The sequence below is a fragment of the Acipenser ruthenus genome, chromosome 7 (genome assembly GCF_902713425.1).
Source record: "Acipenser ruthenus chromosome 7, fAciRut3.2 maternal haplotype, whole genome shotgun sequence".
Taxonomy (NCBI): Eukaryota; Metazoa; Chordata; class Actinopteri; order Acipenseriformes; family Acipenseridae; genus Acipenser; species Acipenser ruthenus.
This window is the reverse complement of record NC_081195.1, coordinates 6,615,209-6,687,297: the sequence shown is the minus strand read 5'-3', so window position 1 is coordinate 6,687,297 and position 72,089 is coordinate 6,615,209. Positions and strand designations below refer to the sequence as shown.

Here is a 72,089-nt window from a genome sequence, read left to right as displayed (position 1 = left end):
ACCACATATTTATTCTCTCATATTGACTCTTGTACCTTGAACCAACTTATGGCAGTTAGACTCAAAACATGCTGTGCAGTACGACAGACGTAAAGCAGTAGCTCAACAGCAACTGCTGTGAAACCAAAACAGATTAAACAGTGGCTGGCTAGAATGCAGTCAGCACTAAACATCAAAACACAAACATAACATTTCTCCCACCCCTTCCCCAGTTCAAGTGTGAAAGGAAGTGTCAAAGTCCTGATAATGGGTAGGTCTGTGGCACAACCTACTCGGACGCTGTATGTGGGGCCTGGCTTAAGAGGGAAACACCGCCTCATGTGGTTCTTCTCCGTTATGGTCACAGGTAGGAAAACTACTAAGACTTTGGGCTGGTCTCTCCTCAGAAGTAGAAGGAGGGCTGACCTTCCTCAGCCTGTTAGCATGCCAACACGATCCATCATGGAGTTGAAAAAAGGCTGCACCCAAGCGTGTGGTGATGCACATCGGTGAAGACCACTGGGGTTGCAGTTTGTTGGTGCGACGAGGCTTCCTTATTCTAACCCAATCCAGTTCCTGTAGCAGTGGAAGTTTCACCTGTGCACTTTGTCAAACATTTCTTTCATTGCCAGTTGACATTTTGTCACTGTAGTTCTGGTCAGAGGAGGTGCAGGAGGTGAACAGGGAGGGAGAAGCCTATCTAGTGGTAACTGTAACTCATGGCCCAACATATGAGTTCTGACTGTAATAGTAGCATTGGTTATGATGATAATAATAATACTGGAACATAATTACTCCAAGCAAATATGCACAAAAATATATTTATTTAGTTGGTACAAGAAATTCATATTACTTTTACCCAATTACTGTATACTAAAGAAGAAACAGACAGACCTTGGTGACACACACACCACCTCCCCTCGTCTTCACCTGTAAACATTAAAGTAGTGTTTAATGAGAACGCGGAGTGACTAATCCAACTCAGATCAAAAGCTTGGCAGCTGTTGGTTTCCTAATGAGTGAGAAACTCTTACTCATTAGTGAAATAAAAAATAAAATCAAGCAAAGAAAAAAAAATTCTGTAGCATTGGTACGGCTTCCAAGATTTTTTTCTTTCTTGCAACATCATTTTGCCGATCATCTATAGGAACATTGCAGTATTCTCCTCATTCATGCCAGTGACACAATCACACACACCAAATTGATGGAATGATTCAGGGCACACGCTGTGCACTGCAGGGAAACTGAATTTATGACTCACTGTGGAGAAACACATTGTCCTATTCATCTATGATATTAACTCATTGGGCACCACTCAATGGGATCTGTAGTTGCTTTTCAACTTTGTAAATTACATCTACAGCAAGTGGAGGTAGTGATATTGGACTAAAGATCATAAAATTTTACCAACATGCTGTAGGTAATATTCCTTGAGGCTAGTCTCATATTGAGGTAAAAAGTCAGCAAAATAATTGGATGTAGTTATTGCTTCGGAGAACAAAGGACTTCACCATTAGCAATTACAATGATAATGCTGTTCTGTGTTCAAACCCTTGACGTATTGTAGTTCAAACTCTAACGGCAATCTGACCATTTGACAGATGGGTACTGTACCAGGATGCATCAGTTTATAGTTTTGTATTTGAAATATGTGCATATCCTGAATTAGGGTATAGTAGTGTTAAGAAAGTTAATAAGAGGTAGGGCATTTTTGAAGCATTCCATTGCTTCACAATCCTTTATGGAGATTAACCAGAGAAACACATTCAGGGTTATTGCCAGTAACAACCATAAGCTAGAGTCACAATAACATTAAACTAAAAGTGTTAGGCGATGAGTCTGGCTTTAATCATCACGCTTTCCTATGCCAGAAGTATAAAAGCCAGTAATATTGTTAGTCATTATTATGCCCAAGTCAAGTTGCTATAAATGTAGGGCATTGCAACAACCTATCATCTAAAGGAACATTGTAGGAAATATTCTGACTACATGCCTCACTGACAAGTTATGGGTGTCAAAAAACTTCCTATTGTTAAACTTAGATAAAACAGAAGTAATGTTGCTAGGTTCAAAAAAACAATTAAGTAAGACTGACCTTTGTGCATCTACTGGAAACATCTTCCCTTTTGCACTTATTTATGGATTTAATTCCATTGCATTATTATTGTTTTATTTAGCTTGTTTTTATTTACTTCTGTTGTATCTATTATTTATGCATTTACTCTCCTGCTCATGTATTTTCATTTACTGTGATTATTTCCTGCTTGTATTTTCTGTATTAGCCATGTAAAGCGCTTTGAGGCATTGCTTCTGTGAAAGGCTCTATATTAAATAAAGGTTGATTGATTGAAGTGTGCACAATTTCACCCCTCCACTGAAAATGTGAAGATGAAGATCACGACAGTGCTGCAAATCACCAAGACAGATAAAAACAACATCCCCCTCACTGCTGCAAAGAGTGGGCAGGAGCTGAGCTAGGCAGCTAATTAAAAAAAGTCATACTTTTCAGCAAACTCGAGAATTATTATTCTTTATTATTATTTATTTCTTAGCAGACGCCCTTATCCAGGGCGACTTACAGTCATAAACAAATACATTTCAAGAATCACAGTGCAAGTAATAATACAATTATAGATGATCACGTGGCCCATGTTTCTTCCATTTGATCAGGAACAGCAGAGAATAGACTGGAAGCCAATAAATCCAGACACACACAGTACAGTACACCTCAGGATAGTCACAGTGCAAGTTAAAACACAACAAATTTCATCTAATTAACCAGCATAAAGTAACATGAAGCTTTTTCTCATGCTAAAAGCCATGACTTATAATTTTATTTTTAATTAGGGGGCAAGTCTGAGTCATTGTTGTGAACACCTTTGCAGGTTTATCAATATTCACAAAGCAATCAGAAGCATGTTGCCAACCTTTAATTTGGAACACTTTTCCCTTCCTCAACTCTAAGCAAACCCCAACTCTAACTCTACATATATACTGTAGCTTAACCCTTTGCGGTCCTATGTTGGACCAGGTCTGACATTACAATTTTCCCTTTCCAGTCCGATGTTGGACCCTGTCCGACATCATCAAAAAGACATAAAACACAGGTCTCTAGTCGTTTTTTCTCCGGAAAAAACCGAGAAAACCATTCAACGACCGAGTGAGACCGATAGAAGCCGAGAGAAGCCAAACAAAAAAAAAAAAAGGGCCGGATCTGAGCAATACACATAGCCCCGGCACCACATAGATAACACGGACATAAACAAACAAGATAGCTGCTTCTGCATCCAGTGCTCAAAGCACATCACAGACATTTGCAGAGCTTTTTGAGATAGTAATAAAATAATGACTTGGATCGCATTATTGAGGAGTTTGGTGATAAAACGAGTGATCAGGAGATGATTTATTGGTATGCACGACTATGAAGAGGTATGTGAATAATACTGCGAACAAGGGGTGGGGTGGGGCTGGAGATGCAGTACTGAGTGTCCTGTTTTACTGTGAAAAAGACTTTTAAACAGCACGTCTAAAATAAACTGCGAGTGTGAAAATAAATTGGACCTGACGCGCCTGAGATGCGCTGAATAAATGGAACAAAAGGGGTTAAAAGCTACCAATAAAAATGAGTTCAGTATATACAGTACATTCATGATACCTGCTGGGCATGTACAGTACATTTTCAGATTGGTTATAGGAGGCTGGCTTTTCCCTTTTCCTTTTTGTTGAAATTTGAAAATTGCTAACATGTTAGAAAAAGATTAAATGTTATTTTGGACTAAAAGTGAAATTATGAAACTGGCATTATTGCAGTGGGATAATGAGATCCTATTTTGGCCATTCCCTCTTTTTTTTGTATTTACAGGCAAACACAATAAACTGCATCTTTGACCGATATGAACACTAATAAATACCAAGCCCTTTTAATTACAAATTGCACTTGCAGGTCTTAAATTACAGTGACCAGTAACTACATATAACATACCTAGTCACATTCACTATATATATATATATATATATATATATATATATATATATATATATATATATATATATATATATATATATGTTTTTGGATGACGTCTCTGTTCGATGTGTGTTTGACAACGCTTTTGGAATCTAGGATGAGTAATGGATGGCACTGTCAGCCAACCAAATAAATGTGGCTTTGTAATGGCAATATATTTAGTACAACCCGTTAAATCTAATTGTTCTCGTTAGAGGCTGCTTTAAAACGCATGTGTGCATTAAACATAAGAAGGTAAAAATCACATGAGTATGTTTACTGTTCCACTGTGAATCACAGCTGTGGCTCTTTTTCATCACTTGGAATTTTGTTATTTCCCTGAGATACATTGGTGAGACATTTGGCATTCATTCTCAGCTGCTAGTAACTCTGGCACAGTATAAACCCTATTAATCACTCGACTCGTGTTTCAGGGTTTAGATCAGATCATACTTCGACATCCGGAGATTGATCTATTTGGGGCATTCTGAGATTAAGACTGGATTTAAGCCAGTGTCAGGGGTGTTAATATTACTTTAAAATAGTAATATACTAACTAGTGAGTACTGGCTGCAAAAAGTAATCAGTTACCTTCTTATAGAAGTAATATATTACTGATTACTTATTACTTTTAGATTACTTTTTTCCAATAATAACATGAATAAAACACACGTAATAGATTAATGATGAAATTGTTTTAGAATGAGTTTTGCTGGGAAGTATTTTAGTTGTACAGCTAGTGAGGTAGAGCAAAATAAACCAGATACTTAAAGAAAAAACATCTGCACACAGATGTTGCAAGATTCCCAACAAAAAGCAATCTCCAATACATTTGATCCTGAAAAGTAATCTGATTACTTTTTAAAAAGTAATGCTTACTGTAAGAAGTTACTCAAACACTACAAGTAACCCATTGCTGTTTCAGGTTTTTTTTCATAGTTTTCACTAAATTGATATAAAAATGGCACTGCCAAACAGTAGGAGATTATCAGTTTATATATAATAAACTGAAAACAATAACAGTTACAATCTCAATCTCAAGCATGCTGATCAGGTATTCCAGCCAATAAGTAACCCCAGCTGTGCTTGGATCTAACTTAATCCACAACAAACAGGTGCTTATCACTGGGCTGTGTTTGCACTACATGGATTTTCTTAACTGAAAGCGACATGTTGTGTTGAACACCTGTAGCTGGTGTTTGTAGCCATTCAGAGTGTTTCTTATTGCAAGCATAGTGATAGTGTGTTTTGATTAAGGGTTCAGAAGCTGCTCTTCAGTTCTAGTTGCCTTTCATAGGTAATGTAATGCAGGCTAGATCTGCTAAATTGTATTTAAACGAGTAAACACAAGCACCACCTAGCGCACAGCAGTGTCTTGCCAGCAAAACAAAAGGGTATTTGATCCAATGGGGCAAATCATTAGCCAGTGTTATACAGCATATATAAATATATAAAGGTATATACATGTAAAAGGTAATGTGGTAGTAAAAAAAAGAAAAAGAAAATTGAAGCTGCTCACTCTTAATTAGAGACACAAGCATATTGGTCTAATGTTATAAGAACTAGACATGCAGCTTGAATTGCAAAACTCAATTTCTGCTATAAGGCAAATGTAGTTTAAGAATTTCAGTTGAAGCTGCTTTGGCCAATTGGTTGTTAAGGTAGCAAATTGCTCAAATTGCTCAAATCTATTTATTTAACCAGGGTAGAACCCTTGAGATGTACATCTCATCTTCAAGCGCAGAAACAGTCACATCAATTTTAAATACGTTATGTGGTAAAGTAGGGGGAGGGTGTGTGCAGTGCAGAGGCTCTGCACATGGGTGCACGTGTGTGTGGGTGTCTGGTGATGGAAATTGTGTTTAATTGTTTCATTGAGTGATTGAGGTGTGATTGGAAACGTGTGGAATGTGGCCAGGTAGGAATTGAATGATTAATTGTCAATCTACCCCTGGCCACACCCTAGAAAAGGAACAAAGGATGAATGTTTTGGGTGTGTTGTGTTGGAGAGGGTGGAGCTGAGAAGGAGTGTGACAGAGCAAAATGAGTGAGAAAGGTATTGTGATAGCTAGGCTTGGGCTCTGTTTTGTTTATTTTGAAGAGTTTTGTTTGTAGGGTTTTTTTCAAACTGTTATTTTGTTTCTGTGTTTTGTTTGTTTTCAAATTAAAGGTCTGTGGAAAGCGTTGAACTATAGTTCCTGTGTTTGTGCAATTTTCCTCTGTTGCCTGCCTTGGCTGCAAGCCACTCTACCACAAGTAATACAAAATAAAAGCATACAAAGTAAAACAATTTCAGTTTGCGTGACCCTGGTCACAGTCAGTATTTACAGGATCTGCAATCCTGGTCAGGTTTAAAATAAATACAGTATTTATGGGTGATTTAAAAAGGTTTTGTGAAGATTATACTTCAAAGCAATGAATTCCAAAGATGAGATGCCTGATATACAAAGGCACAATGGCCCATATTAAATCCCATTTTTAGGGATTTTAAAAGTAGGCACATCATTTGATCTCAGATCATCTCTTCTGACTCCTATTTATCTTTAAGTGCTATATTCTTGTTGGCAACTTATACGCTTTTCTCTTTATACTGCATTCTAGATACTGTATCATAAACCATGGCTTGTGGTACCCCAGTGTGTTACCCGGTTTCAAATCACACGACTTTATGACACTATTATACAGTAAGATTAACTGACTTTCTAGATGGGTGGTACATCTGTATTCAACAAATTTGTCAACGTGTCTCATTCCTGTGTCTAAAAATGATTGAATAATGCCACAAGCAGGGAAATGGCATTGGTTATAAAGGTATTTGTAGGTACTTACAGTACATTTTAGAAACAGAGAACTTATCATTACAATAATCCCTTAAAAAAGTGTACCATTATAAACATGCACAGTATTTTTTGTAGTCAGGACATGTACCTTACTTATGTGTGCATTGCCATGCTTGTTTTTGTTTTACCATGCTTTCTCAATCATTACATGGTAGACTATAGAGTACATGGTATGTATAACCATGTAATAAGCATGTAATAAAACATTTCTTTGGGTAACTACCAACACAATCTTACATTGTAACTATGTGTGGAATAAGTGTGGTTATTCATGGAAAGGGTTCTGTGAAAATGTGTTCCCCTTTTTTCACTAATACCATGTAAGACAATGAAAATCAGTACCCAGTTAGAATATGCTATTAACATGTTGTTATGTAATTACATGGTTATTAATGCCCTACATTTTACTGCTATACTTTTATCATAGTACTGTATACCACAGTAAATATATGTAAGGGTGAACAGGCAAAAGTTCTAGGCACATGAGGAGGGTTTTGGGTTTCATCTTTTCCATCAGCAAATGCTAATTAGATGGAATAAGAGACCTCATTAGGCCTGAGAATATATTGTATTGTAGCTAAAGGCTTGAGTCCAAGACAAGAAAAATAGATCATTAAAAACAAACTGGCACATGACAAAGAGAGTAGTGGTTAAAAGCACAATATCCCATCAAAGGGATAGCAACTCTAGGGTGAGGCTATAACTAAGACGCATTACTATGTGTAGCTTTTTACCCAACCGCAAGGACGTCTTTTTTATATTATATATAAATATATTTGTTTTTTTTATGTGGTAACGTGGCGGGTGGTCAAGGCTGGTCAACGCCAGGAATAGCACACCCAGAGGCAGTAACTGCAGTTTAAGTGCCTTGGCACACACTTATTATTTTACAAAAACAAAATAAAATAGGAACAAACAAAAGGTTTAAACAAATTAAAAACACTACAAAACAAAAGAGCACCCAAGTACAGCTATCCCGGTAACTTCTGTTCTCTCCACTCTGTTCCACTCTTTCGCATTAATAAAACAATTAAACAATTAAACACACACACACACACACACACGTGCAGAGGACTGCCACTATATATATATATATATATATATATATATATATATATATATATATATATATATATATATATATATTGTGAGGAAGTAGGTGGAGTGAGACAGCAGGGAGGGGGTTAATCCTCCCTGCATAAAAGAAACATGTGAGAATGCACATTTGTTTGATTGTTTAATTGTTTTATTAGTAATGATTATCCGCACCTGAGCGTTATTGGGCAGTATAAAAGTAAAGCAGTTAGTCTGCTCGGGGCTGCTGAGGAGAGGGAGGCAGAGAAGGTGCTCTGCTTCCGTGCAGTCAGAGTGCAAGTGCTGGGTTAAACCGGTGTGGTTTTGGGTTTATGTTAGCAGGTAAACGGCTTAGCCGTCCTGCAAGTTAGTGAGGAAAAAAACCTTGTGTAGTAAGTGCTCCAAGAGGAGCTAGGTGTTTATTTTGTGTGTGTTTGTTTTATTTTTGTGTTCATTAAAATATAGCGCGTCAGCGCTTCAAAACGCCATTTCTGAGTCCTGGGTCGTATTCTTAAAGGGGCAACGAACCCAAGTGAGTTGGGAATCTTTTACAATATATATATATATATATATATATATACACACACACACTGATGTGCAAAAGTCTTAGACATGTTGCTTTTTTGATGCATTGTGAGTATCAACAATCTACTCAAAGCCTCCACTAGTGTTTTCTACTTGATTTCACTTGATTTTCAAGGTGTGGTATCCGAAGCATAATCAACAAATAGAAAGAAGACAAGTGTTGAATTGACAACAGAACTGGCAGAAGGCACAGGTGTTTTAACCATCAAATCAACAGTACGAAGGTCACTCTTGAAATCAGGACTTAAAGATGTGTTGCAGTAAGAATACCTCTGTTAAGAAATGGGAACAAGACTAAAAGGCTAAAATATGCACAGGAACACAGAAATTGGACTATGGAACAATGGTCAAAGGTGCTTTGGACTATTGATGGATGGACAATGACACCTGTGCCTTCTGACAGTTCTGTTGTCAATTCAACGCTTGTCTTCTTTCTATTCCTTAAGGATATTATCTTCAAGTATTGATCATCCTTGTCAGATATACTGTAGATATATAGCAGGGGACGGCAATTAAATTTCATGGTGGGCCAAATGACCTGCGGGCAGCCTCAGTGCAGGCTACTTACTTTTATTTTTATCAAATCATTTTCACACTGTTTTATTCAAAGGGCCTCTCTCTCTCATTCTCTCTCTCTCTCTCTCTCTTTCGGCACGCCGTCCACTCATTGATATCCACTTGCATTCATACACACTCACACAAAACTGACACGCAGGCAGGCTGCTAGGAAAAAGATTAGCCGGCGAAACAGACTCACATCACACACCCACTCACATAAGCGGACGACACAAGAAACATTATGTGTACTGTACACAGTTCATTGTGTTTGCCATGCCGCTACTATATATAAAGATCATATGGGCAATCCCCCATGACAGCCCCCTTGCAGCAATATTACAATGAAGTTCCACTCTCGCTCCGTCCTTGATACAGCCATGCCAAGGAGGCTTCCGTGGGCCAGACGACACACATCCCGCCAGCCGTCATTTGCCGACCACATACAGTCGCAGACAAAAGTATTTAGGCAGTTAAAAAATTAGAAAAACCACAAAGAAAGTAATTTCTGTAATTTCTAATTGTTCTATTGAAAGTTATAAATGAAAGTAGAGATTCAGCTTTATAATAAAACAAGAAATTATTACATAACATGCACAAAATGAAAAATAACATGCAAAAACTAATGTCATACTTTGACAAAAGTATGTGGGCACCCTTACATTAGTATTTTGTGTGCCAACCCTTTGCTTTATATCTTGCAGTCTTTTTTTGTATTTTGAAACCAGTTCCTGGCATCTTTTCAGAGATATTTTTCAGCAGCCTTCGAGTCAATCCACAACATCTCGATGGGATTCAAGTCTGGGGACTGAGATGGCCAGTCCATAACTGTAATCTTCCTTTTTTTTCAGAAATTCCTTTGTACACTGCTTTGGGTCATTATCCTACTGTAATATAAACTTCAATCCAATAAGCCTTCTAGCCTTGTGCAAAATGTCTTGATATTTTGCAGCATTCATCAATCCTTCTACAATACAAAGGTCACCAGTGCCTGAGGAAGAAAAACAAGCCCATACCATCACAAAACCTCCACCATGTTTAACACTGTGCATGATTAATGTTTCTTTAAATTCTTCTTCTCTTATATTTTGGATTTGTCTGACTTTAAAATTTGGTTGAAGAAATCATCAGGCTTCTTCAAGTATTCAGGGGAAAACTCCAATTGCTTTTGTGTATTGTTTTTAATAAAGGTTTGCATCTTGTTAAGGTATCATTGAATTGTTCGATCATGAATTTCTTGACCATCTTCTCTCTCTTGTGTCAAATCTTTTGCAGTAATCCAAGGATTTTTCCAGGCTGCTTGACCTGCTTGACCGACTCTTCTCCAGATTTTGCAGAAATCTTTCTTGGTCTTCCACACCTGGAGCTAGTTGCAGTAGTTCCTGTTCTCCTTTGTTTGTCAGTAATAGCCCACACAGTGGTTTTCGGTAAACCAAGTCTTTCTGCTATTTCTCTGGTAGTTTCTCCTTTTCATTTAGTTATCACTGCCATTTTTATATCATTGCTGTACTCTAGTTTTAACCATTTTTGTTGCTTTTCTGAATCACAAATCTCCCATTTATTTTTCAGCACTTGATGATTATGTATTTATTTATTTTATAATTATCATCAGATGTTGGTTTTCAATCATGATAATTGATCATGCACACTATATCCCATAAACCATTGTGCTCTCAAATTGGTAATTTAACATCAACATCCATGATAATGGCTAACGTCATTCTGTGTGTCAAGATCTGGTTTACAATACATTTGGATTACAGTCTGTGCTTACATTTCAACACCCTTGTTTTAAATGTCTTCATGCAGGAAACTGAATTGCTGTGGGCTGTGTTTGAGAGAAACACATTCCTTCTCCAATGCTTTCCAAGGACAGCTGCAGACACTGCCACACATACAGGTCTAATGCAGGCTATCGCACCAGTACAGGCGCTCAAACGAGGTGGGGTTAGTGCAAGCAGTCCACCAGACCTTGTATCGAGATGTTATGTATACAAAGCATGGGAGAACACAGGGAGAAGCAGCTCTTCAAGTATTATCAATAAGATAGGCTTCATTAAGAAGTTTATAAAATTCTCAATTTTATTTTAGAATGATAAACTGACATATTAGCGATGACTTCAAAAATCTAAAATGACATCCTGATGTATATTGAATAAAAATCTTATCCCTCACCTTTTTAAAATTATTTTATCAAATGCAAAAAAGTAGGTTTGAGTCTTGTTTCTCCAATACAGTACAGACTGTAAACTAAGCATGTGTCCATATTACCAAAACCACATACAGTATATTTGTGGTCAGGTTAGAAGGCAATAGTATCAATATACTTGCAATTAGAAGTCTTTATATCCAAAAATGTAATTACATTGAGTGCTCCACTTATTAGTTTTGCAATTAAAAGCTTTTTTTCAGAATCAGTGGTGCACAATTTCCACAGTAAGTCTTATTTTGAGTTTTGTGTAGGCAGCACTGTTCTCATATACAATTAGCTTAAACAAAAACGGGGAGAAGCCTTTCTGAGGAGAATACGAGCGTAACAAATGAACATTTCCCCATACAGGTTTTCAGGTTGGGAATATGAAGCCTGGTTGTGAAGCCCAGGCCATTTCCATGTTATTACACAGTAGTTATTGTGTGTTTCTGTGTTTACGTGGCAGTATTGAGGCTCATCGCTTCTTAAACCAATTGAATAGAACACAAGCCACATGGGTCACAGAGTGCAGTACAGTATGTGCTAACAGTCTCTCCAATAAAGAGGTAACTGAAAATGCATTATTTTTGCCTGGGGATCCTCTTTTTCCAGCCACCTGTGTTTCTCATTACATTTCAATATTTATGACTTCCAGAAAGGCGAAAGGCATTCCTGATGGGTGAGTGAGCGGTGGTTGGGACAGCAAGGTGGCAGTCCGTGACCTCACAAAATGAATCCCGGTCTTAATAAATTGCTCAAAAGCCTGTCACCACTGGGTTGCTTGTCTGATGCTACAACTGCAAAGTAATTTTTTTTTTACAACTAATATTCACATGTTTCCTCATTCTGTTATTTTCCAGTTACCTTTTAGTGTCCTTCATAAGGACCAGCCATAAACCCACTGAGTAAGATGCTAATGATTATCCAACTCCAAGTCATACTTTTTTGTCCTTGACAATTTTGCCTCCTTAACCTGTGGAAGCACCAGAGCCAATGCAATACTCCCTGTGGAATTCTTAACCAAGAACAGAAACGTTGCACAGCCAGAGCTTTTTCAAGGAGCCAATCTGCAGTCTGCTGTTTGTAACTGTTTCCAAAGCATATGTATATAAAAGAGTTATCGTCTTTCATTTTGAGCTTTCCAAGCAGCCTCTTATCCAAGTAATAATTTACAACCGGCTCTTGCCCAATGCACTGGGCTGTCATTTAATTTAATTTAACTGCAGTCTTTCATCATTATTAAAATGAACCCAAGATCATTATCGCATTATGAAGAGAATGAGGAAAAGACTAATGGACATGAACTTTGCTGGTTTGTGGAGCAAATCATTTTACCCAGTTGTAGAACAAAATCCTTATACATAGTACCAAAGAAAAGTATTAAACACTTAAAAAGCTGATCGTAACCATAAAAATGGATTTTTAAAAGCATCAAAAAAAAGCAGCAATGCGAAATATGGTTAGTAGCTAAATGCACCAATAAAGTTGAACAAATACAACATGGAATGGTATGTCCAGTACTTTACTTATTTATCCATTTTTGTGGAAAGAAAGAGTAGCGAAATAAATCAGAAGTAGTAAATTATCTGACAGGGTCATAGAGCTTCAGGCCTGGTTTTCCTTACATTCTTTGCCAGTATATTTAAGATCTGCTTCATGAATTATGTTGTTTTTATTCTTTATATGTGCACGAAGCAGAGGCAAGAATCCTTAAATTGGATGTTTTCTGGTGTGTGTACGTAACAGTTTATTTGGTGTACTAACCACAGTTCAACTGTACAATACATGTGAATCCATCTACAAAGGCACTTCCAACACTGTACCAACTAATTCTGCTCTGAAGAGTCTTTCTCTGAAGAGTGTTTCTTCTCTATTCCATGCTGCATGATTTCTGCTTGTTTCAGGATAGTAAATTTATTTGTATTCAATTTTATTTTTTAGGACTTGTTTTTTTTTAACACAGTAGACGCGCTTTTCCAAAATGTATTGCATGTTGATCTCAGCTGTAAAACACAAACTCCAAAATTATAGCTCTGTCATTTGTGTGTACAACATTTACAAGTGTCTCTAAATGTTTTTCGGGTTATCACTGCTTTTCAATGAAATGTAAGTGCAACACTTAAAACAAAGAATAGTCAAGGCATAGTGCAGACTAGGATCAGACAAATCAATAATCAGAACAACTGGGTCTAATTAGCAGGGATCCTAGTTTTCCACAATAAAAAAATGAAATTCTCTGATTTAAAAAAAAAGAAAAATCACAGTTATTCCACAATTAAAATAAAAGGCAAAAATCCCCCGACAGCATAGGAAATCTGCGTTATTCTGCAGCAAACAGATTCTTAGGATCCCTTCTGATTAGCGAGAGTCTGCTGTGTTTAAAACAATATAATTGGCTGCAGTGAGTTACAAGGTTATAATTACCGTATTTACACTGAATTTCTGGTGACATTACAAATTTAAGAGAGCCCAGCTCAAGTGATATATGATTAAGTCACCAGAACCCAGAACTGCAAATTATAACCTAGAGTAATTACAGCAATTTGTTATTTCTTATAATATCTGAAACTAATTATATTTAAATTAATAGGTTATTAATTAAAAAAAAAAAAAATCACAGCGAAAAATGTAACTACAATCAGAGTCTCTAGCCTCTCTTACCAGTTTTAAGTACCAGCAGTCCCAACACCATTTTCCACAGGCATTTTACCCAGCATTTGTGTGTGTAAACAAACTAAGCCACAAATAAAAAATGATACAACGTACTTTTCTGATTGATCATGTGTCACGCACGTAAAGATGTGCCTTACACATGGGCAGATCAAGAACTGCACTGCAGTGTCAACTCCAGCTGAATAAAAGGAAGGAAAACTAAGATACATCAAATCTAGGATTAGTTTCCACTGTGAACAGAACACAGAGCACATTTGACAACCAGATTCAACCCAACTGGATTCATTTTGAAAAGTTTATAATAAAGTTGTATTTATTTCTTTCCATGCAGTTAGTCACATAGGTCGTGTATTGGCTAATGTATCCAATATTGCATTTATTGCAGTGCTGTTTAGGGCTTAGGGTTGCCAACTGTCAGGTTTTGGACCGGACATCCTGTTTTAAGGGAATTTGTACCATGTACGGTCAGAAACACTGACCTGACAGCAAAAGTCTGGTTCTTACGAATCTTGCTTACTCACTGTTCTTTGCCGTTTGGGTATTTCCATTCTTGCTGAGCCAGTCCACTGTGCAAAAGTTTTTTTTTGTTTAGTTTTATTATCAGTCCATTAAATTTGAGAACTACACTGAAATTTATTCTGTGTTATTTTGCCATTCACTGCTTAGTGGGGTCCAATTACTAATCATCTATTATTTTTTTAAAAATCCCCCCGGATCGCTTAGCTTGCATTCTCAGGTTTTCTGATTCCAACAGGCTTCTGGGTTAGACAAACAATCGCAGGAGAAACAAGTGAATTCCATGACTTATACTATGGGAGCTGAAGCAGAGGCTATTATCCGGCCTAGGAATCTTACAGAAGACCAGTTAAAACAATATTATACAGTTAAAGAAGAACTGGATAAACACTTTGTGCCCCGCCGCAATCTGATTTTTGAACGTGCCAGATTTCACAGACGCACGCAAGACAGTGGAGAATCCGTAGATAATTTCATCACAGCACTGAATAACCTCATCGAACACTGCGAATATGGAGCGTTGCGTGAAGAATTGATCAGAGACAGGCTGTTTGTGGGACTCACAGATCTGAAACTGTCTGAGAAACTACAGAATTCTTAGGCCAAATTATTGATGGAGCAGGGGTCCGAGCACACCCAGATAAAATCAAAGCACTCACTCAGATGAGCAAGCTTACGAATGTCAGTGAAATCCACCAATTTATGGGCCTAGTAAATCATTTAAGCAAATTCATACCTCACCTAGCAGGGAAGACAAAGCCACTTCAGGATCCCCTGAGCAAGCAAAATTCCTGGTATTGGGGACCCGAACAGAACCAAGCATTCAACGACATAAAACTACAGCTGACAACACCTCCAGGTTTGGCCCTGTATAACCCAAATAAAGAAACCATAGTTTCAGCAGACGCATCATCCTATGGCTTAGGGGCAGTCCTCCTACAGAAACAAATGCCTACAGAATGGCACCCCATAGCGTATGCCTCACGAGCACTCTCCAACACAGAGCAGCGCTATGCTCAAATCGATAAAGAGGCTCTAGCAACAACATGGGCATGTGAATGTGTCTGAGATTTCCTTGTGGGCATCAAATTTCATATGAAGACAGATCACAAACCTTTAGTTACACTATTAGGATCTAAAAATCTAGACGAATTGTCACCCGGGGTTCAACAATTTTGGATGAGACTCATGTACTTTCAGTTCTCCATCTCACAGGTTCCTGGGATGAGTCTGGCCACAGCAGTCACACTGTCCAGATCACCTATTTCAATGACTACGCAACCAAATAACCTGCCCGAGGAACAACTTATTGAGGTGTATGTACACTTAGTTATCTCAACCCTTCCCATTACAAAGAAACTCCTACAAGAGCTTAAAGAGAAGCAGAAACCTGACAAGTTGCTTCGTCAAGTCATGCGCCATTGCCAGGAAGGGTGGCCAGATGAGGCAAAGTCAGACACTTCAATGAAAGCTTATTGGACAGTTTCTGGTAATCTTACCATTGCACAAGGTCTGATGTTGAAGGGGTCCAGACTAGTTATTCCTCCATCAATGCAACAAGAGATCCTTGACACACTACACAAGGGTCACCAAAGAATTACAAAATCCAGGGAAAGAGCCAAATGTTCAGTCTGGTGGCTAGGACTCAGTAAACAACTTCAACAGCGAGTTGAGAAGTGCTCAGCTGAGAAGACATCCACCAGAACCACTTCTCAATAGTAATACTTTAATATGTTTGGGGGATGTCAGTAATGGCTCAAAATACAATAGATTGACTTTTGCATACATTTCACATCCTTTTTACGATAGTAATCTATATTCCCCTTTCATTCGGGCAATACAGCATATAGGGGATCAGGGTGTGCCCTTATATCTAGTCGGTGATGCTGCATACCCCCTACTTCCCTGGCTTATGAAACCCTACCTGTCCGGACATCTGACAGCTGCAGAGGAAGCATTCAACACCATGAGGGGGGGAGTGGGGGATGGAGGGGGGCAGTTGAGGGGAAGGAGGGGGCAATACTGTCTTGGCTTGTGCCAGGAGAGTCCACAGCTGGGTCAGTGCCAACGTCAGCCGTAGGTGGGTTGGATGTCGCAGCCTCAGCAATGCTCTGCAAGAACTCAGAGAACATCGCCACAGTTTCCGGATGTTGCTGCTGATGCCATCTCATCCACCTTGACCAGTCACGCTGACGGCGTATTTATAGTTAAGGATAAACACGCTCATTAACATTTACACATGAAATGCAGGTTTCCAATGCGAAACTAGGCGTGGATTTTCCCATGTGTGTCATGTGTTTATTGAAACTGTACTTGTGTTGTGTTATTGCTGGACTGGGAATCCCAGTGAATGTGAATGGCAAAGAGATTTCACCTATCATATATTATAATTATGGACTACAGAATGTTACAGTAGCACAGTTATATGTGTTTTATTTTCCCCACCACTAGATTGTACTCAAAACTAGTATTTAATTAGTATTTAATTTGACAGCTCGGTGAGACCCAGTGAGGGGAAAAAATGTACAGTGTTTCATCGGTCCACTGGGGTTCTTTCCGAGCGCACGTGCCTGATTTTAATTGACAGTGTTAAAAAAAATAATCTGAGAGAGCTCCAAGTTGCTGCTGAGATAGAGCGACCTGTGGTGAATTTTACAAATGAAAGCTGGAAAGTTTAAACAACAGACACTCGGCCGTCACATTGCTTCTATTTGCAAACAAGATGCAGGAAAAAAATACCTTGACAAGATTGTGGGAACAGGCTTAGGTGACAGGAGGAGACCAGGTTAGAATGCAAGTATTGCAGAGGCAACAAGACTGGTACCTCTTGGGATAGTGGCAGGTTGAGCCATTGAACACATTACACAAGAAAAGCCATCTTAGTTGCCTTTGTTCGCTTTTCTAATTGTCACTGAAAGAGTTAATTGTAAAAAGGATTGTGAATTGTGGACTGCATCTTTAAGATTAAATGATCTAAAATACAGTAGGAACTAATTGGTCAGTGACTGCAGATAACCAGCAGCCTCACTGCTACACCTGTGTATTGAAGCAGAGGCAAAGAAAGCCTTTTGGAGGGGATTTCTCTGAGTGTTTCTGAGAGAAAAATCTAGGAAGAGGCCTTTTGGGAAACAAGGGATGCCAAGAGATGTCTTTCTGTTGAAAATCTTGCAAGGAGTCTAAATGTTCCAGGTTGTTATAGGAAAAACCCAGTAGCAGAAAGGTTTGTGTGTTTCAGAAAGAGTGAGGAAACATTCCAACAAAGCCAGCATTGGATACAGCTGTAATGATTACATTTATTTTTAATTAAAGTAATCCTATGCTGCATACTTTGAAATTCTTAAAATATAACATCATTACTTTACATACTTTACAGATTGTCGCGATCATCACTGGTAAGCAACACCACTAATGAGACATGGTTATTGACAATGTTGTTGCTGTGTTTTTTTTCTTTGTTTAGTTTTCTCCCCTTAATGAGTTTTGACAGTGGGTTGCTTTTTCTTGCCTATCATGCTCATCTTGTCTTGGTTTAGCTTCATTTTAAAGGTAGCAAATAGAGGTCAGGGCTAACATGCCCCCTGGCTTTCCTAATGAACAGCACCTGCGCCATGCTTCAGCTCTAACCTCCCCACCTCCCCACAGCTTACATGTGTAGGTGTTAAGATAGAGAGCTTTCATTATGATTCCATTGGTGGGGGGGGTCCTCTTAGGAAAGGTAAAATACGGTCCTCTGCAGCATGTTTTTATTTTCTAATACAGACTTTAACAGTTGCATATTTCATGGTTGCATGGGCAGCAGTGTGGTGTAGTGGTTAGGGCTCTGGACTCTTGACCGGAGGGTTGTGGGTTCAATCCCCAGTGGAGGACACTGCTGTTGTACCCTTGAGCAAGGTACTTTACCTAGATTGCTCCAGTAAAAACCCAACTGTATAAATGGGTAATTGTATGTAAAAATAATGTGATATCTGTATAATGTGAAATAGTGTATAATGTGATATCTTGTAACAATTGTAAGTCGCCCTGGATAAGGGCGTCTGCTAAGAAATAAATAATAATAATAATAATAATATTTCAAGTTAGCTGTAACATTTGATAAGTAACTTGAACTGAAACTGTTTAAGAGCTTAAAACAAGTAAAAAGGTCTAATTAAGCAAATTATCAGTTCAATTAAGGGTCTAGTTAAGAAATTGAGAGCTCAGTTGGAATGAAAATCAGCAAACACCCCCAGGATCGATTTTGAGAACCCCTGGCCTAGACTGTTAACTCTTTCTCCTTTTAATAATAGATTGTAAATATTCCAAAATTAAACAATGCTCTGCTGGATAAGTGGTTAAATATTTATTAGGGTATTGCCTTAGACCTAAATGTCCTGTATGATAATATTTGTTTTTGTAACTGACAACACAAGTATTGTGTCTGCAATTCATGTTCGGGGACTCCTTATAAACCTGATGCTTTTAATCTCTTGGCAAAATCCTAACATACAGGGTGATTTTAAAAACAGTGCACCATATGAAAAAAATATTATCACAGAATCTGAACACTTGCAACTCTGCAGGAAGGCCTCTTCTGCACTACAAGCACTGTGGCCATGGTTTGCAGGCAAGAACACTAAAGCCACCTTTCACACTGGCATGCTCTACCCAAGTCAGAACCTACCTGGGTCAGGACCCGGAGTCATGCGGGTCGGGTACGAGATTTCACACTGCGTTTGATAAAGCAGGGTTGACCTGGGTGACATACGCAAGTAAACAATATGCGTATCAACCCACATCCTGAGATGGGTCGCTGGGTCGCTGAAAGGAAAGAGCTTTAGTCCATACTTTCATCAACACTGTATGTGGGACTCTCTGCCATGACTGTTGACTAGTAAACCTGAAACTAAACGGAAAATAAACATTCTGTAATGTTTTGTATTATTATTCCCATGGTGGGTTGCTTACGAAACACCTTGTGCATGCAATTTATCTAAAAGCATGGGCGGCAGTGTGGACTAGTGGTTAGGGCTCTGGACTCTTGACCGGAGGGTCGTGGGTTCAATCCCCAGTGGAGGACACTGCTGCTGTACCCTTGAGCAAGGTACTTTACCTAGATTGCTCCAGTAAAAACCCAACTGTATAAATGGGTAATTGTATGTAAAAATAATGTGATATCTTGTAACAATTGTAAGTCGCCCTGGATAAGGGCGTCTGCTAAGAAATAAATAATAATAATAATAATAATTTAGGTCACACCTATCTGTTGTGTTTCTGAATGCAAAGCTACATGTATAACAATCACTTCACACTTACACATAATGTCCTCATGGTAGAAGTCGATTGACATGTGACAGCAGAATGACACTCAGCTTGCATCTCTTGCAGTGATTTAGACAGTGGTGCTTTCAGCAGGTATTAGATGGTGTTCTTTCTATTACACTGTTTGCCATGTAAGATATTTTAATTCTGTGTACTTTTTTTGAGGGGTTTATTGGTTGATATATCTCAGAATTACATTGTGTGACTGTTTTGTTGTCGAGCAAGAGGAGTGTCCAGGAAAAACGTGTTAACCCTCTATTGCCTTTTCTGTAGGTAACCTCACCTTGTGTCTTATTACCAACCCAATTCAATTTTTTTTATTTAGAATTTTTGTATTTCATTTTCCAGAAAAAGAAATTGCATGATAATATTACAAAAAATGTGTTGAATCTGAACTTTTCCAGGACATTCCTCAATTGTCAACTTTTTATGGTGACCTGACCTGAAATTAAATGAAACAGAGCAAAATCAACAACATAATGTTTCTTGTCCAAACACAAGACTCCACATATGGCATATGGAAAAAAATATCGAGTGGGTTTTCTGTGGCAGAAATATTACAACGCTAACAATCCGAGACGATGTTGTTTCTCAGGGGTCTTCAAACTAAACCGCGGAAGTGAAGACATGCAGAAGTACTCGGCCAAACTACTTCAGAATGTTTTACTCCACAGTAAATTCAGCGAAACGACACAGCACCTAAGTGAAACCTAGGACAATACTCTGGCCTACAAGTTATTTTATTTTATTTTTGAAATTTCTGTAATACCTTTGCAACATCGTGAACAAAACTTCTCTGCCTGCGGCTAAGATGAACCAAACCAATGGAAAAACAACCCTCGGATAATTTAGAAAACCCTCCACCAGAACCTCGGTGTTCTTTCACATATTGTCAAAAAATTGGCCAGCCCACTTTATTAAACATTGAGGCCTCTTATTACAAAGGTATGCATTCCACACTAGTAGGAAAATAAACATTTTTAAACATTCTCTGCTACAGCTGTGGCAATTACTGAACTGATGAGTGACAGGATTTTAAACAGAAACTGTGTAATTAATGCTGGAAAGCCAATTTGCCAGTAAGGGTTGGTTAAAGAAACAAAATAAATGAACCGCCTACCTGCACTGCTGATTGTGTAGCCCTAACTGCAGGGTAGCTAAATACACCAATGCAGCACATACAGTAATATTCTCTCCTAAAAGAGCCTGGCACCCGGCAAAGTACTGGACCCCAGACAAGGGATCCGCTCATTCACTGGAACTGTTATTAGGGTTGTTTGGAATGGAATGCTTACTGCTGTGCATTGATCTGGTGGATTTAAATACACCCACTGTGTGATGAAGGAAGGTTCTGAAAATCAAACATCAAGCAGTGAAGTCTTCTTAGTTTATGTTAGCAAAAATTTAAAATAAAATCAGGAAGGTTATTTTATTGATTTAAATCATGGGTCTCCAATCCTGGTCCTGGAGGGCTGGTGTCCCTCCTGGTTTTTGTTCCAACTGTACCCTAAATTAATTAATTTGACCAATTAAGCTTCTAATAAACACTTAATTCGTCCAATTAAGTAATATAGGATACAGTTGGAACAAAAACCAGGAGGGACAACGGCCCTCCAGGACCAGGATTGGAGACCCCTGATTTAAATGATTAGATTCTCATCTGTTTATTAGATTAAGTCAATATGACCCACTGTCTAGTATTCAAATGCTGGAATTCACATTGTAGAAAATATACACTAGCCCCCTAAAAAGAAGTATTGGGACACAATATCAACCAGTATTGTCACGATGCTTGTTGTTCAATGGATTTGTTCTCCAGATACTAGCACTGTAACTTGACTTGTGTTGTTTTGCTGCCACCTTGTGGATGAATGTTTAGTTTATTCACAGGTACATCTCAATAGTGCAAGCACTCAAAGAGAGACCTAAAAATGCTGAAATACCTTTACTGGCATATGTAAATGTTATAACCTGTCTTGGCATTTTTTATGCAATTCTGTTCATTTATCTAGAGAAAAAAAATCCTTTATTTGAGTACAGGTATTATGCTGAAATATTGCTATTCCTGTAAAGAATCAATGAAGCGGCTCTAATGTCAATCAAAATATTGAAGTAGTACCTCGAATGCCACAACCTAGCAAGTCAAAATGCTGTGATACATGCTGTTGTCAACTGTTTTATTATTTCATAAAATGTTGTTTCATATACCGCAAGCAGGTTCTTTTTAAATCCTTTAAAGACGTATTAGCCCTTTTAAATGTAGATGGAAGTATAGTATATTATTCTAAATCCTCCATTAACTCTCATCAGGGTCTAAAACTGCAGGCTGTAAAATACAATGCTCTGTTGAGACTAGAGAAGGCTTCAGTTGCTATGTGCCTGTTTTGCTTGACAAGTCCTCAACTAAGGCCAGATTTTTATTTCCACTGCTTCTCATAACACACCTTTTGCCATTATGTGTAATTTATTTAAACTGAAAGCTGAGAGCCTGTCCTTAAATGCCTTTGCAGAAATTATTACAATCACCCAAAACTAGTTGGCTAAATTGCTTTAATTATACCCAGCTAAGTCCTAATTTAAATAGTGTGCAGCTCAAAGAAGAGCTCCTTATCTGTCTGTGAGTGTTGTAGTAAGTATAACCATCTGCATAATCATCTTTTTTTTTTTGTATTGATCACTAGGGGCCCTTTTCTTACTTGGTTTACCCGCTATTCACACGCTGGAAGAAAGGCTTACACATCCTCTGAAAGCCCTTCCAGTGTGTAAATAGCACATAAACCAAGTGAGAATAGGGCCCTAAGAAGAGATGATTTTCAGCGAAAGGTTTGATTTGAGGCATTGTTAGCAGTGGTTTCTATTTTTAGTTTATTTTCTATCTGTTACTTCTTAAGCTTTGTTTATGGAACTGTAATTTAGCTTCATGTACAATGTTTGCAATAGTCATTTATAAACCTGAATTAAAAACATGCGATTGGTGAACACTGATGAACCGAGTGGTTACTATGTTACATGTATAAATAGGGTCATCATTGAATAAACTCCTTCATGAGTGTACAGAATGTACTAGTGCCACCTGCTGGATCTACAGCTCTGACTGTTATAGTCATTCTTATCAGCACAGTAACTCATATGAACCTGGGAAGCAGATGGAACCAGACATGGGTATCTAATGATCTGTCAGACACACAAACAAATGTCAGGCAATTGCAATTCACTGGAGGCTATGTGTGAGATACATACAAACAAACTTATATTCCATTCCCTCTTTGTGTAAATACACTGCCAGTATAAGCTTTGCATTCAACTTCTATGCTGAATAGCTTTAAGGGAACTACTGTATGTGTGGTGGGGTGGGGTCTTATTACTGTCGACACAGGAAGTAGATAAGGAGAGTGTGGCGACGGGATAAACTTGGAGTCAAAGTGAAAATAAAGTCTGGAACAGCAAACGCAAAAAACAAGAATGTTCTTAGAAAATGGTACAGTCATCTCCCTCTTCAGGGAGGATATGTTTGCCAATTGGCAAGACCTCGCAGACACAGCACAGCTCAGCAGATTTCCTTTATTTCCAGGAACTGAACCTGTAACTGTCAAATACTGTACTCACACATTGTCACAGCCCGTGCCATAGAATTTCACAATTATTACACTCCTTTTTTTTTCTTTCCAGGAAATCTTTAAGTTAGTTCATCCTACTGCAGTCCTGAAGAATTGGTAGCTTTTTGTTTGTACTACCAAGCTTCAACAGAAGATGGCAATGTTGCCACACAAGCGCTCAAAGGCAAGCAAATGAAAACCTTTGCATTAAATCAGGGCTTCTCAAACCCGGTCCTGGGGACCCCCTGTGTCTGCTCGTTTTCATTCCAACCCAGCCCTCAATTACTTAACTAGACCCTTAATTGAACTGATAATTTGCTTAATTAGACCTTTTTACTTGTTTTCAGCTCTTGAACAGTTGCATATTTCAAGTTAGCTGTAACATTTGATAAGTAACTTGAACTGAAACTGTTTAAGAGCTGAAAACAAGTAAAAAGGTCTAATTAAGCAAATTATTAGTTCAATTAAGGGTATCGTTAAGTAATTGAGAGGTTGGTTGGAATGAAAACCAGCAAACACAGGAGGTCCCTGGATTAAACTCACTCTTTGCAAGCACCCCGATAGAAATCCCAGCTCAACAGTAGGACCACCATCATGTGACCAGCTCACTGTATATGCTTTTGGGGAAGGTATTAAAAAGGATAGTGGTGATATACCTCTATCCCAGTATTTGTATGAGTGAAAACAAAGCAAAAGAAACCTGGTTTAACTTCACTTGCAATATGAAATATGGCAGACCCAAAAAATGAACACAGATAGGTCTCATGTGCCTTTATTTCTGTACACCTTAGAGAACTGAAATAGTAGTCAAACGATTTCCTGTAGCATAATTGGTGTTACGTTATAAACAAAAGAAATTAAATCGCAAAACTAATGACTCTAGAATTTTTGTTTTTGTTTAAATGATCTGTATTTGCTTTCTGTACAACAGTTTTTACATAAACTTTGATTTTTTTTCCCAGAGGAAAGAGTCATTCTTAAACTCTTGAGCCAGTTTGGCATTGAAAGGAGTGTAGAAGTCTCTGAGAATCTCCCTAGTCACAGGTAACATTGGCCCCAGGTTTTTGTCCGCTTGTCTTCTGGTATTAGATGCTGGGCTTTTTGTAATTTCTGCCTCTGTTTGCTCAGTCAGTGGCCCTGTATAATTAGAAACAAAAGCACCGCAAAAAAAATAAAAAAAAGTTAGCAGACAGAAACACAAGATTACAGCCAGAAAAATTATAATCTTATTCACCAAAAAAAAAAGAAGAAGAAAAAAGAAAAACACACAAACACAAAAAAGAAAACCACACAGGAATTCAAAACGGTGATTGTGGTATTAGTAAAATAAATACTGGTCTCATTTGCTGTACGTTTCTACGGTTACATCTTTAAAAGTGCCTTTCATGTAACCCTATTTAAATTGTATGATTGACCTAGGAGCTGAAAAGTTAATATTTCTTAATTCTGATTAACAAGAAATTAAGTGCATTTGTTAACATTTTAGTGATCTAGTTTAAGTTTATACCGTAAAAAAGTACCCATTAACATAAAGTGCGACCAAAACAGGCTGCAAGTGAACTGGATCGTACTGTATAAGAACATAAGAAAGTTTACAAACGAGAGGAGGCCATTCAGCCCATCTTGCTCGTTCGGTTGTTAGTAGTTTATTGATCCCAGAATCTCATCAAGCAGCTTCTTGAAGGATCCCAGGGTGTCAGCTTCAACAACATTACTGGGGTATGTCTTGACCTAAACCATTAACAACACATTTATTTATTTATTTTAATAATTTGGAATCTCCAATTATTTGTATTGTTTTCTCCCCAATTTGAAATGTCCAATTATTTTTATTTCAAACTGCCTCACCGCTGCCACCCACGCGCTGACTCAGGAGAGACGAAGACGGACACACGCGTCCTCCGAAACGTGTGCCGTCAGCTTCTTTTTACTCTGCAGGCCCGCCATGCAGCTACCTCAGAGATACAGTGTTGGAGGACCATGCAGCTCTGGGTAGCTTACAGGCAGGTCCGCAGGAGCCCGGACAGTCTACAGGGCTCGCTGGTGCGCGGTGAGCTGAGGCCCCCTGGGAACTCCCGTCCACGGTTGGCAGGCATAGCCTGGACTCGAACCGGCGACCTCCAGGCTATAGGACACATCATGCACTCCACGCGGAGTGCCTTTGCTGGATGTGCCACTCGGAAGCCCCGTAACAACACATTTACATTCATTTCCTACATTTAAATGCACCAAAATGCACAAGTAATGAGTCTATACCCAGTGTAATTACTACCATATTTTGCTAGCATGATGAATTCAGAATTCAAATAAACACTGATTCATTATACCGTACATTCCTCATAATAAATATTCATAGTAGTACTTTGATTGCAGCATTAGTATTCATGGTATTCACTATAATTTATAAAATTCCCAAATAATTCCTGGAAATATATCGAACACACTAAAGAAATCTTTTTATTTATTTATTTATTTTTATTGCTGGAATTATAAATCTTGTGAAGCCATGTGCATAGTGTATGAGCAGCTTTTAATGACTGGAGCCTTCAGTTTTGACACCTAGTTTGGCACGTGGCCCAGACAGAAGAAAATAATTTCCATCCCATTGAACCAGCTCGGCAGTTTCACAACCTCTCCTAAATTAACATAACTTCAGACAGATCAAATGCATTGGCTGGTTTACAGGTCTCCCATCCATATAGATACAACAAGGTCTGAATCCCAGGCTTATAAAACATTCAGTGCAGGTCATTTAATTTATACAGATAAAGCAATAAGAACCACTACTATCTGGTCATATAGCTTTAAAAACCAAACAATGTGTTTCAGCGAATGAACCTGTAAGTGAGGAGAACACTGCAGCTCCTTCTACAGAAGCAACTACATTCCTTCAAAGCTGTAGCCAGGACTAGACTGTGGTATTTGTGTCCTGCCTTATAGTGAGGATGCAAGTGTTAGTGTACTGGGAATGGGATCCATGAATATACTGCATTATAGCCAGCTCAAACGGTACAAAGGGACGCCTTTCAGCGAGAGAGCACTGTATGCATTTACAGCTGTGCAACTCTCTTTGTAACCCACATAATACACACATAAGTGCTAGTAGATGGACCCTATTCATCACGAGTAAGACTTCCATCATCAAGATAACAAAAAGGACAAATTACTTCATAACCCCCACCCCCGTCTATAAACATACTTGCTTGAGTAAATATACTTACCTAAGCTGAGAAAGTCAAATACTTTGTGCATAGTGTATTTACGATTGGTGGCATGATCTTCCAGACGAAGCACTAACATTTGGTTTCTGTCAAAAACGGTCAGCCAGTCCAGTATATAAACAATGTACAGTCCAATTTGCAATCTCACCTGAAAAACATTAGCACATATATGTACACTTAATGTTAGGGTTTGCTGGCATGTTGGCTCCTGCATATAGCAGGCTGCTTATATTGCACAGTATGAAAAGGATATTGGGACCAGTTTTCAAAACCTTACTTTTAGCACACCCAATGAAGTTATCATACCAGAAGTAAACAACTCTAAACATAGTTTTATTTTATTTCTTTAGAAAAAAATGCTCTCATAAAATGTAATTTTTTTCTATATAGTGGCTAAAAGTAATTACACAGTCAATGCAGTGCTCTCGGAGAAAAGGAGAAATAACTGATTCAATGTTCTTGATACTTCTTTATATTAATAAATTCACTTTCTGACTATAGTCAGGACTAAATTCAATTATACCACAGCAGGTGCTACAATGTCATTCATGTATCAAATTGATTTGGTAATTTGCTAATGTCCAGAAATCTGGGAAACCAAATTAGTTCTGCAGAAATTGTTCTTATCTGATTGTTTTTGCTTTTGACTGAGTATACTATAGAATGCATAGGAAACAAGTAAGCAGAATAGTACTGTGTGATGCCTGGAGGCTACAGAAGCTTGTATAAATCAAATCTTTATTTGCATGTACACTTAGCAATGCGTCAATGAACAGTGAATGTATCAAATACACAGTTAAAAAAAACTTGAAATACAGTTGCAAAACATGTACATGGCTACAACTGAAGAATGCTAGGGTATGTAGTGCATGTTTGGATTCCAATACAAAACCGTTTAAAAGTGTAGTGGTCAAGGCTAGATTCTCAATTTTTTAAGAGAGGAAAAACACCTAATAAAAGTTACCAAACAAGAAATACACACAACAATCTAGGGGCTTATAAATAGTCTTAAAGTGTTTCTTATTCTTTTGAGGATTGTAACTAGTGTTTGTTTGTTTTTTATCTTTGAGATCCCAGTCCAATAAAGGGTCCATTCCTGTTGCCTTTCTTCATTCCTTTGCCAATTGTTAGTTCCTAGGTTCAGATGCATGCTGTATGCCAAGTCTCACTTGGGGTTTCTCTGCTGGCTCACCTCTCTAACACAGGATGTGGTACCAAGCGAGCCAGCTTGTTTACTGAGTGCCCATTTTAGACTGGCATCTACAGAAAGCAAACCATCACCAAGGGCTCACAACAACGGCGACCTCTAGGCCCGATTTTAATGTGCTGCCAGTTTCGTGTTTTCATATAGTGTTGACTACAGAACCCAGCTACTGCCAGTCTAAAACTAAAATAGCTTCCAAAACTGGCATCGGTCAAATAGCAGCTTATTGTGCTGCTTGACCACAGGGGTTGACAGCAGCAAGACGGATATGGGTTGCTAACTCACAGGCATGGCGTTGTTGAGGGTGGTGTTGTACACACAGGATTTCATTGAGTATTCCAAGATGCAGCTTTCAAACAGCTGCAGGGACTCGGACACTTTCTCATGGAAATCATCTGCCGATTTGTTGGCGATCCCAAAGTAAAGGTAATCCGAGTACAGCCTACAAAAGAGATGCATAGAACACAATATTTTAGATTGGGTGTGCATCGCAACAGACTGGTATTAGTTTGTTTTTGAATCACATGCTGTGCTAATTTTAGGAATGTTTCATACTTGATTAATGGATGTGTCATACAGCCCATCCTGTCGATCTGGTTAGTTTCATAATATCCCCAAATGGAATAAATGTCCCCAGCAGGAACCACACAGTCTACGTTTTTAGCTGCGTAGATTCTCAAAGCTCTTCACTACAAATCATCTCTAGTACATTTTTGTTTTCAGTAAGAAATAAATGCACTCAATAAAGTTATCAAACCAGAATAGTAGAGCATTTAATTTAGGGGATTGTAAGTAGTCTTAAATTGTTTCTTATTCGTTTGGAATTGAACAATGATCTTTCAGAAAATAAATTGTACTAATAAGGACTTGGAGAAATACAGCAGTAAAGCAGCTCAATTTAAAAATGCAATGGCTTTGCTCTGTGGCACCTGTTCACACGTTATTGTATATTTGTGTGGAAATCCTGTAATACGACAATATTATGGCTTATCATTGTGTCTGTTTTGGGTTTTCCGGCAATACAAAGAACTGTATTCATAAAGCATTAGCATGCTGGTAGATGCAAAGAACTTTGGTGCATTTCCTTACACATTAACATATTGGGAACACAGCTGTAGCCGAAAAAAAAAACAGTGGTCATATCTTTAAAAATCCATTCATCCCATCTATTGTATAGTCATTTTTAAAAAGAAGTGTGTGGTCTAACCTCTCCACGGGGTCCCTCAGCATGATTATAAACTTGGCATTTGGCTGAACAGCGTGAATAAAGTCCTGGATTAAAAATGGTGGTTCCCCTTTGGCAGTTGCATTTTCATAGAAATAGACCCACGCATTGTTATCCCACAATGTAGAAGCACTTGCCTCACCTGGAAAACAAAACCAGTCAATACAAGTTACTCTTAATTGCAAAAAAAAATAAATAATAAATTGTAATAAAAATACAATGCATAAAATTGACACTAAAGTTACATTTTCAAATTACCAAAACTAAAAATTGAAGCCTCTGTGGAACAAGAATCCAACAGAGACATGTGTGCTGGCTATAGTGTTCTTAAAAGGTTATCAAACACGTTGTACTGTTTAGTGTTGTTTGTGACATTTACATCCGCTGTTCGTATCCAAATAACACTGGCTTCTACAACAATGTTGTGTGCACTAAAACCATCATATTCTCATTTTCCTAGTTCAACCAGAAACTGCTCTTTGTAGTTGTTTTATTTGGATACAGACAGTGGATGTTGAGAAGCTATCAAAAAGTATTCACGGTCGATCTAATGTGCAGCAATGATATCTGCTACGATGTGTCAGGTTGTATTCCCCAGCTGATTTATGACTCAAGGTATGTGAATAACACATCAGGCACTGTATTCCCTGTAAATTAACATTTCAACAGTATTAAGAGGTTAAATGAAATTTGCTGATATATGAAAATGGGTTTCTTAGAAAAAAGCCTTTCAAGGCACCTCATCACCTCATGTCTCTCTTCATAAGTCATTTTGAAAGTACAGGAAACATTAAATTATATATGGTGTCCAAATGCACATTTTCACAACAGTTCACATCCTATTTATCATGGTGCTGATTTTTGTGTTACACCATTAATAATACTGTCCGGTATAAAAAGTGTAATTTAACAGCCGATGTATATTAATTTAGCAGGTGCTGGCAAAAAAAAAAGAATCATAATCTGTTATTTTGAATTAATAATTGCTTCAGTGTTTCTGAATTTCCTTTTTGTTTAGTTTTCTTATGTAAACAACCTCCGCGTTTAAACCAATGTTTTAATTACTCTTGTAAGAAGAGTTACTAATTGAATTAGTATTTGTATAAATCAACTCTCATGTTGAAGAAACATCAATATTCACAAAGAAGACCTATTGCATGCTAACTGTGGGGACAGGATTCCTTTAATTGTACTGCTCATTGCTTCACATTAGGAAGTGTGGTTCTAACACTGACATTTCTTAAGCATGCCTTTGAGGCTCCCTGGTATTGTGCACCAATTAAAGGTGCTTGGTGTGGAATCATGCTTACAGTCGTATCCTGCTTACCACACGCTTACACCACAATGCTAAGCCCCCCGACTCTGTGTCTACCAAAGCATAGCAGTCGTTAATAATTCGGAGGACTCTGGCATGTTCTCTAATCAGATGGACTATGTACTAAAGTGGGAAATAAACCAGTAAGCAAGCCAAGTTCAATACATGGCAATTGTCTGACTCATATCAGTCCTTAATCAGAGTGCCTTGTAGAGAAAGAGAGAGTGTTGTATGTCTTTTACAAACATTTCAGTGCCTGATTTCATTCTTCAAATAATATGTTTATTTCAAGTCTCCAGAGATAATAAAAATTACACAGGTTTGGTGGCTGGCAGCCATCTTGGTGAAGGGACAGCAATTGTTTGATTGAGAGTGAGTGGTAGAGTGTGGGATATGGCCAGATGCTGATTGATTGAATGATTACTTGTCAATCATCCCCTGACCACATGGTATAAAAGGAAGATAGAAATTTTTGTTGTTTGAGAGCGTGTCGGAGAGAGGTTGTGCAGGAGTGTGGAGTGTGGAGTGTGGAGTGTGGAGTGTGGAGTGGAGTGGAGTGGAGTGGAGTGGAGTGGAGAAAGAAAGAAAGAAAGAAAGAAAGAAAGAAAGAAAGAAAGAGAGAGAAATCAAGAGAAAGAGAAGGAAAAACATCAGGATTGCCATAGCTTGGGTGTTTTGGGGTTTGTTTACTTTGACTAGTTTGGTAGTGTTTTCTTTAAACCATTGGTTCCTGTGTTTGTTTAGTTGTAAATAATAAAAGTGTGCAAACTGCATTAAATTATAAAAAAAGCGGTGATAGAGCCCCGGGCTTCGGCGCAGGCAGCGGCAACTCCGGTTCTCGCACAGGCAGCAGTTCAGCTGAAACAACTGCATTTATTGCTTCTGTACAGCAAGCAACATCTTTAGAATTTTTTTTTTAAGTGCACCGCTCATCCGTAGTCACTAGGTGGCGCATCCCACTGACCTCTAGTCAGATTATACAGTTTAAAGCAGTTTGCATACTTTTATTATTTACAACTAAACACACAGAAACAAATCAAAGGTTTAAACAAAACTACCAAACTAGTAAAAAAAAAAACCAAAAAAAAAAACACCCAAGCTACAGCTATCCTGGTATTTTTCCTTCTTTCTCTTTATTTCTCTTGATTTCTCTTTCTGTCTCTTTCTTCCTCTCTTTCTCCCTCTTTCTTTCTTTCTTTCTTTCTTTCTTTCTTTCTTTCTTTCTTTCTCCACACTTCTCCACGCTACTACACAACTTTTCTCCGACATGCTCTTAAACAACAAACATTTCTTCCTTCCTTTTATACCATGTAGCCAGGGGATGATTGACAATTAATCATACAACCAACCACCACGTGGCTGTGCAAATGGTGGTCATCTTGGTTGCAGACTGTCCCTTCACCAGAAGGCCGCCAGCCACCAAACCTTTATCCACACACACACCAACACACACACACCTACACACACCTACACACACACACACACACACACACACACACACACACACACACACATATTATTATTACAGTATTAAAATCCATAGCTTTTAGGAACTTTATGTTATTTACCAATGATGATGTTGCGTTTGTGCTGGCTTCTGGATGCATTGAGCTGTGAGCGATCCTGAATCTGGTAGGCTGCTAGATCAAACAGATCCAGGTAGTCCTCCACTGGGTACCTGTCATGGAACCCCTCGCTCAAGCGAATTATACCTGTGCCAAAAAACAAAGCATTATCCTTGTGAGAGACCCCAAAAAAACAAGATAACTGAGGATGTCCTTACTTTAGCCTTCTGCCATCAGAGTTGTTAAGTCAAGGAACTATTTTATCCTTTTGATGCTGATGAATGTGCCCTTGTTAAAAAGATGTAATTGATGATTAAGGGAGCTCAGAAATGTGTTTAACTTTGAAATTTTTTCCTCTCATCTTTTTTATTAAATATAAATGGCTCTTACAAACTGCATTTATTGACATGTGTATTCATATATTATCACAATCCCACAAAGAACCAGAGTTGATTTCCTAGTTAGGGTGTCCACAGACCCTACAAAAAATATTGACAATTAACTATTAAACTATGGAATACATGTGCATGGTGTTGCTACAGTTTAAAAATGCACTATAATGTTGTATTAATATATTTTAAATAATGTATACTGTGTTAAGAAATATTTATAAATTGATGGTTTGTGACTATAGTTAACACCACTACAAAGAATATAAAGGACTATTTCCCAATTCATATTCCTATTACTGTTCTTTCAATTCCTTTGGGGTAATTTCTCATTAGACTGCTATTTATTAATGAAGGATATACTGTACTGCCAATGTTAGTTTAAATATAAGTCTTGTGATATGTCAAAGAATTCTCCATTCTATTTCTCGGAAAGCGTCACAGTGTTCTTTCCAAGAATGTAGTGTGGGGGGTGTTCCGATTGCAGTTTTGCAAGGTCAGAGTTGAGATGTTTCCGAAAGCAATGGAAGTTGTCAAGATGCATTAGTTCTCAGTCAGGGTGTGCCTGCATCTGGTCACGGAGTGAACTCTACCACTACTCTCCCCTCTGCACACCCACCCACATACATTTCACAATGCAATCAAATACAAAAGATATGACCCTCCGTTTTTTTAGCAGCTATATTAGAAGTCTGTTTAAGATGCATGGTGAACAAGACTTAATGACACTTTTGAGTTTCCCATGAACTTTGACAAACTAAATGAGATACAGAACATGTATTTTTTGTTTTATAATGAACACGTTATCACTGTTAGTTCTTAGAGTAAAACTAGATGGTGTCTAAGGTTTTGTGAAGCTAGACAGAGGTGGGTTTAACTTCACTTCAAATTAGACACCCCTTAAAATTCCCATCAGCTCCATTTTAATATATGTTTTAGGTCATTATTCAATTAAACCCTCTAGAAGCGAGGGTCAAGAGGTTTAAAAGAGGATTAACCATCAACTCTTATCTTGTAGATATTTCCATCAAGACATGACTCATTAGTTCCAACAGTGGATTTGTAGGTGCTGATTGCAAATTAAAAGTGCACACATTATTACCCGATTTCAATAGAAAGCCATGTCTATCTATTGTTTAACCATTTGAATGTAACTTAAACAAAACAATGCGTCAACATCATGGAATAAAACATATTCCTGTGAAACACAGTTTTGTTTTGTTTTTTTAACTTACCAAACCGTTTCCTGGTCCACCAATGTGGCTCTTTGAAAGTGGTAAACCTGACATCCGGATGTAATCTCAGCCTGTCGTATAGGTCTGTGGTTCCACATTTCGGCTGCCCTATAATGTAGAAGTACGGCAGACAGCGAAAGCGATAGTACTTGTTTCCTTGACGGTACAAGTGTTCCCGGAAAGCATTTCTCAGGTAATCAAACACTGTTCGAAAACGCTTTGAATAAAGTGCATATAAGTTGGTCCCATAAGGATCAGCAGTGATATTCCCTGTGTATTCTTCGTACCAACATGGGTTTGTAAAATTTGGAAGGAATGTGGATGGAATGACTGAAAACATCTGTAAAGTAAATGACAACATTTTACAAACGTTGCAGAGGTCAGGACATTTTTTAGCATTTAAAAAAAAAACGTATTGAATGTACAACTGCAACTTATTGAAAAAAACACTGCTGTAATGTTTACTGAGCTCTGTTGGAAAAAGCTTTGGCAGCTGCTGAAGAGTCACTCCTTGCAGTGAAAATAAAGTGCACTTGCTGGGGCTTCAAAAAGAAGAAGAAGCAGAGCTAAACAAAGAGGTCAAAAAAAATATTTACATCAAATCCTATTTCTACTATCTTTCTAACAGCATCTGAACTGAAACAAAATGCAAGCTTGACAGATCAGGCAAAAAATGTATTTTTTTACTCTGTATATCAAACTGCATTATACGATATACCCCTTATAAAAGATGCATAAGAGTATCCATGGAAAGCATGGGAAAACTGCACAAATGCAGTGCAAAAATAGTGTTTCTAAAGTTGAAGTTAAAGTGACAATATATATATATATATACAGTACTGTGCAAAAGTTTTAGGCAGGTGTGAAAAAATGCTGTAAAGTAAGAATGCTTTCAAAAATAGACATGTTAATAGATTATATTTATCAATTAACTAAATGCAAAGTGAGTGAACAGAAAAAAAATCTAAATCAAATCCATATTTGGTGTGACCACCCTTTACCTTCAAAACAGCATCAATTCTTCTAGGTACACTTGCACAAAGTCAGGGATTTTGTAGGCATATAGTCAGTTGTATGATTAAACAATTATACCAAACAGGTGCTAATGATCATCAATTCAATATGTAGGTTGAAACACAATCATTAACTGAAACAGAAACAGCTGTGTAGGAGGAATAAAACTGGGTGAGGAACAGCCAAACTCAGCTAACAAGGTGAGGTTGCTGAAGACAGTTTACTGTCAAAAGTCATACACCATGGCAAGACTGAGCACAGCAACAAGACACAAGGTAGTTATACTGCATCAGCAAGGTCTCTCCCAGGCAGAAATTTCAAGGCAGACAGGGGTTTCCAGATGTGCTGTCCAAGCTCTTTTGGAGAAGCACAAAGAAACGGGCAACGTTGAGGGCTGTAGACGCAGTGGTCGGCCAAGGAAACTTACTGCAGCAGATGAAAGACACATCATGCTTACTTCCCTTTGCAATCGGATGATGTCCAGCAGTGCCATCAGCTCAGAATTGGCAGAAAACAGTGGCACCCTGGTACACCCATCTACTGTCCGGAGAAGTCTGGTCAGAAGTGGCCTTCATGGAAGACTTGCGGCCAAAAAGCCATACCTCCGACGTGGAAACAAGGCCAAGCGACTCAACTATGCAGGAAAACACAGGAACTGGGGTGCAGAAAAATGGCAGCAGGTGCTCTGGACTGATGATCTCAACATCATCGAGTCTGTCTGGGATTACATGAAGAGAGAGAAGCAACTGAGGTTGCCTAAATCCACAGAAGAACTGTGGTTAGTTCTCCAAGATGTTTGGGCCAACCTACCTGCCGAGTTCCTTCAAAAACTGTGTGCAAGTGTACCTAGAAGAATTGATGCTGTTTTGAAGGCAAAGGGTGGTCACACCAAATATGGATTTGATGTAGATTTTTCTTCTGTTCACTCACTTTGCATTTAGTTAATTGATAAATATAATCTATTAACATGTCTATTTTTGAAAGCATTCTTACTTTACAGCATTTTTTCACACCTGCCTAAAACTTTTGCACAGTACTGTATATTTTATTTTATAGTTATATATTTCTGTGTGAGTGCAGTAGCCCTGTATAATTATAATTTTTTTGTGTTTCCCGCTTCTGTGCCACATTACTGACTGTGACTTTTACACATAAAGCACATTTCAGAGCTCTCCACATCTCAATATAGGCCTAATTCATTAAAGATTTTCAGAGACAAAGAACAGCTTTCTATATATACTCACATGTTGCTCATATTTTATAAGGTCCTTTAAATCCGGCAGCTGCCTGGTACTAAACTCTATGTTTGATGTTATAGTTTTTATAACTAATTTCATGTTGGTGTAATCCCTTACAGATGACAGATTGAAAGGGAAGGACAAGTCAGTCTCGTGACTGTTCAATAAGCCTGGTTTATTTAAGGTGCTATATTGGTATGGCGAAGGGGTAATCAAGAGACCCTTCTTGTCTCCGGTGAGTATGTATGAAGCCATCACCAGAGACATCACAGTCAGCCCCAACCCAATGCTGTACACTTTTGCTTTCCTGAAACAAGGCAGACCACCCCATCTTCGATAGTTATCCTTCCTGACTTCTAGAACTGCAAACAAATTCATCTGGTTGTTGTTATCCACATGGAACAAGAAAGGTCTCTTCTGGCAGTCCTCTGAATCCGAGCTGAGTAAAGTGTATTTGTAGTCCATCTCGGTCATCTTCTGGGCCGAGTTTGGTCAGTAAGTGGTCTCTCGGTCCACATGAGAGCCTCTGGATGTTACAGTAGGCTGGAGGCTCTGTTTGAATGCATGAGGTGCTTCTTCCATTTGTTAACTCATTAAACTGTTTAAATTACAGCTCTTCCATACCGTAGCATCTTTGTCTGAATTCAGTCTGCTCTCCTGAAAAAAAAAGAACAGAAGGATCAGAAGTTAAAATTAGATGTGTTTTCTAGTTCAACAAGGAAAATACTATATAACAAAGGCTTGAAGAGAATTGGTGACACTGTGTAGACTTCCAGAAGTATGTATCATTCTAGATTTGTTACCAAGCTTCAAAATACAGACTGCACACTTTGGTAAACAAAGGATTTGATTCAAATCAGAACATATGATCCTGCAGATCCTGCAAAAGATCAACAGACAAGCAGCTTCAAAAGAATATTTAGAAGTCTATTGAAATACGTTCAGATATAAAGTACCAGCAGCATCTGGTGGAAGATGGAAGTTGGGCTGAACTAATACTGCAAAGGAATTTGGTATTGAGCCTGGAATGCAGAGATTTAAAATGCATTAAAATCAAGAATATTCTTGTGAACTCCTAAATTGAAAAAAAAAAGGTTTTTCTTTTTAATTTAGAAAGGTAATTTTATCTTTGAGACTGGGCATGCCTAAAGGATGACTGAATTATCAGGACCACCTTTGTTTACGGTTAACCAACCATTTGAGAATATAGTAATAAGAAGCCATAATGATTTGGGAGAATATTTAATTCAATGGTCTTAACATAAGTGACTTTTGGACAAAAGTGTGATTATTCATTGGATGTTAATGATTACTTGTTTGAGTGGCTGTATTGAATTACCTCCCCTTTTTTCCCTGTAAATTTAAACCTGTGATTCTAATGATCTCGCTCTCTTCTAAAAAAAAAAAAAAAAAAAAAAAAGAAGAAAACGGCACTGAATTTATTTCCTGAAAAAGCTGTCAAGTACGTTCCGTTTATATTATTACTTCAAGAAGACATTGTGGAATCAAGAAACTGTTTGTGAACTATGAAAAGTTTTTGGCAGAAACTCTCAGAAAAGACATTCACAAAGCTAAATGCAGGTCTGGTGTAATTGTAAGACTTTGCTATAAATATTTGTAAAAATTGCAACTTCAAACTACACCAGTAATCGCTGGAAAAAAATGATTTTGCCTTGCACTTGGGCAATTGCTGACCCTCCAAAAAGGTTGCACCTCCTCTAACAAGGTGCAAACTACTGAAGAAACGAGTAATTAAGAGCTGTGTAAAACCACACACCTTCACAGACCTGTCATTGGCTGCTGTGGTGCACTTCCTGATGCTGCGAAGGTTGGCTCTTGCTGAGGACAGGCAGGAAAACCTTCGGAGGAGAAGTTCAAGACGGAGAAGACCCTGCATATTCAAACCCAGGGTCACTTTGTTTGGTATGGATTGTCCTCTCCGCTTGCCTCTCCAGTGATGTCAGCTGTGATGTGGATGTGCTCCACAAATCTCATACAGCGCCTACTGCTCTCTGTACTCTCACCTCACAGGACACACTGCCTGATGCGATCAATAGCAACACGATTTTTCAGACGTATTGGGCAGTGTGTTATACTCTTCGATGCGATTTTACAGGATCAGCTGATCGATTTCAGTCGACTCACAAAGTTTAAACAGGTTTCATATTTTGCAATGTGATTCCCTTGCATCGGTTAGTGTGTTATACACACTCGCAAGTCTCAAAGTCAGCAAACCAGTTAATTCACCTCGTTAGGTCATATGACTGGAGACATACATGTATTCTCCGTCTTATTGTATTATATTATAAGCCTTATGTTTTCGTCTATTGATCGCCCCATTGTCTCAGTACTTTATGCATCCAGGGCAGGTCAAGGAAAACCTCACAAATTGGGCAGGTCCAGGAAAACCTCACAAATTGTGCATCTCTTGATTCCATCGGGCAGTATGTGATTCCAGCTGGCAAAGATTTTTGTTGCGACGCAACCTCCTCCATTGAGATGCAACGATCACATCGGGCAGTGTGTTCCGGGCTTAAAGTGCGGCAGCTTTTTGTGACAGCTCTTTATTTGTGCGTGTTGAGTCATTTGCATTGCTCTAAAGCTGGTCCTGGAGAGCTACTGTGGCTGCTGGTTTTCGTTTCAACCAATCTGTCAGTTACTTAATTGAACCAATTATTGGCTTAATTAGTCAAGATTAACAGGTGTTACGGATCTTTAGCCACGGATGATGTAAAGACACCTATAAAACCTGCTGGATAGGGAAAAAGGAAGAATTTCTGAAAGAAATAAAAGGAACAATGCAGTTGTGGGTAGAACAACTCTATAGTTTTATACCATAAAAACTGTCTATTACTGTCTGTTGCCTTTTTTACTGGCTCTTTGTGTAGCATTTAGTATTTGGCCATATGGGTGGCAGTACATAAATTAGACTGTTTTTCCCACATTATGCCACTGGATTTTTAATATCAACAGAGGATATTGGTGCAGTGTCTCATCAAACAGTCACACCTCCCACACACCGTCCCGGTGCATTGTTTAATTTCAGTTCTGACTCAGTAAACATCACACCACCATCCTACAGCAGATCCCAGATGGTACAGTACAGCTGGAGGCATTTTTTGTCATAGCATACTGTCCTTCAAATGAGAACTTGAGACAAAAGTTTGATTTGCTTTATAAGCATTCCAATATTCAAGAGCACTATGTTATACTCCCAGCAGGGGTCACTGGGGAGCAAAAAAGCTAAATACCTGAGGAGGAAATGGGCAAAGTATTGTTGATCAGTCTGCTGCACACCGGCATTCACATAAGGCTGCCATCCATTAACTATTTTAAAAACTTAAAGAATACATGTCTCAACTCTAGAGGATGATGAAAAAACAATAGAGACTCTGAACCCTTTCATAATGAAACTAAAGAGACATGAATCATCTTGCCACAAAGCATGAATTAAAGTTACCCAATCATAATTAAACCCCTTGTGACTTTCACAGAAACCCCTTAATACCGATGAAGAAGTGAGGTGTGATTTAATGACATTTTTGAAGAACTAACCTACATATTTATCATCCTTTAATAAGGAAATCTGACAAATATATAAAGGTTTATTACATCGCTAGTAGGATATATTTAGAAACCCAAACTTTTTTTATCGGATTCTATCGGAACAGAGTTAAAGATAAAAAAAATCTCAACTAATAGCAGCAACTCACAAACTGTAGTAACTCACAAGTAGTTATTACCATGCAATTAACAGTGTTGATAGGTTTTCCCTTATAAAAGTGTACCACAGTTATTTAGCACAGTATTTTTGCAGTTTACCATGCTTTTCCCTTGGTTATACTATGCATTTTCCATAGCTTACCCTAGTTTGCCATGTTTATTAATATGCTTTACCATACCTCCCACATTCGTTATAATGCTTACCTATGCTTTACCATGCTTTGACTGTGCTTTATTACACTTTGATGTGCTTTTACTATGGGAAACTTTTATTAGGGTTTAGCAGGATAGAATACAAATACATCTTCCATTGCTAACACCAAAGCTGCACACTTCAATTTTCTTCACCAGAAAGCTCTGTTAATGCACCTGAAAGCTGATCTCTACGACCACCTCATTTGTTCTCTCTTACGTTATTCAGTCCTATGTCGCTTTTGTAACAGAGTCTGCTAATTGTTCCCAGTTGTGAAGTGATTATTTTCTTCTGCTGGGGATGCATTTCCATGCATTTTATCCTTGGTTGGGATATTAGAATCAGGGGCACTCTTTTTAACTATGCTTTACTAAACTTTGCAATGCTTTTATCATGGTATACCGCAATTAACTTTTATAAGGATAATTATGGTGGAATGTTAGTAATAATTTATAGCATATTTTTTTTGTTTGTTTGTTTGTTTATTTTCCAGAAAAAGCTGTGTAAAATGTTATACTGATTTAACTTGGGTGGACTCCAGTCAAGAACAAACTATGCCAATTGACACAAAGACTGTGGTAATGACTGCAGGGCGATCTCTAATTAAAAACAAAAGCACACCAGCGGACAAAGACAGCAGAACGCTTGCTTTATATTAACATTTGTATTTCCAATGACTTATAAGAGAAACAACTAAACCCTTAGTTGACTCTCACTGTGGGATTTGTTTTTGGCTCAAATAGTCATTTGAAACTTTTAATTCTAAACAAATACTTTGTATATTATTATTGTAGGAATTAGATAACTGATTATTTTTCCTTAACAGCTACACTCCTAGCAACGCTCAAAACAAACTGATTGCCTATTTTAAAGTGTCCTGATTTTAAGGATATGCGCATACAAATAGTAATCATAACAGTAAAGCATGAAGGAAAAAAATAACTTTATAGAGGGCAGGCTCTGAATGTTTAGAAAGCTGACTGCGCCACAAGCTCACAATTTCTAGTGAAAGTTGGCTTTGGCCAATCAAATAACTGGATTTTTGAAGGTTAAATTGCCAAAGCAGTCTACTTACAATAATAATAATAATAATTACAGTTGGCTGTGACAGCAAGACTACTTACTTCCTAAGCAGCTCAGCTCAATGTGTGATGACCCCCCTGAAAGTAAGGGGGTGCAGAGGCAAGTACAATAAATGTGTGAACATGAAGAACTAGGTTTAAAAATGTAAAACTTGTGGCTTCTGGTAAAGGCAGGATGTGCAGGATGTGCCCTACAGCCTGGAGGTCGCCGGTTCGAGTCCATTTTATTGTCGACCGTAGACGGCAGCTCATGGGGCGGCATACAATTGGCTGAGCTGAGGTCAGCCAGGGTGTCCTCGGCTCACCGCGCACCAGCGACCCCAGTAGTCTGGCCGGGCGCCTGTGGGTTTGCCTGTAAGCTGCCCACAGCTGCGTTGTCCTCCGATGCTGTAGCTCTGAGGTGGCTGCACGGTGAGTCTGCAGTGTGAAAAAAAGCGGTCGGCTGATGGCACACGCTTCGGGGGACAGCGTGTGCTTGTCTTTGCTGATCCTAAGTCAGCACGGGGGTGGTTGCAGTGAGCTGAGCCTAAAAATAATTGGATATGCCAAATTGGGAGAAAATAATAAAATAATTGGCGATTACCAAAATTATATTTTAAAAAAAAATTAAACCTTTCTGCCGAAGTGGTGACATATAATTAACACCAATTAAGAACATGGCAATGGTTGTCACTTCCTTTCTTTTTAAAAGTGCTTACATTAGTTTCTTCCTTAACATGCTGAAACCTGCATAAATTCTAAATAACTATCAGAGGCACAAAGGAGCTGGTTACCCTATATTTACAAACTAGAAAAGTAGTCACCTTAAAAATGTTCCACTCTCACTTTTGTTAATCAATTTTTGTTAATCAATGTACCATGTTGCTTTACCTTTTTAAGAATTATTTTTATTCTGTAAATGTGCTTTTTTTTCACTGGACTAATTTGTTTGTATTTATTTATTTTAGCTTTCAGCATGTTTAGATTACAGAAGGTTAAACTAATCCATGCCATGTTTTAAATCCCTGATTAACTGCAACGTGCTGCTCCATTGCCAATGTCACAATGTGGAGGCCCTGATAAGAATTTACTGTTCTGAAGTTGGGAGGTTCCTTTTCTCCACCTTAACTCCACTGGAGATAGAAAGCCCTCCTCTTAGTAGATTAGATGCATCTGGTGTAAATGGATTACACTACAAGGAGATGCCACTGCAGTCTACCCTGGCGCACACATCAGCAGAGTAGGGTGATAAGGGAGTAATCACTGGCAGGAGAGGGGAGAGGGGAGGGGGGGGGGGGATCCTCCTTCCTCTGTGAGAGATAAGGCAAGGGTTTCCATACATCCACTAATCCAATATTTTAAACACTACACATTCTAGCAACTAGTACAACTTAAACCTGTGTTGCCTAGTGGCTACAATTATGTAGGTTAATCTATTGTATTAAGTTCTGATGGATCCCTACATTTTCTACATGCCCCAGCCATATTTTTGAGATTTTACTCTGTAACTCGATTTTGTGTGAGACTTTAGCACTGCAGTTTTGCCTCAGCCATATATATATATATATATATATATATATATATATATATATATATATATATATATATATATATATATATATATTTTATAATTGTGTTGTATTTGCAATCCATCACCAAAAGCCAACATCTTCAACATCTTCAGCATTCCATTATGTGTTGCAGGACAGATTTTTGGTTTGGTACTAGGAATGACATCTAGTTACACAAATATAATAGGTGAAATTGTGCATTACAGAGATACACTATTCATAATGTCAAATCTGGTATGTTTAAAGCCAGGAGATATCTATTGTTGATAATTTAAATATATGCTGCTGTAACCCACTGAACTACCTGTACTGTAGTACAGAAATAATGAGTCTTACACGCTGTTTAGGATGAATTAAAAAATGTTCAGAATTTTAAGGCAATGTTTTATGCTTTGTGATTTAGCTACCTGATACGGAACACAATAGCTCATGTACCCATGTGAAGCAATTTAGCACCAGCTGTGCTTTGAAATGTTCAAATGTCAAACAAGTGTCTTCATAAAACGCATTGAAGTCCCATCCAATATACACACAGTGGAGACTTTTTTTATCAGTTTTACAAAGAACAGCAAAAAAACTAGGCCGTGAGAAAGTGATCAGGCTGTGAGCACTGCCAAGTTTGCGTCCAAGTCAAAACCATTATCAGCTAAATTGTTTTTATCTCACGTTTCAGCCCTATAAACACCTACGGTCTACAGCACATAGCGAATGGTAAGATATGTGAAGGTATTTCATTAGCTATATAAGAAAACAAAAGAAGAAAAAAATACACTTTGTAAATCTAAAATTTTACAGTCAATATGAATTCCTTCTAACAGTGCAATTTGCTGTGAAATGAACCTAGTTTCTTTAAAACTGTGCTGGGTTCTTGTGAACGTAATGGTTAAATAGCAGGAAACCAGTAAAAGTGAGTTCCAATTCCCAACCAAGTTAAAATTGTGCTAGTCAGTAAATGGCTTTGAGCACTCTGACCTGTCTGACTTATTTCTCAGTCCTGATGTTCTGTCTGAAAAAAGTTAATAAAAAAGGCTTTTAGTGACTGTTGCAAAACTATATGATTCTTAAGACTCTCAAAGACATGTGAGCTAGAGACTCAATCCACAAGATTCAATCACCTCCTTAAACATTTTTCTCCTGCTTGCCACGTGTTTTGTACAACACTTTAACACTCTTTCGAATTAAAGGCACACACAAAATGTGATTTATTGGAGTAACAATGCCTTAAAAATCATAACTATACCCAACTGTCTTTGGACTTAGGTGCACAGTAATAGCTTGGTAGATAAGCAAGTATTGGGCTGAGTGTACATATATATTCTTCTGTCCCAAAAAAATTAAATAAGCCACCTGAAGCTATAGTTTAATATTGCCATTTAAGTAGACGTATATTGATTTTTAACAATCGCTGGCAAAGAAGGGATTTTCTCTCAATGACAAAAAAACTTTCTATATCTAATACAGCTGTCTAAGGAAGCTCATAATATGAGCACAACATCATCCATCCATCCATCCATTATCATTAACCGCTTACTCCTTTACAGGGTCGCGGTGAGCCGGAGCCTAACCCGGCATACACAGGGCGCAAGGCGAGACTACACCCTGGAAGCACAACATCAAGAACATGAAAAACAAATGTGTTACTGGCATTCGTTCCAGGAGGAAACTTGCTGCTGTCGTGAAGCATTCTTACCATAAATCATAGTTTCTGTTGTTGCAAGCAAAATATGAATATATTTTCTTCTAAAACGTTTAAAAGGACCAAGTTGGAAGTGGGAAATAAACCATTTCTTTATTTGTTTTGCTGCGTCCCATCATGTACTCTCAGATATTGACAACCATTTCCCCTTTCTAGCTACTGTTTGATTTTCCACCTTCTGTTACTATGGTTTATCTATACATTTTATAAGACCACCCTTTTCCCCCCACAAGTGTACAGAGACATTCAATAATAGTTGGAAAACACCCATTTTCATATCATTTATCAAATAGTTGGAAAACACCCATTTTCATATCATTTATCAAATAGTTGGAAAACACCCATTTTCATATCATTTATCAAATAGATATGTTTTTTTTGTATGATACATTTATGCCTCTCAAAACTTGGGCGGAATTGCCTACTATAGATTTGTTGACTGGCGTATTTAACAAATGCACTTCTCAGTTTCGTGTGTTAAGGATGTTTCAAGTACTGTACAGCTACCTTTCCTTGCTTTTCAACTCAGATTTGACTATTGTTATTCTTTTTTACAATCCTCCACCCTTCCTCAGATAAATTTAGCAGTTCTACCCTTCTTCCTGGCTCTAGTCTCCACTCAGGAAGCCCCATCCATTTAGTACACTTTTGGCTACAGTAAATGGTATCCAGTCTTCTTGAAATTCCATACATGCAATCTTAAGCTGGCCGCGGGAGAATGTTGATGCATCAGTCAACAACGAGTCTATATATTCCAGGAAAACATGTCAAACTAAATTCGATTTCTGTGTCATTTACGCACTTATTGTTTTTTTCAGGAAAAAAAACGCAAGGCAGTTACAAAACCAGAATGAAACCACTCTAACATTTTATTTTGGGGTTTAAGTACTCTTAAGTTGTTTCTATTCATTATAGAATTGTAACTGTCGTTTCTTCCTTTCATAAAAAAAAGTGTTAATGACAGTTTTGAGTAAAGAGCTGTGAGAATCTGGCCCATTCCTTTATATATATATACATGTAACTCAGGCAGATGGAAAAGGATAATCACCAGTCAATATTACATCAAAATATAGAAGTGTCTGTGAGGGAGCACCCTTACTTGGGCATGACTTTACAATGAGTCGTGTTGTTGTACAATGTTATATATAACTGACTCTAAGGTGGTGTTTTCATTGTTGCAATATGAAGCTGTGCTAGTTTAATTCCGTGTGCAGTTTAGCCACTGTGTTTTATATCAATAACGGTATATTACATAATAACAGTAATGATTAAAACCCTAAATATTAAACAAATAAATGATACACTTGCATGTTTGTAGGTACTATTATTCATTGTTAAAAATACCGTGTGCGCGAGTGCACAGTATAAAAAAGAAACAAATAACTTAAGGTTTTATATGTGATGTTTTATATATGTAACTATTTAAAGATATATATTTTTGTTATAAAAAGAAACGGTACTAAATTGTTTAATTAAGGCTGTTAAAATGTGGGTGTGGCTAGCTCTTTAAAAGGCTCCCTGTCTGTAAGGGGGGATCAATTGAGAGGACTGACCAGTATGTGAATCAGTGCTTAATATTACTTAAAAGAAAATAAATGCTTGTACCTGAAAAATAAAAGAAGGGAACTAAGAGTGTCTCTGTGATCCTGACATGCGATGTGGACATGGCTTGGACATGTCACCCCATCACAGGGTCATTTTTATGAGGATGATTTATATTGCAGACAGAATCTGATTTATTGTTGGCTAAACATGATTCTTGACGGCTGAATACTGAAGCAGATTTAATATGGGCCCTGAGTGATCTAAATTGTATGCCACTGTTTAGACTAAATTTGAGGTAGCAGTAAATATCCATAGATTTGAAAATAAAATCTCATTTGAGTTTCTAATGTACTAAATATTTAAAATATGCCCTGCAACTTTGATTTAAGAAATAGATTTACTAGAGCAGATACATTATTCATTAACTTATTTCCATCATTAAAATCAATATTACTCTTGCTAAGAGCCTAAGAATACATTTTTGATTGCCTGGATATGCATTTCTACCTGCCTGCAAGATACAAATAAATTCTAAGTGAGTGTTATTATAATAGGACTAGCTTCTTTTTATCGTTAAGGCAGTTTTAAAAAGAGCATATTAAATTGTAGGATATAATGGTAAATGATTATTAAACAGAATGCATTAGCATATGCAATAGTTGATTTATTATTATACATTCTCAGCCCTGCGCCGCTGACATTTCGCATCAAGGAGAAAAGCAATCATCTTTGTTTTCCATCTTCTTTTTTTCCCCTCCCGATTGCAATTATTGATCCATTTGCTGTTTGGTTTGTCTGAAAGGTCGTCTGCTCCAGCATAGAACTGTTTGTTATTTTGACGGTTTAACGCACAGTTTCTGTAGTAGACAACCCTACTTGATGTACAAATGAAATGTGTTAGATTTGTTAGCACCTTAACTATACAACATCAGTGTCAACCACAAGCTAAAACAAGGACATATACAATACACACTTGCTTTATTGCACTTTACTTGAAAGACCCTTGATCCTTTTTTTAAACTAACCTTTTTTTTCAAGAATCTGTAGAATAGAAAGGTAAACTATTGCACTAGCCTGGGATTCAGTATTACTTTCCTCCATTGGTAAACTTTAATTATAATTATACATTCAATCAGATGTGTCAAGCTCAAGAAAAATAAAACTGGTAATGTTACAAAACAAGTAACAAACACATCTTTAAAATTAAAGGGATATTTTATGCCATCCACATTTTTGGCATATTGCATGCATTTCCTGTTAACATCCTAATGTGAGTGCTTTGTATAATTCTCTATTTTCCTATATTCCGCTTAGATCATTATTTATGACATACTTTTGTACTATTTACAGACTTTATACAATTAAGACAATTTAGTCACATTTGCATTCAAAGCATTGAAAGTAGTTTCTGACAGATTAAGCAGCTGCTTGCCCGTTACAGTATGTACTGCTAGGTTTGCTATCTGACATACACACACATGGTTAGTCAAGCGACCCAATCTAACTATTGAGAAACTGGCCTTTTTAATGTGGGGCTATTTATTCATAATCTATTAAGAATTTACCTAAATTGTACTTTTTATGCACAGTAAAAAAAAAAAAAACCCAAAAACCCGAAGCAGCTCAGTATTTATTTATTTTTGTTGTACTGAATCCTACAGCTAATTGGTATACACATGCAAGAGAAAAGCTTATTTTCTCAATAATACAATGTAAGTACTTTATAGGACTGTGAGCTTCAGTGGTGTTGCGCAAGTTAGTTTCATAACCTCCACTATTCATGGGTGAGTGGCCAGTGCTCATTTTGACTGAAGCTCTGGGGTTGTATATGCTCTCCAGTGCATTCTGAGCCATTTGGGACCACTTTTAGAAGCAAATTTAAACTTGACTTTGTAGAAAAAGAAATTCAGAAATGACTTCACTTACAACTTGTCATTTTACCAGATGACTCAACCTGATAAATCACACATGAAGCTAGTTAACAAACTTTGTTTTTGAAATGCAGTGTTTGCTCCAGGACTTACTGATTGAGGGTCAATTTGGCTCCCTACCAAAATGTTATGATTTAGAATTCAATATAAGCACAGTATTTTTATACATGCCAACAGAGTTTACTGACTTTGTGTTTCTGAAGAACAACAAAAAAAGTTTTCATTTAGTATTCAGTCAGTAAGAATTACATCTTTTGCAGCTGTTGTGCAGAAGATCCTTCTTTCCTTTTCATTGCTGAACTTTGCCAGGGCTTTCCCATAATCAAACTCCTTCCAGTGAGGTCCCTAGACTCTTATGACAAGGAGGGTATTCAGTTTCACTTGCCTGTCTATTCCTGTGTGCTGTCTTCAACACATTTTGTTCAGCAGGTCTTTCATTTACAGCCATTTTCTCTTGTTGTGAGGAGTGCAGGGGAAGGACGGTGCATTCCTTTGAAAAGGGGCGGGGCTGACAGTGATGTGAGCCAATCACATGTCAGAAGGGAGACTATTGCCCTGTGGTGTAGGGATTTTAGGGCAATAGTTCAATATTTTTTTGCTCCTATGATGAGATTTTGAGCAATCACAGGCCAGAATTTCCAGGCACTGATTCACATATATATATAGTATAGTACAGTATATTGATGCAAGGCGCTGAGGAAAATTGGGTTACTAAGGTTTGTGTTATTTTTTAAACTATGAATGAATCAGTGGCCTTTTTGGATTTCTACATGCTTCAGGGGTCAGTGACTCATGTTTTTATAAGGTCAATAGGTTTTTGTGTGCTGCATTTTTTCTTAATGATAATAGGAAAAGCATTCTTTCGTAATGAGAAACGTCCTGCAATGACTGATGACCAAATTGCCTTGAGACAGCAGGTTTTTGTTTTTATAGATACTGTATAGATATATTAGCTAGGTCAATATCCTTTTTGTTTGTGTAAAACACTGATATATTTCAGTTATTTTTTCTGTAATGTTTTCCAGAGCTACTTGGAGGGGGGGGGGGTGCCAAACTCTTTTTCTGAATCTGTCTGAAATATAGAATCTACTCTTGTCAGCATGAAACAGCATGCTTTTGAGGTTTAGTTTGGAGGCCAATGGAAAAAGGAGATTGGGGTAGACTTAATAAAGACAACAGGATAAGCATAAACTCTCTGGGTTTAAATGTCTGCTAGTCCTGATGGTATGTACCTTAATAATCAGACTCGGTTAAACGTTAGAAGCCTTTTTGAGCTCTTCATCAACATTTAGCTCTAGCTACATTTAGCTCTACATATAAAAGCTAAAAGTTACCTGTTATTGATTAAACAACGTTGGTAGCAAAGAGTGCCTTGTTGGGTTTTACAAATGATTAATTCTATGTTTGTTTTGAACTCAGTGTAAGCCAAGAGATGCTGTGTAAATATCAGGTGTCTGCTTTTAATAATAAGAGAGCGCCTTCACGGACCTTGATTGCATAGTCCAGCCGGCTCAGGGGATACCAGCGTCATCCCACACATCCTTGTTATTGTCATAACTTACCTTATCACTGTATCTGTATAAATAATGTAGGTTAATCTATTGTATTATCTATTGTGAGTGTCTGTGTGTGTGTATGTTTGTGTGTGTGTGGGGGGGCGGGGGGTAGGTGCATTCACATACAGTAAAGTGAAGCTGCGCATTCATTGAAGTGGAGGGGGGGTGACAGTAGACATTTATGAGAAGTCACAGAAAATACATTGAGCTGAGTCACATCAAACAACATTTAAAACAGCTAACTTGTCATTTCAAAAGGCACATATAAGAGATTCTGGTTTTGTCTACAAATCTTCCATCTGACAGACTGACTGCCGAATGCTTTGTAGCTGAAAAGAACCCATTTTAACGGTGTTCCTTTTTAATTAAAGTGCTGGAACAAGCTACAATTCCAGCAAATTGATTGTAGTGTTTCTAGCTTTCACAAGTAATTCTCTCTCTTGAGGCTGGTGATGACATGAAAGGGACTGAAAGGCTACAGGGGATGCTGTATTTGAAACCAATGTCAGTACCCCCATCTGATCAAACATGCTCTTATGCAAGTTTCTTATTAAAGAAGTTCAGGAATCCAACCTGCAATTCTAACCAAGAGCATTCTCAGTGCTAGATTGATCCCCTAGATTGTACTTATATTTATATGGTTGGAAATGTGCAGTAAGCCTTGAAAAAAAATGTAACATAGCAAACTTGGGAATAAGTCAAAATTCTAGCCAGATAAACAAATGAAGGTATTTCAAGTTATCATGTTATTTTTTTTCGAGTTTATGTTTGTCATATGTCAACATTCGAGAAATTCAGCTGGGCCAAACAGAGCAAAGGACTACATATATACAAGGGATCACCGGTTTGAATCCAAGCTCTTAATTTAAAACATGAAAAGGATAGTGCACGCCAAAATACTGTACCTGAACAGTGCAGAATAAATTGTCAAATGATTATAAATATAGTACTTGCCCAGGGGGCAAAATCAAGTTTGGCAGGGGTTTGTCTAAAAGTTAGTGGGCTATACTCTCAAAGCTATTTACTGAAAATCATCACAAGCACTTTTTTTTTTTATTGAAAAAAATAAAAATAAAAATAATTACTTGCCGGGCAGGAGTTCAAAATAGATTAAAGTTCATGTCAGCAAATTTCCTCTGGGAATCACTTTTATGCTAATGTTTTGGAAAAGTAATTTCCAGTACCTAATCTGCTGACTCATGGACAACTCAAGTAAAAATCGACTTCAGATAGAGACTACTATACCTAAGTGACCTTGAGCTAGTCAGTTAAATACCTTGTTAACCCAAATGATTCCACTGAACAATGCTATAACCTTGGATCAAACACCACGGGCTTGCTCAAGCAGCATTAAATCAATTTTCTTTTTGTGCTGAGTGTACCGAGTACAATCCCTCCTGCCAGCAGTTGCATTAATGACTAGTGTCGCCTCCATATTTGATTCAGTGTACTGTATGTGCTGGTAATTCCAAGTAGCCATGTGGTTTGTATATATTGCAAGTGTAAGTTGTACCTTGGGACAACATTTCACCTTTGTCACCCGTTCAGTTTTTGTGTCAAAGCAAGATAGAGGTTACTGTGTAACATAAACATTTTGAATCATCACAGAGTTGAAACGATTGATAGAATGGAGCTCTTTATGTTTTTTAGACTCACCCAACAGTGAAACTCAGTGGATGTAGCAAAACATACCCCGGGGCTTCAACTCTTATAGGTGGGCTATTAAATAAAACATGAAAGGAGAAAAATTATTGATTAGAAAATTCGGTTACCTCCGCAGACATTTACATCGTGAGTACACTGAGACCATGAAACGAGAACATCTGAAACGCCAGCCACGAATAAATCTTCCAGTGTTTGTTGCAAAGACCATTCCACTGTTATTCTTCTCTGACAAAGCTTGAAGTGAGCCAAGGCCAAATAAAGCTGAGTAAATCATTCCCTCAAAATGTTTACTGTTTGACCTAATTTGTCTCGCAACATTTTCTTTAGCACTGATGGCTAACACCCATGTGCCTTACATAGCGTATGGTGAAAAGGTGAACTCTGCTTGGAATGGATGGTTACGTCATTGCATTTTATCTTTCTTGCTTCATAAGGCTGCAATGAAGGGTACATTTTGACCTTCGAAGGTTTGGAACACATTACCTTACACTTCAATGTGTTGTATTTGAAAGTGTCATTGCATCATAAAGTGTGACTAAATGATAAGCAAGTGTTAATTCATACTTCACATAATTACATGAAATTACTGACACAGTTGCTGCATTACCCTGTATCTCCAGTCTGTGTAATGCAAAATCTAGACATCAAAAACTGCTTTCAAAGATTCCTTAATAATATGTTGATGACACAGCGTTGATGCTTGTACGACTGCAGAGACCTCTTGTCCCGGCACTGTGTTATTATTTATTTATTTCTTAGCAGACCCCAAGTCTCAGTGAATAAATCTGGTTTATAAGGCCAGTCAGAACATTGCAAGCCCATGGATGGACCCTGTGCTCTCAGGAGAGCCGAATGGAAGAGGAATTGCAAAAGGAATGAAAAGGGGCATTTGTCTTTTTGTTAACTGATTGTACACCTCTACACCGCTACCAGCACCCAAATAAATTTTACAGACTTCAGGAACAGAGAGGGTATGCGCTAGAGGTGCACTAACTTTAGGCTCTTACCACTTCCAACTAAAGCAAACACTCTGCACAGTCAGATTAAAAACACACACATACACACATATTTTAGAGGTCTATATCTGATCATGCTGAAGTCCTCAAGTCTAGTATACCTAATATGTAGTGCTACAAAAAGTAAATTGAGAGTCTTATAGTCTAGCAGATTTGGGAGGGGGGGGGTTACTAATTTCTCATCCTAAAGAACACCAGCCAGAGACACAAATATTTTTTAAACAAACCAACTCCTGAATTGTCCCTTCTTAATTACATCATCACGGCAGATGTTTTCCATCATAAAATTACAATGTATGCATGGTTAAATAGTCTGTTCTGCATTCAGAATTCCTTTTTCTATACATGGAAAGGTTCAGTAGACTATCAGGGTTATTTTCAAAGGAGATCCGCTGTAGGGGCGGTCTTGCTTGCTTATTTGTTTGCATTAAAAAACAAAAATGCAACGGTATATATTACAACTCTTTAAAATGATGTCCCTGCTTTACTAGTGCTTAATTAAAGCTTAGGCAACAATGTAGCACTGAGGGGGAGCTTTTCAATTGAGAATGAAGCATATGTTATACTAGCTGAGTTTGTAAGCCAAGGTGTGCAGAGACTAGCAAATAAGCCTACAGTATGTTCAACCAGTCTTGGGTAACAGTAGTTGACTTTTAGCAGCTCATTTTGGCTATGGTATGCCTTGCTTTTTTTGCTGCTAGCACTGAGCCACTTTCCCTTCACTTCAATTCACAAGCAGGGATGCAGATGAATGGCTGTTCAGTTGTCCATGGCAGCCAAGAAGGTTGAGGGACGACAATGTGTTGTAGGGGTGGTTATCTCAATATTCCATTCAGATAAATACCACTGCATACAGGATCCATAGTCAACAAGAGTAAAAAAAAAGATGCATTTCTATTTCAAAAACATTTATTTCGCCCACACAAATCCTAAGCCTCCCCCTCTCCCTTGAACAACATTTTCTGCACAATTAGGATTTTAGAATGAAACAGTTTCAAATGCATTACTTCCTGTCATTTTTTATTGTGTATATGAATGCATTACTTAAAGCAAATCAGAAAATTGGGGTAATCAAGGGATTTGGCTTCTTTCGGAAGTGATCTTGACTTTTTAAGTCTCAATAACCATTGCAAGTGAAAGCAACATTTTAACAGAAGCAATTTCTTCAAGACATGCACTGCTGCTCCATAGAAAGACCAATGGTTGGACAAGTGAAAGTTATAAGATGAGTAACACATTAGTCATTTTTATGTGTTAATTCAGCAAGAGACTGCCCTTTACAGGCTGACAAGTTTCTATTAGGCTGACAAATAAATAATCAATGTATGCCATACTAGGTTAAGATATCTTCCAAGAGCACACATGTCCCAGTGCTGTCAACAACTCAGGATTTAACATTATTAAATATTACAAGACATGTACATTTAATAGTATTACTTCACAATTGCTGTGAGCAAGAATAATCTTGGCAATGTTTTGAGCCAACTCCTTGAAACTAGCTATAATTTTAATTACATGTTCTTCCATTCAGTTCCAGTTTATGCATAAGTGCATACAAGGCCAAAATGTGACAACCACGCCTACCTCTAGAATGACACTTAGGTTAAGAATGTAGAGCACTTAGGAAATAGGAACCCATAGAGGAGCTTTCACCTCTGAAGACCCAAGTCCATTCGTCACCTTTGAACTCCTAAAATAAATGCTGAGCCCATAGGATACATCTTTGAAAATGGAAGCCATATTAGGAGATTCCACACAAAAAATATGAAGTCAGCATCTCAAGCGGTTTATGAGATATTAGCAGTTGAAATAGAGACAAGAACATTAGGAACAAATCTACCACTGTACCAGGAGGTTCCTCCAGTTTAAGGTTCAAGTCAAACTGCCAAAGCAACACTGGAGTGTTAGATACAGCACAGCATTGAACTGCATTGGTGAACCCTACACATTACCCATTGTATCTGTGAGTTGGGGTGCTGATTTCTGAACCTGGGTTCCAATGCTGCAATGTCTTCCTTTTTTCTGTTAAGATCTTTTGATTCCCTGTTTGTATTGTATACTTTATTGTATTACATACTTCAGATATCTGAATGTGCAGATATCTCAAAGACCACCCTGCAGATATATCAAACCCACCCTGCAGATATCTCAAAGACTACACCGTACAGATATCTCAAAAACTACACTGTACAGATATCTCAAAGACCACACTGTAGAGATATCTCAAAGACCACACTGTAGAAATATCCCAAAGACCACACTGTAGAGATCTCTCAAAGTCCACACTGTAGAGATATCTGAAAGACCACACTGTACAGATATCTCAAAGACCACACTGTAGAGATATCTCAAAGATCACACTGTACAGATATCTCAAAGATCACACTGTACAGATATCTCAAAGACCACACTGTAGAGATATCTCAAAGACCACACTGTAGAAATATCCCAAAGACCACACTGTAGAGATCTCTCAAAGTCCACACTGTAGAGATATCTCAAAGACCACACTGTACAGATATCTCAAAGACCACACTGTAGAGATATCTCAAAGACCACACTGTACAGATATCTCAAAGATCACACTGTACAGATATCTCAAAGACCACACTGTAGAGATATCCCAAAGACCACACTGTAGAGATATCTCAAAGACCACACTGTAGAGATATCTCAAAGACCACACTGTAGAGATATCCCAAAGACCACACTGTAGAGATATCTCAAAGACCACACTGTAGAGATATCTCAAAGACCACACTGTAGAGATATCTCAAAGACTACACTGTACAGATATCTCAAAGACTACACTGTAGAGTATCATCAAAATTGGCACATAAGGAGAGACATTTTTTTGGTTCTTAGTGCCTAGTCAAGGACTAGACTGATTTGATTGCCACACGGCTTATTATTGCCTTGAGACATCCCGGAAGAGATGTGCGTCATCAGTGGTGAGGCACCAACATTAGAGTAGTCTGGTGCGTCGGGGTTAAAAAAGAAAATATCCCTAATGTAGATGTACAACAGAGAAAATGCAATGAGACAAACTTGTTTCTTTTTTGCGGAAAGTAACTTTAATATTATTATCCATATTACCTCATTAATGACAAAAGTAATATGATTACAGTAACGCGTTACTTAAGTAGTGAGTTACCAAATATCTGCATATCCAAATATAAGAATCAAAAGATCTGATAAAAATAAAAGAGGGTACAATAAAACTACTAAAAGAAAGTATTGGGTTAAAGCCAATCCCCATTTTTGATGGCTTGGAGCCAAGGATCAAACTTGAAAAGGCACTCTTTTTAATTGATGTTGAACTTAAAAATATGTGGGTCCCCTGCCACTTTGTCAGTTCAAAGCTGTTTATAAGTTGGAGGTATGTGCAATGATGCATTCTGTTATATAGTATAAAACACTCTAAATATTGAATTACCATTGTTATTGTTTATTTAACTCAGTTATCCCAGTCTCTGGTTGTCAGGTTTATTTCAGTTTTTCACATGCCATTTTAGATTTCATTTTAAGAAAATGGTGGGGCCAAGGGTGGACAAATGCCCCCTGCAAGTGTAATCCCAGGTGGATTGCATCCTCTGGAACGGTTATATCCCTAATTCTCACAGCAGCTAGTACATATTATATCTGCTGCTAAATCAAGTGACCTGAACCGGCAACTGTATGTTCAACAAAGCAATTATATGATGTGGTGACCTTTCAGCTCTATGAGCAGATCACTGCATAATGTGATCGCTTTGGAATCAGGGCACACTCAAAAGGAGCCAGCAAATAAGCTCAGGTAATGCCAGCTGAATTCTGATAACAGAGCTGGCATGGTTGGAGTTATTTTTTCAATTGATGTTATAAAAAAAGAGTTGATCATAACAGAGCTCCATTTGTTGTGCTACAAATGCTGCATGTGTTGTTTTGAAAGTGACATGATTGCACTAAGGTGTTTGGTAGATGCATCAAGCATTAATGCTACCTGATGCTATCTTCATGGGGTGTGCTTGTCACATGTTACCCACTGGTTAGCTCATCAGACACTTGGAATACACAGTGTGTGGGTAAAGGTTTCTGACTTGTCAACAACCTCAGGCACATACAGAAGGCACCCTGAGGCTCGGAGAATAAATGCAGCCTTTACAATGTGACCTCTCAGGGATGCTGACCATCTAAACACACCATTTCTGAGTACAGCCGACCCACGGATCTGACTAGATCCCACGGTAATAATTACCTTATAAAGGTTAAAGTAGCCCCTGGGACACCACTGTAACTTTAAACCAATCAACAGAGAATTCTCTAAAGATGACCAATAATGAGTAAAACAGACATGCCAGTCTCTGTAAACATTAAAAAAAAAAAAATTGTAAAACATCATTTAAAAATAGAATTAAAATACAAGCAGAAATGAAACTGGAACAGAAACTGGATCAGCATTTCTCAAGCGTGTCAGGCATTGAAAATACTGAACAGGCACTGTACACAGGCACAACCACATTGCAATTGTGTAGCTTTCTGCAGGATGAACAGGAAACTGAGCACCACTGCGACTCAAAACAAAGAAGGAAACTAGCGCTTTAAATGAAATTATGTATAGGAGCCCATACTGGCACAGTGGATACATTGTTCTTAATGAGGGGGAAAAAACTAATAAAATGTCCATTGTATATTTTTATTTGATTGTTTTTTAATTTTTTCGTTGACAGTATTCGCACTACACTGTTATATCTGCGTCTATTTTCCTGAGCTTATGTTATTATTTTTCTCTAAGGCTCATGATAAAATAAAACTGGTGTCACATCCTCACCTTCCTGTTTAACCATTGTTCCAGAATCGCATCACATTCGCCCTTTAAAAGAAGAGGAATCCTACACGAAAAAGTCTAAAATCACTGACGTGGTTATTAAAAAGGTCATTAACAACGAATATCTACAAATACTCTGAGAAGAGCCTTGCCAAACTATTGCATGTTTTTACACAAAAGTTAACCTACCCACTTGATGACATGGGCAGTACTTGGGTGTCAGTGGAAAAGTCTGTCCCATGGGTAAGTTGTCCTTCACTAGGCCATGTTACGTGAGTGTTTGACTTTTCACGAGACATCTGCTTCTCGTGAAATAAACGTGGACATGGTGCCTTTTTGTGTTTACAAGTAAATCCTCTTATTTCCCTTTGGAACACCTACTTTTCCCTGAACGCTATGCAAATGAAGGAGAAGGGGAGGGGGGGGGGGGGGGGGGGTCAGATTTAAATTAGCCATGCTGACGGCCATCTTAGATTCTTGTGCTGTTAATCGTGAAAGTCCACAAGTCCATCTTTATTAATAATAAACTGGGCCAAATTAAACACATTTAGATCTATGATTAGCATTATGCTAAGTTCTAGGGAAGACGAAAAAAGTGGGGTTATTGCAACATCAATCTGATAAAGGAAATACTGCAAACAAAACTTTTTTTTTTTTTTGGACCATGGTAACTTACGTATTCCCATGTGACTTTTGTAATTTGGACCATGGTAACTTACGTATTCCCATGTGACTTTTTGTATATATACATATACAGTACTGTGCAAAAGTTTAAGGCAGGTGTGAAAAAATGTTGTAAAGTAAGAATGCTTTCAAAAATAGACATGTTAATAGATTATATTTATCAATTAACTAAATGCAAAGTGAGTGAACAGAAGAAAAATCTAAATCAAATCCATATTTGGTGTGACCACCCTTTGCCTTCAAAACAGCATCAATTCTTCTAGGTACACTTGCACAAAGTCAGGGATTTTGTAGGCATATAGTCAGGTGTATGATTAAACAATTATACCAAACAGGTGCTAATGATCATCAATTCAATATGTAGGTTGAAACACAATCATTAACTGAAACAGAAACAGCTGTGTAGGAGGAATAAAACTGGGTGAGGAACAGCCAAGCTCAGCTAACAAGGTGAGGTTGCTGAAGACAGTTTACTCATACACCATGGCAAGACTGAGCACATCAACAAGACACAAGGTAGTTATACTGCATCAGTAAGGTCTCTCCCAGGCAGAAATTTCAAGGCAGACAGGGGTTTCCAGATGTGCTGTCCAAGCTCTTTTGAAGAAGCATAAAGAAACGGGCAACGTTGAGGACCGTAGACACAGTGGTCGGCCAAGGAAACTTACTGCAGCAGATGAAAGACACATCATGCTTGTTTCCCTTCGCAATCGGACGATGTCCAGCAGTGCCAGCAGCTCAGAATTGGCAGAAAACAGTGGCACCCTGGTACACCCATCTACTGTCCAGAGAAGTCTGGTCAGAAGTGGCCTTCATGGAAGACTTGCGGCCAAAAAGCCATACCTCCGACGTGGAAACAAGGCCAAGCGACTCAACTATGCACGAAAACACAGGAACTGGGGTGCAGAAAAATGGCAGCAGGTGCTCTGGCCTGATGAGTCAAAATATGAAATATTTGGCTGTAGCAGAAGGCAGTTTGTTCGCCGAAGAGATGGAGAGCGGTACACGAATGAGTGTCTGCAGGCAACAGTGAAGCATGGTGGAGGTTCCTTGCAAGTTTGGGGCTGCATTTCTGCAAATGGAGTTGGGGATTTGGTCAGAATTAATGGTCTCCTCAATGCTGAGAAGTACAGGCAGATACTTATCCATCATGCAATACCATCAGGGAGGCATCTGATTGGCCCCAAATTTATTCTGCAGCATGACAACAACCCCAAACATACAGAGAAAGTCATTAAGAACTATCTTCAGCGTAAAGAAGAACAAGGAGTCCTGGAAGTGATGGTATGGCCCCCACAGAGCGCTGATCTCAACATCATCGAGTCTGTCTGGGATTACATGAAGAGAGAGAAGCAACTGAGGCTGCCTAAATCCACAGAAGAACTGTGTTTAGTTCTCCAAGATGTTTGGGCCCACCTACCTGCCAAGTTCCTTCAAAAACTGTGTGCAAGTGTACCTAGAAGAATTGATGCTGTTTTGAAGGCAAAGGGTGGTCACACCAAATATTGATTTGATGTAATTTTTCTTCTGTTCACTCACTTTGCATTTTGTTAATTGATACATATAAACTAACATGTCTATTTTTGAAAGCATTCTTACTTTACAGCATTTTTTCACACCTGCCTAAAACTTTTGCACAGTACTGTATATATACTATAGCAATACTTATCTAATACTAGTGCCTTACCCTGAAACCCTAGAAGAACTATTTGAACACAGCAGTATTAGCAGTGGCAACACAATAGATATTAACAGTGGTCCTAATGACAGCATTCACTTGCAGATGTTACCTTGATAATGCTGTGGATTACCATGAGCTGGGTCATACCTTTGTGATACTGTTGGTGTGCCAAAATATTACAATGTCATCACTTTCGTTACATTTTACCATTCCTTTTGTGCTATGATTACCCCTTAATACAGGACTGCTGTATTTCCATTCACAAGTCACTGCACTGCCATTGAAGATCATTTGGTAAAATAATCAAGCTATTGTGGCTTCCTCTGTATGCCATTTTTGTTTCACTGTTTGCCATCAATTGTCGCCCCCCCCCCAATTCACATAGTGTGCACTTAAGAGGGAAAGTCATATTTATGTTTTCTTACCACCCTTCTACCCTCTAAATGAACAACTAAAAGACTTGAAGATCTGTCTGAAAATATGGAAGTGGAAGTTGTAGATATTTCACAATCCAATTCGGATGTTACATAAAGTAACATTCGTTTACATGGCCAATTTTCTAAGCAGTTTCTAAGAAACTCAAAATGTGACCCAGTCAATTTTAGCTATGATGGACAAAAATCTGTTGTGTTGGGCAATATTATTTAGAGCATAATTATCAGCTAGTAAATGGACATATCGTAATGGGCAGAAATGAATGACATGCTAATGGAAGGGGGGTTGTAGCACAGGTCATTGTTAATTTGACACACCCTAGTATGTTTTATTGTCTTGAGTAGTACATTAGTTACAATTGCTTTCCAAATTGATTAAAATGTATGATTCAGCTTCTGGCTTAATTATGAAATATGAAATGAGGAGCTATGGCCCCTGGAAGATTCATACTTAATTCTTAACTTGGCCAGTTTAGTGATTCTTGAGTAATATGTTTTAATTAGCTTGCACATGGTACACTGTGCTTTGATTACTCTCCTTCATACCACTTCAAGACAGTTTTATCACCGCAGGCACATGTTCTGTTTACTTGAAAATGTGAAATCTTTTAAAAACAGCCTTTTCAAGTTTAAGGAAATTGTCAGTCAGTCGAATGTAAAGCATCAGAAATCATTGTTATCATAAAAAGTCAAGGTTGCTCCTGCAAAGGGTTGGTTTTGAAATGCTTTTCAATTTCAAGCTTCACTTGCACTTTTTTAAATGAGATCTGCCACCGAGAACAAAAATGCAACAGTCTGTACATCACTGTACATATGATTGGTTTTTACATTAGAAACAGCAGAGGTAAAGCTTAATAGCATTTATAACAATTTCAAAACACCACCTGGAGCCATGGCCAGCTTGTTATTTCCCTTGTGTAATAACAACTAAACAACATTTCTGTCTTAATAAAAGTTAGTATGAGGTCATGCTATCCATCAGCCTGATCTTTGGAAATCTTACAAATACAATTCTGCAGAGCTCTGTAAAATGTATTTGCAATGCTGTGGGTCAATAATACTAGCGTAGCAGTAAATATACAGGATTGCAATGTACCTGATAATACTTTATGAATACAACTGTGAATCACTGAGCTTTGGTTTAAGTCGTAAAAACTTAAATAAACAGTGGTATAAATGTAATAGTCTCATGAATACTACAGTAGACACATTTATGTTAAGATAACGTGACTTCAAATAAATGGATATTATCAGAACAGTGTGATTTTATTCTAAAGTATGCACACCTTTTAAACTGTTACCAACATGTTATGCAAACAGCATTAAAACAAATAGCAAGGTATATATAAAATACAGCATTGAACTATCTATCTATCTGTCACGGTGTCTATTTAGACCATTGAGTGAAAAAACATATCAAGTTGATATAGACATTTATAGGAATTGTGAATTTGTTAAATTCAGAAAGGACCTTTCAAAGTAAAGTCAGATAGAGATTTGACGAGCCGGCACTGCACTGCAATACTTGCATTTGCTAAATTGCTGGTCCTGTGATTCATAACCTAGTATGTCAGTTGCCACCACAACTACCTAAAAGTCTAGAATTAAGGAGAATTAAAAGGCATGTTGAAGGCAAATGGAGGCAAATAATGTCTTACAATGTCTTACAATGTTTGCTGTGCTGCAAACTCTTTGCATAAGCTTTAAGACTAAATGCACACTCGCCGTACAAAGAAGGGTTAAGAAAACATGTAATCTGTGGCTTGCAATTCAGAGACAGTTCCTGACAGGCAGCACAGAAATACAACAAAGCCTGCTACGTACGTAGTATGATTCACAAAAGCTATCATGAATGAGAATTCTTTGTGTTTTTGTGCTGAGTGCCTTCCTATTAGATTAAAGTGTTTTTTCTTTTTGTGAACAGTTTTCAAAGAAATCCAAAACAGGCCCCCAGATTACACCACCTGATCATCCCGCATCCTGCTACCAGCTGCTAACAATATTTTCTTCATCCAAATGTCAACAGCTATGTGGGTATTCAGGAAGTATTTTATTTATAGCAACTACATATCATTGTAGAGACTACAAGATTCCCAACACACAACTCTGCTGCCCTATTGTCTAGAATGGGTATGTGACCTATGATGATATCGCTATGGCATGGTAGCAAAATCCAACACAAATCCCACTGCCTTAAACAATAATGGCAATCTGTATCTTGATAGGGGGGTGGGGTCTGTCCCCAGGGACAGGGAGGATGGTTGAACCACAAAGAAGGAAAAACAAAGTCTGGGAATGCACAGCCAGGCAACTCCCTGCACTCCTGGCACTATCGAGGTAATGTAGACTGAGAGCAAAGGGTTTCGGCTACATATACATACTTGCCAACATTTGGAAACTGTTCAGAGGAACGCTTGTCCCCTGGGGGGTGGGGGGTTATGCGCATCATACACATGGGAGGGGTCATACGCAAAAACACTATCATATAATAATAGAAGTATCCCCTCAACTCAACACCACACGACCAGCATGACAGTAAACATAGACACAATGAAGCATTCTTACCTTTGTATAACGGTAAGTTAGTGATCAGCAGATGTGTCAGCCGCACGAAGAGCGGTTTTCACTAACTCTACTGTGCAGAATAAATGAGATTTTTTTCTATGTGTAAATATCGGAGTTTTCTTCCTATGCATCGGGACATTTGCTAGGAAATCGGGACTGGCCCGACCATACAGGGACTGTTGGCATGTATGTATATACCAAAACTGCAGGAACAGCAGCTGGACCACTGTAGAACATGGGCTTGATGGGCCTACATGGGCCTACCGTATATACAGTACCAAGAAGAAGACGTCCATTTAAATATCTGCCTAAACAAAACAGGCATAATTACTTTACACATTAATCACCGTCTACATCTTATTTTTATTGGATCCAGTGTCCTTAGGTAAAAAAGGTGGAGACAAGTTAAGCAGTGTTTAGGGTCGTATTTCTTAATAAATTGCAGACGTGCAATAAAACTAGCCAGGGATAATTAGCATCACATGTGGTCAGTGTGTAATATACATTTATCCACCTTTGTACCATAAGATGACTATACTTCTCATTCTGGGGGGGAGAGGTTGTGTGGAAAAAACTGCAACGATAAACTATTAAAAACTCTTCAACCCTATGCGACTTCAGGTTTCATAATACATTTTGGTTAATACCTGCCCAGTTTCAAACAGACAGGTAACAAACCGGCTTAACCATGTTTACTTCTTAATTACTGTATCACCACATGTAAAATTTGCTTTGAAATAACTGGAAACATAAAGAAAAATGTAATGGGCAACACTATATATGTTCGGAATGTGACAATGAGTTTCTGTGATTTTAAGTGCTGTTAAACACTGCAAAATACCTCCCTAACAGAAAGAAAACTAAATTTATTAAAAAGTAACCAGCTCTTGTATGGATGTGTCTATTAAGTTACAGCTTAATGCTCCTGGGAGTGACTTAGCACATACATTTGAATGTATCCACATGGCTCCCTATAAAAGTGGGTATGTGACCTGTACAACATTTAGCATGGTAAGAAAAAACCCTTTGAAGTCAGATAGAGATTTCACAAGCCAGGGCTGCACTGCAATACTGCATTTGTTCAGACAGAGATTTCACAAGCCAGGGCTGCACTGCAATACGGCATTCATTCAGATAGAGATTTCACAAGTTGGGACTGCACTGCAATACTGCATTCGTTCAGATAGAGATTTCACAAGCCGGGACTGCACTGTAATACTGCATTCGTTCAGATAGAGATTTTACAAGCTGGGACTGCACTGCAATACTGCATTCGTTCAGACAGAGATTTCACAAGCCAGGACTGCACTGTAATACTGCATTCATTCAGACAGAGATTTCACAAGCCAGGACTGCACTGTAATACTGCATTCGTTCAGACAGAGATTTCACAAGCCAGGACTGCACTGTAATACTGCATTCATTCAGACAGAGATTTCACAAGCCAGGACTGCACTGTAATACTGCATTCGTTCAGACAGAGATTTCACAAGCCAGGACTGTACTATAATACTGCATTCATTCAGACAGAGATTTCACAAGCCAGGACTGCACTGTAATACTGCATTCATTCAGACAGAGATTTCACAAGCCAGGACTGCACTGTAATACTGCATTCGTTCAGACAGAGATTTCACAAGCCAGGACTGCACTGCAATACTGCATTCATTCAGACAGAGATTTCACAAGCCAGGACTGCACTGCAATACTGCATTCGTTCAGACAGAGATTTTACAAGCCAGGACTGCACTGCAATACTGCATTCGTTCAGATAGAGATTTTACAAGCTGGGACTGCACTGCAATACTGCATTCGTTCAGACAGAGATTACACAAGCGACTTACAGAGACTAGGGGGTGAACTATGCATTAACAGCTGCTGCTACAGAGTCACTTACAATAGGACCTCTGTTTTACATCTCATCCGAAGGACTTACTTGATGAACATGCAGTGTTAGCTTGCTTGAGGTAGTAAGAGTATAAGAGCATAATTATCTAGAGTAACCGAACATTATACAAAATAACTTAGTGTAGAAACCAGAGTTCAGATACTTGCACAGGTTTTAGGTTTTACAAATTTTAATCAAACTGCCTTTCTAGGTTTTGAAGCAGTTTAGCATGTGAGACCGGGCTGAATAAAACACACTTTGGAAACAGCTTATGATAATGACTGACAAAAAACATTGCTTGAACTGTGTGGACCGGACTGTTTTCCAAAAGTTATTTTAGAATTTGTGAACCATGGTGAGAGAGTGAGAGATCTGAATGCAAAATGGTAAATCTGACCAATTGAAGTAAAAGTCCAGCATAGGAAAACATGTTATGAATCATGTACAGTATGAGTAATAATCCAATCAAAATCCCAGCACATCTTATCCTGTTTACTGATGTCATCCTGTGCATTGAAAAACAAAAGCACTCTGTTTAACAGCGGTTCCGTAGTACAGAGGTTCTTAGAATAAGATTATTTTGTAATCTATTACAAGAAATCTTTCTTCCCCACAACTCTTTGAAGTTTTACAAATGTAGGGCACAGATTAGGCAAACTAAATGCACCAGCAAAAAAAAAGGTCTGTTTGATTGTTTTCTATCTGTTTCCTGCTTCCTGTGGGTTAACTGACTTGATAATACTGCAGTTAATTGTGGAGCCTAGTTAGTTGTCACACATCACCCACTAAAACAAAATTTGGTAAATGCTGTAAGTAGCCAAGTTATCCACAAAACTGATTTTTTTATAATTGTAACACGGCAAGACTTAAAACTACTGCCAGGGCCTAGCTTTTCGTGGTGTAAAAGCACAAAGCTGTCATTTATTAACTTTTGTAGCCTGTAAAACACAAATTAGGATTTAGGACACAGAAAAAATATGTTATATATGGACTGGTTAATTAACAATATGGTTAATAGCGCTGTACCATAGGCATCCAATTAACCAAAAAAAAAAAAAGCTTTAATCCCCACTCCCAAATAAAGGCTTTTTGAAGGCAGGACAGTAATATTAATCTAATGCGTGTGTTAGTTACAACTGGTTGAATAGAACTATAGCACTTTCAAGCGCAGTGAATGAAGACTAGATCAGATTTGGTGCTACTGTAGGCATTCCACTAGCCTGAATAGAGAGCTCTGGCATGCTGCTCTAAACCCTCAAAGGGACCACTGTAAAGACAAGATCCGGTTTGATAATTAGTACCACTGAATAAAATGGCATTCATTATATTTGACACTTCTTTCTTTTAACAAAAAAGTACAGAAAGAAATCTCTTCAAAAATGTATAGTACATTATCTAATAATAATAATAATAATAATAATAATAATAATAATAATAATAATAAAGTCCGTCGTCCCGTCGTCCCGTCCACCGTCCCCCCCCCCCCCCCCCCCACCCCCCCCCCCCCCCCGTTTACCAAACAACAGTTTCTAAATCCAGTATCCAAGATGTACAACTGCCTGACAAGAGATTATTCTTCACACAGTTCACGCTGTACCGCACTGCACTCTTGCAGGTATTTGCTGTCAAACTGCGTTTGCTGGCTGACAGTTTTGTTTCCCATCGCTTTTTAAATGAACATCACAAGCATGCATCATTCAGATACTTACGAACTCTAAATTCTTATTTATCTGAGTATCGCTGTCCCGCTTTTAACTGTTTGTTGCATATTCCGTCACTGTTTAAGTGAGGTGTATTAACATACTAGCGTCGTTTTCATTCAGTTTAACACGAACTATTATTAGTAGTAGTCGTATTGTGGTTATTTTGTTTATAAACCAGCAAACAAACAAACAACACACATTATTTTTCTGATGACAAGTATGATGGTGCTTTTTTGTTTGTTTATGTTTCCCTCTAATTGTTACTGTAACTGTAAACATTTTATTTTCCCGGAAATCCGATAAAGAATAGTTTCCGAAGCGGGGTCTTAAAAATAAAACTGAATGGGGCTCACGGAAAATACAATGGTGTCCTGGTGCAGTGCAACTCGGCAAAGCAAAAATACTGTACGTTTCACTGTCAAGCAAAACAAGACATCACTAATGTAGAGGTTTTCAGGGACAGAAATACTAGTAGAAAAAAGGCTTTCTTACAATTACTGAGTTTTAAAGAGCAACGCCATATTAAAGTTCAGACTTAACTATAGATAGATAGATAGATAGATAGATAGATAGATAGATAGATAGATAGATAGACAGATAGATAGATAGATAGATACTATTCATTCCTAACCAAGTCATGATTTACTTCCGTTTTTTTCACCGCTCCAAAATAAACTAATTTTATTAAGGTACATGACAGGAAAACGTTCATCAAACGTGTGGGAAAGATAAAACAACTGAAGCGAGGCAGCCGGATGCGACTTCTCAGAATATACACGCTGCTATAGTAAACTAGAGGACATATGTAGAACGAATATACGGGAACCAGCATCTTTCTTTGACTGTGTGTGTGTGTGTGTGTATATATATATATATATATATATATATATATATATATATATATATATATATATATATATATATATATATAGTATTGCTATTATAAAGTGTTTAAAAATGAGAAAACAATCTTACCTTTCCGAGACCACCTGTCCCGCTTGCCAAGAAAAAAGAGTCCCACGAAAAAGAAGCTTCTTTTAATTTAGAGTACTTTCTTAGAACATTATCAATAATTCCCTCCTAGTTAAGTCTTATTTTCACATTCCATTTTCTTTAGTTTCCTCCTTCGTTTCTTAGCCGTGGGAGCAGTGTTGTGAATGCTGCCGATAAAACAAAAGTTCCTGGTTTTGGTGTCTGTGCTGTGTGTGTAGTTCGCGACTGTCTTCCTCAGTGTGGGTATGTTATGTGTGCGAGTCTCTCTCTCTCTCTCTCTCTCTCTCTCTCTCTCTCTCTCTCTCTCTCTCTCTCTCTCTCTCTCTCTCTCTCTCTCTCTCTCTCTCCCTCTGTGATTTTCCAGGCTGCAGACGATGTGATTGGGGGTGGGGACGGGCTGGGGACTGGACAGCACCTCTCCTAACCGGTACCATCACGCTCGTATATGTCATGCGGTTTTCTATGCGACTTGAACAGCCAACACTACACACAGCAGTGGTAAATGTAAATACTTTTTTGAATGCCTTACTTTTAATTCATTAACGGAACACTGACTCTTACATAAAAAATAAACTTATCAAGAATGGTGTTGCTATTACATTATTCACAAAAAAAAAACAACCAGATATATTAAAACGATGTCGCCCGCTTTACACTACAGACCAGGTAACAATGTAAACACTGGAAACAGTAAACATTGGAAACAGAACCACCCTGCATGTTGATTGTATTGGTTATTTATTAATATTTCTATTTCCAATGACCACTTCTTTCAATCTTAACCTCCTACTGCTGCAGGCGTGTTTGAAACTGGGTTAGGGAGGGTAAGTAAGATTCAAGGGGGAAGGAGCTTCTGTAAAATGTTGAATTTCTCTGTCTTGCTAATTCAAACCCCCTCCCACGCATCCCAAGGTTATCCCATAGGAAATGCCACTACAAAATTGAAGAAACAGCTGCGGGCTGAAAGTTTTGCTCTCTAACTAGAACTTTAATAATGTTTCATTACACTAACGACACAATTACAATCCAGTCTAACTACTCTCTGCTGATACATTTTCATTGTGCACTTGCTCTTCAACAAATCCTTATGTTTCAGAATCTATTTCAAAATGTATTACAGTATTCAAATGTGGACATTTAATGTATTGAAATATATTCTTATATCTATTTTTCATATTTTTATGGCTTGCCCCTACTTTTTTCCAACCATGAATTACTCTTACTGTAAGCAAGGAACTGGCAACAAAAATACATTTCCTCCCTACTGTCATCCCTTACAATACCCCACAGTGGAAAAACAACCGGCACAAAAGTTTACAATGTTTTACCAAACTTTGCCTATGCATTTACCATATTTAATCTGGTTTGCCATCTTTATTAATGTGCTTTACCATACCTCTCTATTATTTACTATGCTTACATATGCTTTACCATGCTTCTACTATGCTTTATTACACATTGCTATGTTTTTTACTATGCCAAACATTTATAAGGGAGCAAGTGCTAAACCTAAATAAAGAACTACAAAGGAATTAAAATTCAATTGTGCACTGTAGCTATTAATTGGGATGGGAAAATCAGGATCGATAACCTGACTTTCCTTGTCAACTGCTAATAATCAGTTCACATGTTATTGCACAGTCTTTCTGTATGAATGGAACAGGTTAAATACGTTCAGTATTGCTCTTTTAGATTTGTTCAGACAGCTCCTTTAGGAAGAATGCATTTAATAAAAAACAGAAATTGAACCAGATTGATATATTCTGATCAGCGGAGCAAACTACAGAACAGCTGCAGTGGTTGCACGGCAGTATAATGGCTGCACAGTTTTGGCACAAACAACAGTTAAACTGTATTGCTCTATAAAGGCAGTTCCAATATTGCAGTAATGATCCCCAATGGCAGTTCTTTTATAAATGTTCTGAATTGCATTATTTTCCTGAATGGATTGTCTCCCCTCTGTAGTTTTACGTCTCCCACTCTGAGATCAGTTACCGAAATTAAAAGCATTAAATCATTTGTATCATTTCAAAACAAACGTTCACTCAGAAACTTGCAAAAGTGATTTCCTACCTTTCACTGGTTTCAGTACGGTAACATTTCAGCTTCTTGTGGAATGGTAATTTATTTGAATGTTTTAAAAACCTTATTAAATCTGAAAGTAAAAGAATAAAAGTAATAACATGTAAAGAAATAAGAAAAGGTTGGTAGAACTGCAGCAAACCCCTCAAGAACAAGAGTAAAAAAAAAAAAAAACCTTGGGGCGCTTAATAAAAAGATGCAATTTTATGAGCGCTCTTAAAATGTTTTTTTAAAATGTTTTAGGGGCTTTCTGAAATTCTTTGAAGGCAGATTGGTTTGTTTACAGTATGAAGCATTTCTTCTTTCAGCATGTATGCATTTCTTGGCTTAAAAACACAGCACATGGCCTACAATTATTAATACCTGGATGTGACTTCATCCTGGATTTTCTTTATTTTTTCCCCCTAACATGCCATGGTAAAAGCATTGCACAGTGTAGTAGTGTATAATCATGGTAAAACCATAGCAAACTGCTCAATTACCGTGGTAAACTTTTACAGGCTTTGTCCAAGTACCAAACCAAGATGCAAGACAAACATTTTCCATGCTTAAACATTGTAGCTTTCTTCTTATAACTCTGACAAATCAATTATCATTGTTTAATCTCTAAACAGGAAACATATGATAAGAACACCTGTGATCCGTACTGTCAGCGGCAGTCAGGTTGTTTATTTTTCACTTTAGAATAATAGTTTCCCTGGGGCATCTTTGAAATAGCTTCTCAGCAATTAAAGAACTGACAAACATTTAATCAAGATAAAATGATTGCCTTTAAGTTAAAAGATTGAGAGATGGTCTGAAGTGTTGGACTTGCATCATTGAGCATTTTGAAAACTGTTAGAACAGCATTTTCTTTTCATTGATGTCCTGGATTGTAAGGCTGCCCGTTTGTGTTTGATCAGGCACCCCCCACCCCCCGCCCACCCCACCCCCGCTCCCCTTAAAGAATAAACCACATCAGTCTGTATCTATGCCTAGGTACATTTCCCTGACAGATAAGGATGTCTTTGATACGACTAATTATAACATGCTTACTGGCTGATTTACGGAAATGATAATGTCAATAACGTTAGGATTTCCTTGAAGTATTTTTCCTCAGACAGCAGATGCATTATGCTGTTTCTAGCTTCCACTGCCAGCGAGATCAGTTAATCAAGCATGAGAAATAGGAACTTGTTGTGTGCCAACAATGGACAAAGCATGGGCTTTGTACCAGCCTGTAGATACAAGTGACCTTTGAAAGCCCAATACTGGCGGTGTGGAAAGGCTACTGTAACATGCCCTTCAATCAGCTAATTGTTGATACCAACCTTTCTCACTTTCAAAACCTCAAGGGTTACAATGCCATGGTTAAGGTAAAAATAAGCACTATTTCTTAAAGCAAATGTACTGTTGATATTGTACCAATATTACCTACCACCTGTGACTAATACCACAGAAATGTAATTTAAGCTGGATTCTAACCCAGGCCTCCAGATAAGGACATAAATTGCATTATCCAACATGACCTCTCTCCCTTTGTTTAACATTGTCGTCAATGAAGCTTTGTTTTTCATTCCAAATTAGCCAATAAAAATGTGCATGTTTTTATTGATTGATTGTAAAAATAATCAAATGTTCATGGATGATTCTAAACAATAAACATAAATCTTCAAGTAATTGGCATTAATTAGTACCTAGCCTCCAAAAGTGATAATCATATTTATGAATCATATTGAAAGTGACCTTAACAAATTGTCAACGAGTAATGAAAGTGATTGAGATGGCTCACACGTAAATCATTTCCCTCACCAGATGGTTTGAGAAGCACATCTGATCATGGTCTGAGCTGCCCTTTCAGGTTCCCGTGTCAATAGGAGGTAAAAGGCAATGCGAGTAGACCACCAGAATAACTATTTCTAAAGCAGTTTTGTGAACAGCACCAAAAGACCTGGAGAAATTGAAACATGTAGAATTTAAAAGGCTGCAAATGCAGTTCAATGGAAATAAATTATCGATTGACTGCAATAAAACTGCCTCCTTGCCATTTGGCTCACAATGCAAACTCACTAAAACAAACTCCCAGTTGCATATGCAAGCAAATGATGGTATTTTGCTAGCAGCTGTTAACACATTATAACATCCAGGAACATGGCTTGGCCTCTGTTTATTCTTTTGGCTGCCATATCTGTTCTGTTATGTACAGTATACAGTTTATATGGCATAAATTAATAATACTCAAGATTATGTACACAGGCCTTACATGAGAGCACTGACTACTTCACCCTCTGGATATTGTTTATAATTAATGGTAATTTCATTCAATTTCAATAGTAATGATTATTCCAACCCAATAGGTTAGCAGGGGCAGGACCCGCTGTGTTCTCATTGAACATGACCACATTGTCAGTTGTGTACAACACTTAACTGATCTACTTTAAATAAACACTGCATGTTTATACAGGTATTAGTTATTCATGTAAATCTAATGAAGTGCTTTTCAAAGGAATCCAAGCTATCCATAGTTGTTCTGAGTTACCAGATAAAAGCTACAGTAATCCCTTGGACCATCAGCTGCTATTATCTTCTAGATTGGTTTATTATTTAATTATATAGGTTTCTGTTCTGATAATGCATCACCTGGCCCTGGATCATTTAACATTCTGTTTTTCTTGTGGTAAATGAAAATCAATCAGGAAAGAAAGAGTTGCTGTGTTCACTCAGAACAACATTGTCTTGGAGAAGAAAGACAGATAGAAAGAAAGAAAGAAAGAAAGAAAGAAAGAAAGAAAGAAAGAAAGAGAAAGAAAGAAAGAAAGAAAGAAAGAAAGAAAGAAAGAGTCCTTGGCTAGCTAATTACTCAACTGATGTATTGCCTGACCCAAGGTAAATAATTATGTATTTAAGAACATAATAACATAAGAAAGTTTACAAACGAGAGGAGGCCATTCAGCCCATCTTGCTCGTTTGGTTGTTAGTAGCTTATTGATCCCAGAATGTCATCAAGCAGCTTCTTGAAGGATCCCAGTGTGTCAGCTTCAACAACATTACTGGGGAGTTAGTTCCAGACTCTCACAATTCTCTGTGTAAAAAGTGCCTCCTATTTTCTGTTCTGAATGCCCCTTTATCTAATCTCCATTTGTGACCCCTGGTCCTTGTTTCTTTTTTCAGGTCAAAAAAGTCCCCTGGGTCAACATTGTCTATACCTTTTAGGATTTTGAATGCTTGAATCAGATCACCACGTAGTCTTCTTTGTTCAAGACTGAATAGATTCAATTCTTTTAGCCTGTCTGCATACAACATGCCTTTTAAACCAGGGATAATTCTGGTTGCTTTTCTTTGCTCTCTTTCTAGACCAGCAATATCCTTTTTGTAACGAGGTGACCAGAACTGAACACAATATTCTAGGTGAGGTCTTGCTAATGCATTGTAAAGTTTTAACATTACTTCCCTTGATTTAAATTCAACACTTCTCACAATATATCCGAGCATCTTGTTGGCCTTTTTTATAGCTTCCCCACATTGTCTAGATGAAGACATTTCTGAGTCAACATAAACTCCTAGGTCTTTTTCATAGATTCCTTCTTCAATTTCAGTATC

The 72,089-nt window shown here is 37.9% G+C and overlaps 1 protein-coding gene across 5 annotated transcripts; it reads right to left on the bottom strand.

Annotated features, from left to right (window-relative positions):
* Nucleotides 1-24,066: 24,066 nt before the first annotated feature.
* Nucleotides 24,067-66,707, bottom strand: LOC117414709 (carbohydrate sulfotransferase 15-like). 5 transcript variants are annotated; one of them, XM_059026226.1, is made up of 10 exons: nucleotides 66,411-66,707; nucleotides 50,649-50,711; nucleotides 37,494-38,493; nucleotides 35,723-36,373; nucleotides 33,465-33,804; nucleotides 31,844-31,987; nucleotides 28,943-29,102; nucleotides 28,021-28,177; nucleotides 26,532-26,679; nucleotides 24,067-24,447 (listed from the first exon to the last, which is right to left on the bottom strand). In XM_059026226.1, exons 4-10 carry the CDS (start codon nucleotides 36,188-36,190, stop codon nucleotides 24,245-24,247), a joined length of 1,620 nt encoding a protein of 539 aa, XP_058882209.1. In that variant the 5' UTR covers nucleotides 36,191-36,373; nucleotides 37,494-38,493; nucleotides 50,649-50,711; nucleotides 66,411-66,707; the 3' UTR covers nucleotides 24,067-24,244. The 5 variants fall into 5 exon arrangements, with proteins under 5 accessions (XP_058882209.1, XP_058882210.1, XP_058882211.1 ...); XM_059026227.1 differs by having other exon boundaries at nucleotides 37,504-38,493; XM_059026228.1 differs by having other exon boundaries at nucleotides 37,494-38,468.
* Nucleotides 66,708-72,089: the final 5,382 nt, after the last annotated feature.

Coding starts and splice junctions, on each gene's coding strand:
- LOC117414709 (XM_059026226.1), bottom strand. CDS start 36,190: ATGACCGAGATGGACTACAAATACACTTTACTCAGCTCGGATTCAGAG. Junction 31,988..33,464: donor GTGGACCAGGAAACGGTTTG/GTAAGTTAAAAA, acceptor TTTTTGGCACAG/GTATAATTCGCTTGAGCGAG. Junction 29,103..31,843: donor CAAACGCAACATCATCATTG/GTAAATAACATA, acceptor TTTGTTTTCCAG/GTGAGGCAAGTGCTTCTACA.